The 72,089-nt window shown below is 42.3% G+C and overlaps 1 protein-coding gene across 2 annotated transcripts; it reads right to left on the bottom strand.

Annotated features, from left to right (window-relative positions):
- Nucleotides 1–31,194: 31,194 nt before the first annotated feature.
- Nucleotides 31,195–59,594, bottom strand: CCB4 (cofactor assembly of complex C). 2 transcript variants are annotated; one of them, XM_087669410.1, is made up of 9 exons: nucleotides 59,307–59,594; nucleotides 58,225–58,362; nucleotides 33,954–34,126; nucleotides 33,714–33,813; nucleotides 33,554–33,627; nucleotides 33,059–33,243; nucleotides 32,755–32,825; nucleotides 32,570–32,653; nucleotides 31,195–32,204 (listed from the first exon to the last, which is right to left on the bottom strand). In XM_087669410.1, the coding sequence occupies exons 2-9, from the start codon at nucleotides 58,360–58,362 to the stop codon at nucleotides 32,130–32,132; spliced, it is 900 nt and encodes a 299-aa protein (XP_087525536.1). In that variant the 5' UTR covers nucleotides 59,307–59,594; the 3' UTR covers nucleotides 31,195–32,129. The 2 variants fall into 2 exon arrangements, with proteins under 2 accessions (XP_087525536.1, XP_087525535.1); XM_087669409.1 differs by having other exon boundaries at nucleotides 31,198–32,204; nucleotides 58,225–58,418; nucleotides 59,307–59,590.
- Nucleotides 59,595–72,089: the final 12,495 nt, after the last annotated feature.

Here is a 72,089-nt window from a genome sequence, read left to right as displayed (position 1 = left end):
AAGTCTAGGGATGAGAGTCTTATGATCTCAAATCTATATGTGAATGACATATTGATTGTTGAAAAGTCTATTACGGATGTAGATGCTTTAAAGGTGTTAATAATATGAAGACACAAAGAAATGAAATAGCTTGGAAGAACCACAATTTTATGAAATTCTGAGTTTTATTATTATTTTGAAAAGATACAAAGAGATGCAGGCTTCCTCCCATGCAAATTGTATTATGATAGATGTATAACACTAGAGTTAAAAGCATGAAAATCAATAGCTCTAGGTGCACACAAGGAGGAGTGGCCAGTCACATGGCAAAAAAGAGGGTTGGAATGCCCAAGGGGATGGGGAAACCCTAACCCTAAAAACTTGTATAAAAAGATGAGAAAGAATGGAAAAAGACATTCTTGTGAGTGCTAACTTTCGACTCTTGATTTTTTGCTTTTGTCTTGTGGAAGAGAGGTTAAGATTGTGGAAAAGAGAGTGAGAGTGTGTGGTGAAGGACAAATGGTGAATCCTCCTTCTCTTTTGATTTACTCTCTCATGTTTTATCCATGCTCTCCTCTTTCATGATGAAGACTGTAGCGGGTGTGGAGCCTAGGGAGTGCACCTTGGATGGTGGAATGTGCGAGAGTGTTTCAAAAAACTTGCTCTTGTGTGGAGGCACAATTATCAAGAGAAGACGTTGATGAAGATGATGCAAATGTTGATAGCTAGGAAGATACTCGTTGTGATGAAAAAGTTGAAGTACACAATGAAGAAGATGCAGATAGGCTATAGAAGAAGGTGTGCCATAGGGAGGAGTATTGCTAAAAGTAACATGCTTCTTTTCTTTATTATTATTATTTAATTAATAAAATACCCACAACTAATTTTAAAAAAGTAACCACCAATAAAAAATCAACCTAAGGCTCTTAAGCATTAACACGTGTGGGGTAGCTTCTTACATATGTCATCCTAATCTAAGGTGACCATTTATAAACTATGGTGATCTCTTACAATCTCGAAATAGGAAAATTTTTAAAGTACCATCCTACCATTAATCCAAATCCTAACTAATGAATCCAAAATCTCAATCATGAAACCTAAATATGTGTTTGAGCACGAGAAGACAAATCTAACTAATTGGAAGTGTTTTGGAGTTAACACATGTATCCCCTCCTATTTTGCAACCATGAACCATGCAAGCGACTTCATAGTTGAAGTGTCCTTAGTTCCGACACAACTGAACCAAAATGTTAGGTATCATGTGCTAAACATTGGGACTTTGGAGACACTCCTATTTTTTTAAGAGCTTCAACCACTACGTCGATGACTACTTCTCATATAGTCTCTTACACTCGAATCCACATTTGATTGTAGTGAATGTGGGAGGAGAATCTCCATGCATAAACTCTATTGAAGGTGCCATCATCATTGTCAAAATCCCCTCAATGCATCACATCTTGCAAGTCAAAGAGCAGCCTTTCTTCATCATTTCCATCATCACGATGATCCGGGTAGTAGCAATGTGGGTAGCCTAATCATTAATGAGAGGAGCAGCAGAAGGCACCTTATTATCATCATTATCAGTTGTAACGTGTCCGCTCCTCCACTTGTGGGACACGTCTTAGCGGCCCATTGGGAAGAGAGTCTAGAAAGTGCCGCCTGGCACTCGCAAGGAATGCCACATGGTTTGCGATCTAGGTCTTCCCGAGTCTGCCCGAGCAGAAGTGTACGGTTGTTCCCACTTATGACCAACCTGAAGTCAGGGTTTCTTTCCTATCAGAAAAGTCTGTAGGAAGTAGCTAGCGTCGAGCTCTAGATGAACCACTTTGCGTAGGAACAACAGAGTCAAAGCGGATTTATGCTGCACTTGGTTCATGGAGAATGGGAAACGAGAGCGATGCGAAGCTCAACCTCTCTGCCCATAAGGCATAGTCCCATTTTGTTTCCCTAAAACATCATAAATTGGGATTCTAACTCCACTGATGCTAGGTCTTCATAGTCTCGTTATCACGACTTTTGAGAAAAGTTCCCAGCTAACCGGGACCACCCTTCTGTAGGACGGACCCAACTCACGTCCATCGCACTTTCCTCGGTTTTCTTAGTTATCTAACTACCTACCACATTATGTTTGACATGCAAAAGTAACTTCCTTAATTAATCAATTTAAACACAGGTTCCTTCACGTAACTTAGGCACTGACACAAAAACAATGTCAAGCAAGTTCATTTTTCAAATATCTGATATTTATTTATCATAATCTCGAAATACATCAAGTATCATGCCCAAAGGCTATTCTAGCAATCAACAGGACTGTTGCTCCAAGTTCTGCCCGTAGACTAGTACACGGGCCTCGAGATCCCATCTCGAGTCACGTCGGCCTCTTGTGTGGGATTCAGAGGTAAGGAATTTATAGCCAGAGCCTCCTCTAGCACCCAAGCATCTTCTTTAACTTATTCCTCCTTTTATGATTTTGCCTATCCATCTCTTCATCCTCTTTTACTTATTCCACTTCCATCTCCTACCACTTCTATTTCTCAACCCCCTCAGTTGGTTAGTGAATATGAAGGGTTTGATCAATAGATTCCCAGAAGAAGAGAATGGAGCTTGACTGATTCTCTTACAGGACCTCAGATTAACTGGCCACTAATTCCAGGAGATTGGACAACTGCCAGTCAAGCATACCAGAACTACCTTCATTTTGCTCACCAATATTTACAATCTCTAGATCCTTCAGTGAGATTGACAGCTCATTTTGCTTGATATCTAGCATACATGCATAGGCATTCCCATAATGATCAAAAGGCCATTCCAAAGCTTTGTATGAATGTCAATGTGAACATTGACTTCCATCAGTTGGATGTCCTGTACTTTCATGCCCTATGTCTACCTAGAAGATACCTTGTTTTGCTAGAAATGATGTGCTGCCTGCAATTCTTTCAAAATCCTCCAAAGACATTTGTAGATGAATCCTTCTCCATGGATCGTTTTCGAAACCACCAAGCCTTCAAAAGGGATCATCTTCATTGATGCCTTTGCAATGTATTTTGGATGATTCTTAATGATATATATATCTCTCTTTTTGGAGGTATCATTCAGATGGTTGTGTTAGTGTTTGTGTGTGTGTTGTAATAATTGTATGTGATGAGTTCGTGCTGATTGAGAATACTTTGTTCGAGAGCTCTTTTCAAGCTATTGATGGTGGATGGGCGTCTATGGTGGAAAGCTGAAGAAGAACCTCTTATATCCTTTACAAATATTTTATGACTTTTTAAATGATTAATCAGATGAGTTAATGAATAACGGAAGTTTTTTTTTAGTAGTATTTTTCTATCAGATACAGGTAATAAGTTGGGGTCGTGGTTTAGAAAGATTATTGAAGATCCGACGGAAGATAAAATTGAGCTCTTAATTAGCTTATATTCTTATTTTCCTTAGGTCACGAGGACGCTTCCTTTCTAAGATGATTCCTTTCTAAGTGTGGGGATATGTTGAGAGTGGAAAAAGACTGAATTTTTGACTGATTTTTATTGTTTTTGAGAACTGAATGGTTGATTTTTTATGGATTTAGAGTGATGTATGATTGTTAAAGGAAGTATTTGAGAGTGTTTTGGATGATATTGATTATTTTTTGGAAGTTCATGATGATTCTTAATGGAGATATGAATGGCTTTAGAGATGTCTTCCTTTTATAACTCGGGAAGGTAGTTTGGTCATCATGTCCGACCATATTATGAATCTTTCCTAGTCAACCAAGCAGTATTCCCGTTACTATCGGGCCAGGGGCACTATCCCTGGACCCCGTCAAGGAGACCGCTAGTCCCCTTTGTTGAGATATCGAGCTCCACTCGTGATATGCCAGGGTGACCGTTGTGCATTTATGTCACCGACTTGTTAGTTGCAGATGCGGTTGGTACACCGCCCATGAATAATAGCTAGATGATAGCTATCCTTATCTACTCTAGTTCCTGGCTCACTTAGTATGCCACCTTAGTTAGTTGAGTTTGGTTTGAGACCCATATATAGGGTTCTTCTATTTCTACGTACTAGAGTTCTTTTTGGCTTACACAACTAAGAAGAGAAAAACTGTTTTCAGCCTCCACCTGTGTGTGTATTCCCCCATTGTGCAAGCAAAAAAGCTACAAGTGAGACTCCTTCCTTCTCTCCCACAATCTTGACATGGTATCAGAGCCTTGTTCGTGGTAAGGAGCTCAAGAAAGCAAACCAAGTTCGCAGTGTTCTTGTTGAGAATCAGCAATCACACTCAAACAGCCTCTTTGTATGGAGTCTCAGGGTCAAGGACATGCAGGCTAACTTATCCCATATGCACAATGGTGCCTACTGCAGTTTCCTACTTTCCTATAAAGCATTGTACTTGCTTCCTTTCTTAATGCAATGATAGTACTCTTTTCATTTCAGTAAAGTGTCAATGTCATTGTCCACATACACAAGATTGTGTTTATGAGTCCAAGTCTCAATCTTGGAACCTAATTCACTTGTGTAACAAACAGTGTCCATTCCATCATGAGTCTACACTTCTCCTTCCATCCTCCATAGCTTCCGGTTATGTCATGCTCTGATACGCTCAGCATTGTGAAAATCCCCAATCTCTGTTCTGTGTCTGCCATAGCCAGACAGGACCTACCTTGCTTGGAGCTTCCATAACTCTTCAACCAGGCAGAATTTCAACACGATTTCTTCTGGAGAAATGTTCCTTGGCTCAGGGCGCAGCTTCCTATCACTTTAAACACCAACATTGATGATCTACAGCTCCAGCATTGCTCAAATTCGACCTCGCTGTCCAGATCTACGCCGATTCTGTTCGCGGCACCTGCGCGCTGCATACTGACCACGATGTTGACAATCTCCATAGGGCTTTGGTAGCCCATGACATAAGCTTCCTAGATATGTAAAAAGTTTTGAAAATGATGCACTGTAGCTCCTGCAATCAGCAAAAAAACCAGGCCCCTGTCTCAAAAACCCTAATTCCACCATAGCCAAAAGCTTCAAAATCTTGACATTTTTCACTGTTTCTCTCACTAAAGTTATCAACAGTGATTTTAATCACTGAGCAATACTCTTTGAAGTTCGTTAAAGTACTGTCACTCAGATCTGAAGGCATCAGCATCAAATCAAGAAGGGGAAGATCACTTGGAGTAAAAGACTTTTGCAGATTTGGTATTCATTGACACTCAGTTAGTGCTTTTTTAGCACTTGTGTCTCTCAATCAATTCTTCTGTTGCTCAAATCTAATAAAGTCTGAAGTTGATTTGCTACTGTTCCCGTAAATCTAACATGGGCAAAGACTCTCCAAATGCTCGATTCAAAGGAGTCGGATTCCACACTTGGCAAACCCGCATCAAGCTCATCCTGATGAAGAAGGGTCTCTGGGCCATCACAAATGGCAAAGAGAAGAAACCTCGGGATGCGGACCTTGCAACTACTTGGCAAAAGAATGATGACAGAGCCCAGGCCATTATCAAATTGGAGCTAGATGACAGTTATATCCATCACATGGATAACTGTGAGACCTCACAGGATACATGGAAAAGACTTGACACCCTGTTCGGTGCACAATCTAAATCATCAAAGTATGGTCTCCTAATTGAATTCTTCAGGCTTGAAATGAAGTCCAGCACATCACTTGCCACACATCTTAATTACATGGAAGGACTCCTAACCCAACTTACAGGAATAAACATTAAAATGGATGAAGATGTTTGCATCGGTGTTCTACTTAAGAGCTTGCCTCCTGAATATAATAACGTATCAACAACTTTAATCAACATGCCAAATCCTGAACTTGTTGATATCCAGGCATCACTGTTAGAAGAAGAAAAGAAGCTAAAAACTAAAGAAGAACCAAGTACCTCTAGAGATGAGCATGCATTATATGTTGGCAACAGGTACAAAGGCAAGAAAGATCAGCTCTTTTGTGACTTCTGCAAAAGGATCGGACACACCGAGAAGTTCTGCCACGCAAGAAAGAGATCCCAAAAGGCCTATCTAGTCGCAGTCAAAGAAGAAGAAGAAAATGAAGCAAAGGAAGAAGAAGATGAAGATCACCAGGATCGGAAGGACAAGACTCATCAGTCCTTGTACTCTCATAATTCTGATAGACTGTTTTAATAGCCTTGTATTTTCCTTGCCCAAATGCTTCCTGCCATAAGCTTTGTAAAACTCCTTATGTAACTTGGCATTACAGTCCCTGTACACTTTGTGAGGCCCCTGTTACAGCCTCTGGATGTTCACCATGTTTATGGTACCCACACTTAGCTTTTTCTGCGACAGCCTCTGGTGTTTTGCCATGTCTGTGGTATGCCCACACTTTGCAGGTGGTTCTCATTACAGCCTCTACACACTTTGTGCCTTTCCTAGTTGTGATTGAGGAGGGGTGTTGAGAATCAGCAATCACACTCAAACAGCCTCTTTGTATGGAGTCTCAGAGTCAAGGACATGCAGGCTAACTTATCCCATATGCACAATGGTGCCTACTGCAGTTTCCTACTTTCCTATAAAGCATTGTACTTGCTTCCTTTCTTAATACAATGATAGTACTCTTTTCATTTCAGTAAAGTGTCAATGTCATTGTCCACATACACAAGATTGTGTTTATGAGTCCAAGTCTCAATCTTGGAACCTAATTCACTTGTGTAACAAACAGTGTCCATTCCATCATGAGTCTACACTTCTCCTTCCATCCTCCATAGCTTCCGGTTATGTCATGCTCTAGATCCCGCATTTCTAACAGTTCTGGTAAGAGGACCAGTGTCGCTTTCATTTTTATGTTTTGGGAGCAAGTCTCTGCAGGTAGCACAGCTAGAAAGTGCAAGAGTGTATTGTCTCAGATTGAGACGCCTTTCGCAGTGTAGCAAGAGGGCAGTATATGCTGCGGGAGCGGGCTTTAGCCCTTCGTTGCTCTGTTTTTTTTATTTGAGGCCATTTCAGGGCCTGTTTTGGAGGCGGAAGTTTTCTGCATGCGCTCAGGAAAAGGCCCTGTTTTATGCTGTGCGACCACTGTTCTACAAGTCGGTGAAAAGTTACTGTAGAAATTGCATCGTATGCCTGTGCGCAGAGATATTGGGAGTTACAGAATCATCCTTGTTGCCTGTTGATGCAAAATCGTCACTAGAAAGTGACTGTGTGGTCAAATACCACTTTCGTCAGTTTTGCAGATTTGCCCTTGTGAGGCTGAAGCTGTGTTCTTTGCAGTGACAGAATTTTTTGCAGTGTTCTGTAATGGCGTCTGATTCTCTTTCACAGATTGTAACTGAAAAGCTTGACAAGAACAACTTCCAAGCATGGAAGTTTAGAATGACGAATTTCCTTATGGGAAAAGGATATTGGGAATTCATTGCAGGAAATGAAGAAGAACCAGTTCTTTCTGATGTTCCCAATCAACAGCAAATGCATGCATTTAAAGCATGGCATGAGAGAGCCAGGAAAGTTATGTACTGGCTGTCTATCAGCATTTCAGACTCTATGATTGTGCATATTCAAGATGCAAGTACGCCAAAGGAGGCATGGGATACTTTGTCAAAAATGTATAGCACAAATACGCAAGGCAAGAAAATGCATCTCAAGCAAGAGTTGCACAATGTGCAAAGAGAAAGTATGAGCATCAATGACTACCACATGAAGGTGAAGAAGATTGCAGATGTACTTGCTTCCATTGGGTCGCTAGTGGAAGATGATGTTTTAGTTTCTGTGACCTTGAATGGTCTAGGAAAGGATTATGCACAGTTCCGAACATCGATTTCTGTTCGTGAAAGATTTCCTGATTTTGAGGAGTTGATTGCTCTTCTAATTTTTGAGGAGCAGAGAAATGGTGGTGCATCTTCTTCAGGAGGAACTTCAAAAGAAGCTATCTTCTACTCAAATGCTGGAAGAGGTAGAGGCAGAGGTAGAGGAGGCCGATCTGGAGGCCGTGGTAGAAATCAAAATATGCAGCAAACTCAAGAAAACCAGTCCTATGGAGGAGGACGTGGTAACTCTAGAGGCAGGGGGAGCCAAAGAGGTCGTGGTGGATGGCAAAGAGGCCAAAATGCAAAGAGCAAAGTTGAATGCTACTGCTGTGGTAAAATGGGTCATATGACTAAAGACTGCTATAAAAAGCAGAATGACATCATGAAAGGAAAATTGCAACAAGGGAATTATGCATCTTCTAGTAGACAGGGTGATGACAGAAATGAGCATTTGTTTATGGTACAGTGTCGTACTCCTGTGCATCCGAGATGTGGAATCCACCAAAAAGGATATGCAGAACTTGGACCATTTGTCAAGGCACTTGCTTCTTATTATCACATGTAGTTAGAGGGTGTTTGTTCAGATTTTGTCAGCCATTGGACATGGGTTTCAATTATCTTATAGTCAGCAAATGAGACTTTTACATATGGAATAAGTGGATCTTTTTGGTATGTCACTAGCTCAGCTATACAAATACTTCTTTTCAGTATCATTGCAAGGGAAACTAAACGAAGAGCACCAAAGGCTCACATTGTTTTGTGGAACTTGTCGAGAAGGTCACATTTTTGTATGGAAATTCACCGTTAGACGTCTCAAGATCTGTATCAATACCACTGAAAGGGTGTAAAGTCACTCCAACTAAAGTAAAGTTTCAGAGAAAGGTGCAAGATTTAAAAGGGCTGCTTTTCTGAGGCTATTGTGGGAAAAAAGGAGAGCTTTATTGGCCGTTTTGCTTTTCTGAGGACAGGGAGGAGCTTTTGTTTTTGAATCGAATTTGGGGGGGAAAGATCGACTAAAAAAGGAAGACACGAAGTTTTTTTTTTTGGAGCGTTTTTTTTGGGAATCAGAAGGCGGAAGGAGATGATCATGGCCGCAGATTGCAGGTACTCGAGCAACGGCAGAGGCAGTCATAGTAATAAATGAGTTAATCTATGCCTTTGAGGATGGAGGTGGGAGCATGGCAGCCTTCTCATCTGCAGCTGACATTGAATGTCTTCCCATGGCCGAAAAAGGGCACAGCACTGTGGTAACTTCGATAACGTGAAGCAGGATTTTATCAGGATGATCCCAATTCCCTTCTTCAGAGCTTGGTTTTCTCAGAGAACAGGGCAGCTTCAAGTGACACAAGAGCTTGATTTTCTGAGTGTGCATAGCTTCCTTCAAGAACCGGACAACCTTTTGTTCTGATCCTGCATACTTTGCCTTACTCCGTTCGAGAAGCTGGGCTGCCATCTGCTTCATGTCTTCCTTCCCAGAGGAGGCCTTGGAACATGTTTTGTCATTTTTAATCACACACAGAGACAGGAACTTGGTCTCTTTGGTCTGCAGGGCAAGGCCTAAGTTCCACCATTGCCTGAGCTGCTGAAGGATGCCGATCAGGGCTGTTAAAGGCGACTGGACTGACATTCCTTGTGTGTGATTGCACTTAATTAGACATACAGTTTTGTTGATTTGTTGGTTTGTTCCAAAGCTTTGCGTGCGGACCAATCCTGAAATCTGTTCTTATTCTCCTCCACGGTTCAAGGAGAGAGCCTATAGAAGGAGCGTACAAACAAATCTCGTACAATATTTTTTTTTTAACAGCACGCTTGAAAGAGGAAGCCTAAAGACAGGGGATAGAAACAGGGTGCCCGTTAACCAATCAGAGAAGCAAGCACAGAATTCCAGCAGAAACCATGGAAAATTTGGGATGTTTGTGCTCATTGTGAGAGCTTATGTTATCAACAATGGCAGAACCACATTACCACAGGAATTTCCAGTATGTTTGATAAATGTACCTCCCTTCTAGAAGAAATTCTGAACTTAATTTCTAACTCTGCTTCAATTCCTGTTTGAAGATTATTCATTGATGACCTTAAAACTGTTTCCACAAATCCTTATTTCTATGGCAAAGGAGAGCATTGTTATCAGTACATGTGGCAGTAATTAGCATCGACATCATTGATCTGTGATTAGAGAAAGGAGAGAAGCACAAAAATCGACTGTTAGAGGATATCCTGCAACCATACAGCAGAAAAGCTTGATCAAGTTGATCCATGAAGTCGTTGTTCTGATCAGAATGCAAACTTATAAGATACTATATCTATAACATAAGTGACAGAAGACAATCTCAGTGTTTTAGAAAGATAAGGACTTTGGAAGAGCAATAGTAATGAATAATTATGAACCACAAGGTTTAAGCAGTTCAATTAACTTGTCATGACTTGACGAGTTATTCTCAGTTTTCATATTGCTCTTGTCAACTGTTGCAATCACAAATACTCGGATTCTAATAAGAGCTTGTATACATGACGTGGGTTAGTTGCATAGATCACATGTGGATTGAAATGATGTTTCTCTATGCTCAGAGATAACTTGGCATTAATATATTTATTACTTGGCATCATATTTGTCTTGATTACTTGCTTCGATTGATCTTTTATCCTGGAATTTATCAAGGACTTCTGAAGTTGCGACATTGCTTTCGAAACCCTTCGACAACAGCACATGACCAATTCTATGACAATTGCAGAAGAAAGCAATGATGTGTGGTATGTTGACTCAGGTGCATCAAACCACATGACAGGTCATGCAGAATGGATGCAGGACGCAAGGAAAATGTAAAAACCAGGATTTGTGGAGACTGGTGATGATACTGCACATCCTATTGTGCAGATTGAAAAATTTCCTTTGTCTATGCAGGATGGGAAAAAGAAATACCTGTCGGATGTATTTCATGTCCCGAATATCACCAAGAACCTGATTTCTGTTGGTCAAATGGTTGAGCAGGGCTTGCAGGTCAGATTTAATCCTCACGGATGCTTTGTTGAGGATATGAAAAATAAAGGTCACTTGATAGAAAAAGGAAAGAAGAATGGCAGAATGTTTACATTGGATGCAGATATGCATGAATTGAGTGCAGCAATGTTTGCACATGGGACCGGTGTAGTTGCAGATATTGATATCTGACATAAACACATTGGTCATGTTAATGTACAGTGACTTAAATCAATGCAAGCCCAAAATATTGTTGCAGGATTGCCTAAATTCAAGGTTGCAGAAATGCATAAGGTATGTGAAGCCTATCAGTTTGGAAGACAGGCAAGGAAACCATTTTCTAGACATGTTCAAGAGAGTAAGAAGCCATTGGAATTAATCCACTCTGATGTGTGGACTACTAAAGCTGCATCTCTTGGAGGCTGTCATTATTTTGTCACTTTTATTGATGACTATAGCAGAAAAGTTTGGGTGTATTTTATGAAAAAGAAAAGTGAAGTTTTTGGGCATTTTAAAACTCTTAAAGCTATGGTTGAAAAAGAGACAGGCCTGCAAATAAAATGCCTAAGGTCAGATGGAGGGGGAGAGTACCTCTCAAATGAGTTTGCAAGGTTCCTACAGGAGTATGGCATAAAGCAGCAATATTCATGCAGTCATACCCCACAACAAAATGGAATTGCAGAAAGGAAAAACAGGCATATTGGAGAGGTATCTCGTGCCATGCTCAATGAAAAAGACTTGCCAGCTGGGCTGAAGCAGTTGCTACAGCAGTCTACATAATGAACAGGACTCCCACTGCAGCAATACATGGCATGACTCCAGAGGAGAGGTATACTGGTAGGAAACCAGATATTTCTCATTTGAAGATTTTTTGTTGCATTGCCTATGTTCATGTGCCAGATGAGTTGAGATCCAAGTTGGATCCAAAAACTGAGAAATGCATCTTTATTGGTTACTCTCTGCATAGCAGAAAGGGTATAGATGCTATAACCCTTCTACTCGTAAGTTTACAGTGAGCAGAGATGTTGTTTTTGATGAGATGAGTAGCTAGTATAAACCAGTAAATGTGATTGATGATATAGATGCACAAAATGGTAATGCTGCACAGAATTCACAGCAGTAGTCACAAAATATTAGTGGACATGAAGTGTCCTCTAGCAGTGGTTCACATTCTTCGCCATGGACAGGCAGATTGAGATCAGGAGAATCTCCTCAAAATAATGCAGATAGTGGTATGCAGGTTTCATGAAAAGGAAAAGAGAAGGTAGATCAGTCCATGTTTGATGTGAATGCAGGTCACTCTTATGTGGATGGTGAATCCAGTGGCTCAGAACAGAGCATTGATGATGAGTTGGGTATTCCTTCTATTGTTACACCTGGAGTAGGAAGACCATGGATGTTTTGAGAGCACCTGGGAGTGAAGCTACTTTGTGCAGGTCTACCAGAGCTAGATATCCTGTGGATAGGCTGAAATATGATGGATTTATAGCCATTCACTATGCATATATGGTCAAAGTGATACAAGAACCAGAACCCACTTCTTTTGAACAAGCCATGGGAAAAGAAAAATGGGAGAAAGCCATGGATGAAGAAATGGATGCCTTGGAAGCAAATGCTACATGGGAATTGGTACCTTTGCCTAAAGATAAGAATGCAATTGGTTGTAAGTGGGTTTATAAGGTGAAGCACAATGCAGATGGTTCTGTGAACAGATACAAGGCAAGATTAGTAGTCAAGGGGTATGCACAAACATATGGCATTGATTATGAAGAAACATTCAGTCCGGTTGTAAGGATGGCAACCGTAAGAGCAGTCATTGCTATGGCTGCATCAAAGGAATGGTCTTTACATCAGATGGATGTAAAGAATGCCTTCTTGCATGGTGATTTGCAAGAAGAGGTATATATGGAGCAACCACCAAGTTATGTGCATGCTGTTCATCCTGAGTTTGTTTGTAGGTTGAAGAAAGCCTTGTATGGCTTGAAGCAAGCACCTAGAGCATGGTCTGACAAGATAGGACAGTATCTTGTCACTATTGGCTTTCAGATTTCCAAGGCAGATTTCTCACTTTATATGAGAAAAACAGAGAAATGTATTATGCTACTTGTCATTTATGTTGATGATTTGATTATGACAGGTGATAGTGATGAAGATATCCTTCATGTAAAAATGCTATTGAAGCAGAAGTTTGAGATGAAGGATTTGAGAGAGCTGCGTTATTTCTTGGGCATTGAGGTGATTAGATCACCAAGTGGGATACGTCTCTTGCAGAGGCAGTATGGATTGGACATGCTGTCCAAATATGGGATGACAGGCTATAAGCCTATTTCAGTTCCTTTGGAGCAGAATGTGAAGCTAAGCGCAGATGCAGGTGAGCTTCTCAAAGACCCTACTATGTACAGACGCATAGTAGGAAGTTTGATTTATATGACTATTACTAGGCTAGATTTGAGCTATGATGTTGGATTGGTAAGTCAGTTTATGCAGGCTCCAAGGAAACCGCATTTGAATGCGGCTAGACGCATACTCAGGTATGTGAAGTCCGCATTGCAGTATGGACTATTTTATGAGACCAGGGTTCAGATACAGTTGCATGGATATACTGATACTGATTGGGCTGGTAGTATTTCTGATAGACGATCTACCAGTGGATATGTGTTCTCTTTTGGGAGTGATGTAGTCACTTGGAGCAGCAAGAAACAACCTACAGTTGCCTTGTCGAGCACAGAGGCTGAGTACAGGGGTGCAACAATGGCTGCATGTGAGGTAGCTTAGTTGCATAAGCTACTTTATGATATGCATCAGCCTACAGATGGGCCAGTTGTCATTTATTGTTACAACATGAGCAGTATACACTTGGCAAATAACCCAGTCTATCATGCTAGAACAAAGCACATTGAGATGCATTATCACTATGTGCGGGAGAGGGTTTTACTAGGTCTTATTGATCTAGTTTATGTCAGCACAGAGGATCAGGTAGCTGACATATTTATGAAGGCATTGGGCGCAGAGAAGCTGCGCAAGTTTAGAGACCTGCTTGGTGTGCAGGAATTGGGATTGAGCTCGAGGGGGAGTGTTGAGATATCGAGCTCCACTCGTGATATGCCAGGGTGACCATTGTGCATTTATGTCACCGACTTGTTAGTTGCAGATGCGGTTGGTACACCGCCCATGAATAATACCTAGATGGCAGTTATCCTTATCTACTCTAGTCCGTGGCTCAGTTAGTATGCCACCTTAGTTAGTTGAGTTTGGTTTGAGACCCATATATAGGGTTCTTCTATTTCTATGTACTAGAGTTCTTTTTTGCTTACACAACTAAGAAGATGAAAACTGTTTTCAGCCTCCACCTGTGTGTGTATTCCCCCATTGTGCAAGCAAGAAAGCTACAAGTGAGACTCCTTCCTTCTCTCCCACAATCTTGACACCCTTGAGACCCCTCAGCGCCAAGGGCCACGTCCAAGGCCCCCCCGGACCTCAAAATAGGGGTCCTTGATAACTCCCACACCTCGCAACTCAATGCATTGTGTCTCACGTCGCTACCAGCATAGTTACTCTATCTAACCCAAAGGTTAGATCCACAAAGGTTACCTTTTTGCCATCCAATCATATAGATCTCGTCTGACATACAAGTTAGGACCCACCCAATGTCCCTGCTCACACATGGCTTCTCCTCATAATGGGGCCTTACAACTTAGAGCACTATGAATCATTGGTGGTACCTTATGAGGATGGGGCATTAAGCATATCTAACAATAATAACTCTCTAAATTTTTCTCCTTATACATGGATACCTTCTTTGTCTCTCATTCAATACTTTTTCTCCAAATTTGACTACATACATGCTTCCCTCATTATCATCGTATCCAATAGCCCAAACAATATCTATACGGTGTGTATCCATAGTGATGGCAATAGGTCTTCCATCTATATAATTAGCTTTTTCTCGAGTATCCTTCATAATATCTTCAACTTTCTCGTAGCTATTTTGTGCATCCTATTCTTAGTTAGCTGATAAAGAGGATCTACAATATGTACCTTGGAGATGCACCTGAAAGAACATGTAAGATACCACATGAGTTCAAAAGAAAATGTATTTTATTCAGTAAAATTTATAAGATTATATTTATAGAAGGGGACTTTAATTACAATTTTTTTATAAATATGTAATTTTAGGGGGTCATTTATGATGTTATAGCATGTAAACAAAGGGTATTTCTTGATACCATTTGAACGCACATTATATAGATGATTTTTTATAGGTGCACCCCCGAGAATATGTGCAAAATGAGGTATTCGGTGTCGTGACGTTGCGCATCTGCCACTGCAAACTTGAGGGCGGAGTTTTCTGCCAAGATTTTGAACTCTTTAGTCAACGTCATTATGAGTTTATTTTCGGTTGTGTGTTTCTTTTGTATTTGCATTTACGCACGAGCACGTGTAATTAGGCTAGGCACGAATTATTCAAGGCATTCATAATTTTTTGTGTGGAGCATCGCTCAATTGATTGCATAGCATGGACTCTAATTTACAAACTGCATGGCAATTGGACACGAAATTTTCTTTCAAAGCATATTCTTGATAGGGCACAATGCATGGAAAAAAGGCTCATATGAAGGTATCCATTTTAAAGACTCTAGGACATTGAAGAACATGAACTTTGTCCTCAAGGAGAAGACCGAACGAGTAGAGATGTCTCTATAACCCCGATAATGGATATGTTGTTAGTACAAACAACCGTGCAATGTTATGTACAGAATGACGCAAGGAGCTGGGGTGGAATGAAAGAAGAAGACAAAGAAGAGGCGCACAGAACGATGCAAGGAGCTGAAGTCGAAGACGAGGACGGCGGCATGAAATGATGAGGCCGCGATGAAGCATCGGCGAGCTCTGCTGACGGCGAAGGAAGCAGACGACGATCTCTGATCTGCAGAAGACGACGATATCGGCATGTCGGATGATCATGCTGACGAGCTCTACGAGACAACGCAGAGAGAAGCGTGACGACGGACGCAGGGTGATGAAGAGGAAGATCGGCAATCTCGGCAGGAAGACAAAGAAGGTGAGGACGAGGACGACGTTGCTGCGACGGAGGAAGACCAGAAGGTGCTTCGTTAATTTGCGGCTTCATCCTCCTCCCTCTTTCAACTTGCTGCAGCTGCTGCAGCTTCTTCTTGGTCGTGCTCCTGTACTGGGAAAACCCTTAACGGATTACGAGGAGAAGGCTTCTTCATCTCCTGCAGCAGTGCTGTTGTCTCTGCTCCTCGTAAAACAAGGCCGACTGATCCGCTCCGTCATCCCGGCAGGACCTCCTCCGTAATTGTCGCTACTTCCAGAGTAGCTGATAGTTCTGCCTGCCCAGTGCCTTCAAGAAGTTGGGAATAAGAGCACAAGATCGCATTAATGAGGGCGGCATATTTGGACTTGAAAAGAAGATAGCGAGTAAGGGATTGTAATCATTAAGCTGTGAGATCTTGGTGGATGACCTCGATTCCATAACATGTGGGGAGCGTTCCTAACCAGTCTTCTTACTCCATGAATTTATCTTGAGTACTCTCCATCATCCTTTGCTCCCATCTCACAAAGCATCCCTGTGGCGAATGGCTTCACGAAACCCCCGTGCGAATCCTGTGTGACACCGGATAAGATAAAACACACAAGCTTCCAAAAACCTCCTCACCTTTGATACTAGCTAGTGATGGTCTTTTGCCATATGAACCACACATGTATCCTACAATCATTACCTCATTCACCCCAAAGATTGACTTTTGACCTAAAATATTAAGATTCACCTCTTCTAGTCTACCCAAGATGTTTTCACATGCTTTTATTGCACATCATCCAAAAAAGGCATTGTCAAATGACGTATATAATCCTACAATACTTTATTCATTGCATTCATCATATGTGCAATAGAATTCATTAGCCCTTGTGATAGAGTATACATGCACACTAATCCCAATGGTGTCTTCATAATAGTAACATCATTACTTTCAATTGCTAATAAATTGATCATAGTCAAGGTATAAGTCTCCCAATGAGCATATTGCTCTCCCAACAAAAGCCCATGTGAACTCATCAATAACATGACTTGCTTCTACACTCCTCATGGTCACTAGGATTGATTAGCTACATATGCTCAATGAATCTCAAAGTCCTATTTTTCTTGGGCACTGTGAACCACCTATTTGAATAAAGAGCTAAGGAAGGCTCCAAAATCCCGATCTTGATCTTTTCATTCAAGAGATTAGCTTATGTAAATGGTCCTTTGATACTAAAATTGGCTACAAGTTTCATGGTACATGTGGAATAGTAAAAATAACTATAGGTGTAACAATACCTAGATCCACGTAGCCAATCTCATGTGGTTGAAATGTAAAAGCCCAACCATACCTAGATAACATCTCCTATAAACATTGCTTCTCTACAAATTTAAAAAACTCATCCCATCCAATTTTTAGCTCTTTAAGAGATTATGAGTAAACCTGTGAGACCAGTCTTCTTTCAATTCCTCAAATTTGGCTAACAAGAACTCGCTATTTGGAGGCAATGGCAATACAAGTGATTTTACTTTTTATCCATAGTCTTATACTTTGTATCAACCTTAGCTTCAACCTTGTCATCTGGACATAAAGCTTCCTACATCACAAAATCTAATATCACCTAGTTTATGTCCAAAAAGAAGATACTTGTATCATGGTATTTTTAGATTTTTGCTCTGATTTTAGTATAGTTGAAATTTCAACCAATGTATCTATGTAAGGCAATCCATCATAGGTGCCAAATATGCATTCGTTAACTTTTAATAACCCATGCCCTTTCATATCCTTTGTAGCCCTAAAAACATATGGCTTTGTAGCCTATTCATAGTCTCAACCCTATGAAAATATATAGAACTCCTTACTAAAAATCCAATGAATCCTGTAGAAAAAGTGCCAAAGCTTACTATATGAGGTGAGAGATTTTCCATCTAGCACTATTGTAATCCTTCTTTACAATGATACTCATCACACTAAAAACCCAATTCTTTGAATTCTTTTATATTTGGTAGCAATGGATAATCTTTGTGTGTCTTGATTCATGGCATGATTAACACAAACTATCAAAAACTATACATCCCTCTTACCATCTCAACTCATGTTCCATGCATAGGCTAATTCGTTACTTTCTTAAACTCTTCCCATGCATCATCTTTTGTATAAATATTTTTTATACATGGTTTAAGCTCATGGATCACTAGCTGCACAAAATATTTGCTCATCATGTGCAGATGAATCCCAAAGAAATCCATCCTCTACATAGACTTTCATATAGTTGGAAACCTTCCAACCACATCAAACAATTTAATTTGGTTTTCCACAACATGCAAGACTTTGGTTACAATAGATTCATGTTTGCAAAAGAGTACAACTATTATTGTTGCTATTCCTACATCAAATATCATATTTTTTCACACATAAAAATCCTCAATCATCAACTAGTATTCTTCTATTTTCAACCTACTTTCTCTCTTACTTTTCTTGTGTTTTTTGTAGAATAAAAGTAAGAGCACCCTTGTTCCCTGCATAGAAGGCATCTAGAATAAGATGCAAATCATGCCAAAAAATCTGGGAATTACCCTGTAGGCCTCACACACATCATACTAACCCATACATGTATCCCAAGTCACAAATATTGACCACTAAGCTACCCATTACAGGGACTTGATAGTTAGAGGTGTGAAGCCAACTGATCCTATCACTAAATTGATTACTTATTATGCATTCTCTATTTAATAAATTCATGTTAATAAATTAATGACTCGCTTTTCTTTAAGTATTGATGATGATCTAGCATGGCCATGAGACCATTTAGAGACCAATATTCCTAGTGCATCACTTAATGGGGTGATTAGAGCAATGTAACGAGGATATCTGGTACATGCAGTACAAGTTATGAAGGGGAAAAGAAGTGTCTACCAAGTGTAAGAGTGTACACAAGAACCAAGGAGTTACACATAAATGAAGATGGATTAAGTTCTAATAATATAAAGTGCATTGGCATTGTGTATATGTATTTATGTGTACATTCGGGGACACATGGGAATGTTTACTTGTATGTAATGAGCATTGCATTCATTTGGGGTCATCCTCTCCCTTACAAGTCAAGGTTTAAGGTCTTTTATTTCATTAATGAAGACAACATAGGTAATTCTCTCACTAAGAAAGACAACAGACGTGATCCTCTGGAAGTGAGGAGAGAAGTGATTTTCTCTTTCTAAGGTCTAAAAAGACACAAGCTTTTGTGTGGAAGTCAATCTTAAGGTTGAGGCCCAAGGCAATTTAATGAATTCTCCTTAAGGTGGTTGCATGGACCACAAGTTAAGAGTACAGTTTGAGAAGCTGTTCTTTTTAAAAAAAGACATAGTAAATCCATTTTTAAAATATCTCATGATAGAAAGACGATCTCTAAAAACGTTCTACATGGGTTATCAGACACTACAAGGATTTGAGCTAGTAGCGACGCGGATTAGTGACGACGGGTAGTGGCGTCGCTATTTGCGTCGCAAATAGCGACGCTCCACAGGGAAAAAAAGCGGGCCAAAATCGAGCGCAGTTTCATTTCGCGTTTGCGGCTTGTGTATTTTGAGAGCGAGAGCGAGGGAGAGAGCGACTGTCGTGAGAGAAGGAGAGGAAGAAGACTTGCTTCCCCACCGCCGCCACCGCCGCTGCTGTTGTTCGCGAAGGAGAGGAGGAGCCTTCATCGCAAAGAGGAGCTACCCCACACTCGCCATATCTCATCGATGAGTCTCTCTCTCTCTTTCTTTTGCTTGTTTAAGGTTTAAATCACTTTCTCTTTTGCTTGTTTAGGAGAGGATATGAGAGAGAAAGAGAGGGAGAGGGAGAGAGAGAGAGAGGGAGAGAAAGAGAAAGAGAGGGAGAGGGAGAGGGAGAGTGAGAGGGAGGGAGAGTGCATTCTCTCTCTCCCTCTCCCTTTTGCTTGTTTAAGGTTTAAATCGCTTTCTTTTTTGCTTGTTTAGAAGAGGAAATGTGAGAGAAAGAGAGAAAGAGAGGGAGAGGGAGATAAAGAGAAAGAGAGGGAGAGGGAGAGGGAGGGGGAGGAAATGAGAGAGGGAGAGAAAGAGAAAGAGAGGGAGAGGGAGAGGGAGAGGGACGGAGAGTGCATTCTCTCTCTCCCTCTCCCTTTTGCTTGTTTAATGTTTAAATCACTTTCTTTTTTGCTTGTTTAGGAGAGGAAATGAGAGAGAAAGAGAGAAAGAGAGGGAGAGGGAGAGAGAGGGAGAGGGAGAGGGAGAGGGAGGGGAAGGAAATGAGAGGGGGAGAGAAAGAGAAAGAGAGGGAGAGGGAGAGGGAGAGGGAGAGGGAGAGGGAGAGGGAGGGAGAGTGCATTCTCTCTCTCCCTCTCCCTTTTTCTTATTAAAGGGAGAGGGAGAGGGAGAGGGAGGAAATGAGAGAGGGAGAGAAAGAGAAAGAGAGGGAGAGGGAGAGTGCATTCTCTCTCTCCCTCTCCCTTTTGCTTTTGGAGAGTGCTAAGATATATTGTGAGAGAGAGAGGAAATGCAAGAGAAAGAGAAAGAGAGAGAGGGAGAGAAAGAGAAAGAGAAAGATAACATATATTGGAATGATAGCATATCCATGATTATGGTAATGGTATATCCACTTTGCTTTTTTTATGGGTACCATTACATCGACTCCTTAAGAGGGCTAAAAATTAGTCATACACTTTATAACGTCTAATTAGGAGATTTAAGATGCACGATAATAGACTTATCGATAATGGTATGCAATGTGCTTTGCCATGGGCCACGTACATTGGTGACGCTTTAAGATGGCTTAAAATTGGTCATGTCCTTCATAATGTCCAAGTAGGGGATCTAATTGTGATATGCATAATTCATTGTTTTTGTATTAACTTTATAGGCATAACAAATTAGAAATCATGCCAACTAGTCAACGAAAGGACTAAAAGAAAATGATACCCTAGCTAATGGTCATTACGGTACTTCATCAAAATGAACCCAAAAGTATTGTTATAGAAGAAAAATCCCTTAAATTGACTATAGGATATTTTCTCTCAGGTCTTATGACTATGAGTAGAATTGATTGAAACAAATTTTATTACTATAGTTGATAAATTTCATAGATGGCATTAATTTTAATACGCGATCCTAGGACAAAAAAACCACATTTCTAAGATGCTTTTTGTTGAGACTAATTTATTATTAGACTAAGAGATCCTCAATGATGCTCATAAATGGATTACTTATACTCAAAGCCCTCTAGTGCAGTTTTTTACAATAACGAATAATTATCTACCGGGACAAACAAATCCTTGAGCATGATATAGGGCCGAGATATAACATCAATAAATCTCTCAACTACTATGTACAATGCAAGATTTATGGTCAACTTGCAACTTGACATACATCTCCATAAAGCTATCCATTTAAGCCTCGTTTGTTGTAATGTAGATAAGATGGAAAACGAAGAATGTCTTATTGTTCAAGATCACGAGGCGCATCTTAATTAGCGTGTCCCATGTCCTTGCTCTTAATGCAAGTTGGCAATTAGACGAAAACGCCGATTGTCTATAGAACACGTACGACGATTTGGCGAGTTTCAATCTAAGATCATTGATCAGACGATTGCGGATTTTCAGCAAACGGTAATTTGAAGTTAATATTAATCATGCATTGTACTCGCAAGCTAATTGAAAACCATACACAATAAGATTGGGTCTTGTTGGCAAATTTTCTATCCAGGGGGGTGATGTCTTGACCCAAGGGGGAGTGCACCCTTTGCAGCCAATTAGAAGAGTTCGTGGACGTGCGATGGATGGATTGCAGGAGCCAATCCACCAGTCGCAAGGCCTATCTATACCGTCAATGCCAGAGGAGACAGACAACCTTCCCGACCTACCTACAATCTTGGAGCCTGAGATGGAGGCAATGATCGATGCATTGATTCCCATGGATGTCGAGACATCTAACCCGCTTAGAGAGGAAGCATCCATACCATTATATAATGGGTGCCGAGTATCTCGGTTGAAGACATTGCTTGCACTCTTAAGTGTGCAAGCAAAATACGGGTGGAGTGATACGAGTGTGACTGAGTTATTCAGGTACCTTGCACATAGCCTTCATTGAAATTTTTTTTGACACTATTATTACAAAAATTTGTGCTTTTTCAAGGTGTTTTATGATTTTTTTCAAGTTATTGAAATATCATATATTACCACCTGCAAATACAATGCTTGAGTCTCGTGATGATGCACGACATGTTTTACGGAAGCTTGGCATGGACTACAATAACATCCATGCATGTATCAACGACTGCATACTGTTTCGAGATGAATACGAGACTATGGAGACATGTCCAAAGTGTGGTGCTCACAGGTATCGATAGGACTTGCAAGGGCAAACCATCCCTCAAAAAGTTCTCAGACACTTTTCGCTCATCCCCTGCATAAACCACATGTTTCGCACGTCCGACATGGCAAGCTTGACAATGTGGCATGTGCAGAATAGGTCCACAGATGGAGTTCAATGAATATCAGCGGATTTACACGCTTGGAGCCACATTGACTCTACCTTTCCAGGCTTTGAGCAAGAGCCAAGGAATCTTCGGCTCGGTCTCGCAATGGATGGTGTGAACCCATTCGGTCTGCACTCAACTTCTTACAGTGTGTGGCCTATAGTGCTTGTCAACTACAACATCCCTCCATGGCTTTCTACGAAGAAAGGACATCTCATCCTTAGCTTGCTCGTCCCAGGCCGCTACAAAGTAAAAAATATGGACGTATATCTTCGTCCATTAGTCGATGAGCTTAAGATTTTGTGGAAGGAGGGGGTCACTGTGCAAGATATGAGCAGGCGCGATGGTCGGCAGTCAGCCAACATTCGAGCCATTCTCATGTGGACGATGCATGACTTTTCGGGATTGGGAGAGTGCTCAGGTGAGCAGACCTCCATTCTCGCTGGTAATATCTATATTTTATCTCATTCAATCAAGTATTCACTGGGTCGTGGCTCGCCTTACAGGTCTGGTTACCTCAGGTTATCATGCATGTCCATTGTGTGGACCACAGTTAGACTCCCAAAGGTCACGAACCATGAAGAAGATGGTATATCAAGGACACGCTGCTTTCTTGCCGGAGGATCATGAACTCGGGGAAGGTTTTCTTGGACAACCTCCAACACGTATGAACGCCGCAAGCTGGTATGAGCTGAAAATGGTAAACCCGGAATCACATCCAAATGGAATGCGACGGTTTTCTGTTTTCTAAGAGTTGCCATATTGGACCCACTTACAGGTCAACCACTTGTTGGATCCCATGCATATTTTCAAGAATGTGGGCAGCTTACTATGGGACCACATCACAGGAAAGAGAGACACTATAGGGTCACGAATGGATTTGAAGGAGGTAGGTAAGATGGAGGCGCTTTGGCCGTAGTCGAGTGCTGATGGTGGAGTGCAGCTTCCTCGCGCTCCTTGGGTTTTGTCCACCGAAGAAGAGCGCATTGTGAAGCAAGTAATCAAGTCTATCCGCACTCCGACGGGTATGATGCGTTCTCTCAGGTCCGCATTTTCTAAAGATGACCAATTATTAGGGCTAAAATCCCATGATTGGCATAAGATATGTCAAGTTTGTGAACGAAGTGGATCCACCTTCTTGTGCATCTTGTGGACGAAGTGGAGATTGCTAGACTTGTCCATACGCGATGGATGTTCTTCCTGGAGCGCTTCATGAAAACCCTAAAAGGCTTTGTGCGACAACGAGCTCGGCCAGAAGGTAGCATGGCCGAAGGTTGGTTGGTGTCAGAGGCGTTAGTGCATATCTCACAATGGCTACCAACGGTGGAACCAGACAATGAAATGCTATGGACGCTGAAGGACGATGATAGACTGACTGGAGATGTGGTGGTTGGAAATGGGGTAGAAAAAAGAATGGATACCTCAATGGAAGAGAAGGTGAATCGCTTTTGTATGTTGCACCATGCCTCCATGGAGACGTGGCTCGCCAAGTACCAGATTGCAAGGCAAGATCGAGAGGAAGCGCGAGCTGAATTCCGACGCAGTACACGTCATCGACCGATTCGATATCCCGAAGGCATGGAGGAGATACCGCGGTTTATGTCAACACGATGGTTGTATGGAGCCTTAACCGAAGCATCTAGCGAAGGGACAGAGGTCTCAATGGAGGAGTGGGAATTCTCGAGGGGATGTAGTCCAAAGGTGATGAGGGGTTTAGAATATGTCGTATCTAAATTTTGTATGCGACATCTAATTTGAGTGTTTCAATGTACAGTACAAAATATATAGTGCAGCGTGGTCGCGCGGACGACATTTTCACGTGGAGCATATTGACAAAATGCGCTCCACAATGGACTGTGGTGTCATGGCAAGGTTTGAGCAAGAGAGCCGGCGACGAGCAACGGATCCAAACACGGTTGTGGATGAGATGGAGTATTTTGGAAACTTGCAAAGTATTATTATGGTGGATTACCGTAGCTTCTCCATGATACTATTCGATGTGCAATGGTTCAAAGTGGTACTTGGAGGAGTTGGAGCAACAGTTCGACGAGGTCCATCTGGATTTCTCAAAATAGATTCCGAAAAAAAATGGACAAATTTGCGCGACACCTTTGTGTTGCCGGCCCATTGTGAACAGGTACATAAAGTCATTTGCTTACTAATTGTAATACGACATGGTTTATGTCACAATGGTTTGAACTCGCTTTGTACGTGTTTGTGAACAGGTAATCTTCTATCCAAACCCCCGACAACCTCGATGGTGGTATGTTATACCTTCAACTCCTCGAAGTGCGAGAGTATATGATCAAAGCGATGTTCCGGGCATAGATGAAGATAATATGCAAATAGAGGGGTCGATATTACAAGGGGTGGAGGCCGCCGCAAGCTTGGAGCCCGCATTGGCTATCAATGATGGAAATACAAGAGTCCAAGAATATTTTGAGAACGAGGCAGACTCATTCTTTTGTGGTGACATGTCTATCGACCTTCCAGTGTATGTAGAGTTGTGTCAGGAGATTAACATGGGACCATAGGATACTTCATTCTTGGAGAATTGTATTACTCAATTCGTTGTTTAGATCTCTTATAAAGGTACATAAGATATGCATTTTAAGAGGGATTTTTTAAAAATAATTTATATTACTGTGCTTTGTATAGTTTAAATTGATTATTCTAACACCATTTTTTATCTGTGCAGGTGACATTTTCAGGATGAATCGAGGGATGAGCGATGAGGAGTTTTAGGACATGATGGCACGCATGTCTCCAGACCAGCTCGCGAGATTCAGAGAGATAGCAGACCAGGAGCTATCTCGTTCTTCGTCAGGGCGCTCTGCTAGATTTGCTTCAGCGCGATTAGATGCTTCAGTTTCAAGCAGACGATCTCGACGCTCACGACTTGGGCCAGAGGGAGGGACTGCATCGGGATCAGGGGGATGCTGCTGTGGAGACACGGATGTGGTGTCTCCGTCTCGTCATTCAGCTGGAGCTGCATCACCTCCAGGATTTTTCACACCTTTGGGGACGTCTACTCCAGTTACTCCGGCTTTTGCGCAGCCGTCAGCAAGTGGCACCTCTTTTGGTGGCACCCCTTTGAGTGCCACTTCGAGAGAGGTTACCCCCGTCGGTACACCAGATGTAGAGGGGTCTCTTGGATATGCCCAGGAGCATGGACGAAGATGGGAGAGGACCCATCTTAGGCAAACTCCTAGGGGTTATGGATATTTGGTTGATAGTAGGTCAAGAGCCATCATCATGAATAATGAGGGGAGGAGGGTGATGGCTCGCATGAGAGAGTTATGCCAACAAGTTTTTCGGCACAACGTCCTGGATCATTGGAAGAACATACCGGAGGGGATCAAGGACTACATAGTAGCATCCTTGCACGAGGAGTTTCCGGTGCCAGCCGCAGTAGATAGATTCTCTACGGGCTGGATGATGGATTGCATGCATACATACATGTCACATAGACGATCCAACGCACGCAAGGCAATCAAGAGTGGGGCTGCAAAGCCCGAGTGGTTAGATGCAGACGACTGGCGGCGCCGACTGAGGGAGGAGGCTACAGATTCGCCAGGACGTTGGAGTCAGCCAGCGGGAGGCGGCGAGGGCATGACTCGAGGCCGGAGTGGTCCATCATCTTGGGAGTGGCGGCCACCGGACATATTTGGAGGACTTTGTAAGTTTCTCTTTTGTTTTGCTTGTTTATTTTTTTTAAATATTCTTTGTACTGACAATCATGTTTCTAACAGTTAGCATTTTGTTTTCTTTGTAGTACTCCATTACAAATCGCAATCCGCAAGGCCTTGAGACTCGATATGCAGAGAGGCACGGTCTCAATGCATTGATCGACCAATGGTATAGACGCGGCGGTCCTGTAAGTCACTCATCTTTCTTGTCCGTAGTTACTATGAGATATTTGAATGTATTATTGTATGGTGGATTGATGTATTGTTTCTTTTTCTGCAGAATCCGTTCGATGCTCCTTTGCGGCAGGACGAGCTTTCCGGGGACGAGGATTTGTAGCTCGCCCTTGGATCCTTGGAGCTCACACACCTTTATTTTTTAGTCGCCTGATCTATGTAGACATTTTCTATGTATTAGTGGTATCCTGTCATCATTGTACCAATCCCTTTTTATGCAATCATGTATTTATTTCATGTATCAGTTTTATGATTTCAGTATACATTCTTTTTGTTTGCAAGCGCTTTGTATACAGTAGTGCAGAAACTATTTTGTATGGCTCTCATACAGCACACAGCTGCCCTGCCACAAAAAAAAAATCCCCTGTTACAGTCGCTCTTTGCATCGCAAATTTACTGGTTGCGTCGCTATTGGCGTCGTTATGTGCGTCACAAATTTCCGGTTGCGTCGTTATATGCGTCGCAAAATGCGACCCATATAGCGACGTTTCTATGGCGTCGTAAATAACGACGCTTTTTGCGACGACGGGGGCAAATTTTGTTGTTTATATTTTCGTCGCTTTAAACGTCGATATAAGGTCTATATCTTGTAGTGAGAAACAACAAGATCTGCAACTTTCGTGTCGGACGTTTTTTCATCCGAACAACACACAGAGAGATATCTCGAAATTAGTGCTCTAGAGTAGGTCTTGGAACAACCACATCTTGCATGAGGATCAACTCAAGTCTCTCTCCAAGAAGAGAAGCTCTTAAAAGCCTATAAAAGAGGAGGCTCTCCTTGGGTGTGAGAGAGGTAAATGAAGCATCACTTTGCATGCATCCAAGAGGAGAAGAGAAGGTGCAAGTGTTGTGGGGGCTGTTGAAATCAAGGGCTGCGGAAGCTCTGTTGAAATCAAGTTCCAAGAGGGAAAGAGAAGGTGCAAGTGCTGTGAAAGCTCTGTTGAAATCAAGTTTCAAGAGGAGAAGAGAAGATGCAAGTGCTGCGGAAGCTTTGTTGAAATCAAGCGCCAAGAGGAAAGCCCTACACATATTGTGTAGGAGAAAAGGAGACTCAAGAAAGATCAAAATGTGCCAACTTCCAAGTTGTGCAAGTGTTAGTCGATTGTATACCGTGCAAGGAACCATGATCTTGTTTCCAAGATCTACAAGTAAGAACTAGCTTATGTGTAACGGAGGAGCTTGCTCCTTGTCAATAATATAACTCCACAAAGGGGGGGACTGGCCCATCTTCCAATCCCTAGTGTGTTGCCAATTTCTCTAACTCTATCTCTCTCTCTACATCTTGCTTTTCTCTCATCTATTCTCCCTTTGTGCCAACATAATATTCGCCATATATATTTTAAGTATATAAGAAAGTCAAGCGTGTGTCTCGGATCTTATAATAGATCCTTTCCACATATGTGATGTAGCTAGCATTTCCTACTTGGAAGGTTGTAACTTTTTAACCGCTGCTTAGAGAGGGGAAAGTGAAGTGCAAACTGTTAAGGATGATAAGTTGGGTGTCATATGGTTGAAGGAGACTTAATAGACTTGGATCTAATGCATGCCCTATGTGGGGAGTTTCCTTTGTAGGAGGTGTGGTTCCCTAAAGAAACTCCTAGCTATGTTACTGAGGGGATAATCCAAGATTAATCTAGCACTAAAAGGAAAACCTATATTCACCACACAGTGAAACTCTTATGATAACCCAAGATCAATACTGAAAGTCAAACCTAGATTCACCTTAAGCTTGATAGTTGTGTTGATAATGTTATGTTAGAAAATGGTAACTCTATTGTTAATTTGAAGGGTGTATATAATTGAGCTAAATGTATAATAGCCAAGACATTGAATGGACTTCTATTCATTCAAAAGCTACAACTTACTTCAGCAATAATCTCTCACATTATCTTCTCAACACTCCGCTCTAACTAACCATGCATCCTTCTCTTCAACCCAAGAAAGTAAGAATACAATATTACCTTCAAGGTGTAGTGAACTCACAAATTTACATTCCCATATTGTAGTCCAAAAGCTTGAAGGCTCAAAGACGGTTCTATGATCCAAATAACACAATCTAATGCCCTCCCTTCTTCATATCCCCTTTCTCTCTCACAACCTCACATGCAACTTCAAAATCAAACCACTTACCATGGATAGAGAGAAGAATAAGAAAAGCAAGAAGAAGATGTAGAGCTTCACTTCTCTCAATCCCTCACTTAACACACCTCTCACTCTCTTACTCTCAATAATAGAAACAAGATGATAGAATAGAAAAAGTAAATAAAAAGTTATAATAGTTGCAATGTGACAAAGCTTCAGCATCATGGATGCACCAAAAGGGTGAATATAACTGAGACCTCGCATCACTATATATACCAAAATTTGGGGTAGGGTTAGGTCTTTTCTATAAGGCATCACCCCATTTGTGTTTTTACACCCCTTTTGCATTTTAGGATTTTTTCCCTGTGAATTAAGATTTGTGCCCTCTTTTGGACATCCTATCCACTTTATGGGATCTAGGCCGATTAATCCCTAAAGGATGATTATACCTTTGACCTAGTTAGACCTAGTCTATGCTATTTAAATTACATTTCCATATGCACAACTCATAATAATTGCGAACCAAGCATAATATAATGAAGGTTTGAAACATAATATCTTTCCAAAAATAAAGCTAACACACTTTCCTTGACCTTCTTTGATTTTTCCTTCCACATTTTCTATTAACACCTCCAAGATGAGTACCAATCCCATGGCACTCACATTAAAAGTAGATTGCCTTATAAGACAATACAAGGTTGCTTCATAAGTTCTTCTATTGAGGATAGGTGATGAAGGAAGGAATCTTGAACTAATGAAAATGAAAAGAAATGTTACCAATGAGGGAAAAGAGAGTCATTGAAAAAGATCAATGCAAACATCTAAAAGGTATGGTGTACAAGAATTGGAGTCTAAGATAAGTAACTCATGAAGAATATGGTTGATCAACCACATGTAATAGTTGATGTAAATACTACCTTTATGCTAAAGAATCTTTTTTACCTTACCTTGGAGTTGATTGAATGGCTCGCACTGAGGAAATGAGATGATAAAGTAAAAAGGGAAAATTTGTAAGTGACTCAAGAAGATAGGTCTAACCAAGGTGAGTCAAACTCCCTAGGTACATCTCAACCTTGATATGCCCTAAGTAAATGTGTAGAAATATGGAAAAATGGGTAGGGGGTTAGAGATGAAGTCGACCGACTAGGATCACTGATCACATCTAACTTGAGGACCCCCTAGGTGCATTATAGTGCTTGTGAGTTTTTCTTTTCGCTTGATGTTCTTTTTTTTATTTTTGCTCCTTTCATTTTTTTGCTCACTTTTTTTTCTCATTTTGCATGTAGAAGATTAAATATTGGGCATAGACATTAAAAGTGCAATGCCTCATTGTTGTTAAAGTTATTGTTAAAGAAGAACAAAACTAGTGGTAAAGACTTGGATACTTATTGATTAGGCAATTTGTAACTCTTCATACAGAAGTGGATGACCATTGGATATTGTCAGTGAGATATATCATGGTTTCAAAGACTGCTATGGCATTGTCAATGGCTCTCTAATGTTTTTGTCTCTTGTTGAAATCTCTCAAATGATCTTGCTAGATTGACGTTCATTTAATCTACCATCTTCATATTTTTGGAACTTGAGATTTTTGTTAGAAAATTTTCTAGTGCTAGTGCCATCTTCAAGTCTTGTATGTTCATTTATTGGCTTTGCTATCAATGTGTATCATGCTCTACATTCACTTAGTGAAACTTTGAGAGTACCATGGAGTGGAAAAAATAGAAAGGATTATGTGCAAACTTTTTACTTTCATCATCACACCTTGAGCAAAAGTCTTGAGCTCGTATCTCTTATCTTGCCCTCACATAAGATATAGCATTTTTCGAAAAGTGGGATGTAGCATAAGATGTATCTCTGATCTTGCCCTCACATAAGATATAGCATTGTTCCAAAAGTCAGATGTACCTTTGATCTTGCCTTCACATAAGATGTAGCATTGTTCCAAAAGTCAGAGGGGCTTCAACTTTGCGAGTGCAACTTTGAGCAAAATAATAAACAAGATAGCTATGTATACAAGTGAATTAGATATATACAAGAGTTAATGTTTGATGGTTGTAAAAATTTACTAGTCATAGAAATTCGGATTGTATTCTAATTAAGCAAAAACATCCAAGTCAAATGATTTAGTAGCCAACCTATCAAGGTAAGTAACCAAATCACTAAGCAAGGAAAGTCCTGCAAAGCGATTGGCTATTGTAACTTCTCTTCATCAAAATCTCATCAATTAATGGGTGAGATTGTAGCTACGATGGCATATCAAGATTCCAAGTCAAGATGATAGACTACAATGAAGTAGTCCCATAGTAAATCCAATCATATTAAAATTGTAGCTTTCAATTCAAGATTTTATCGTAAGCTTTTTAAAAATTAAGCATCTTTAACTATAAATAGGCTCTAAAAGTGTGCAAAGTGAGCATACTCCTACTTGTGGAAAAGTTGTCCATGCATCCCTATTCTTAGCAAGTGACCTTTCTTCTATAAAATCATACTCATGCCGTGATACAAAAATGTGCACATATCCAATACAAAGAATATACAAAGCCCTAACAAGCATACATGAGGAAAACCCCACAACCATTCCCAACACCCATCACGATGTTCTCAATTTTGTGAGTATTGTTAAATTTATTTTATGAATTGTGGTTATTGCTCGTATGTTTCGGTCTTACATGCTCAATTCGATGTCTTGTATTCTCGTTTGTTTTGTCTTGAGATTTACAAGAATTTACAATGCGATTTTACGAGAAATTTCCGTATCAATAATAACCAAAGATGTTCAAAATAACATAAGTATATTAATGGAACCAATGTGATTAAAATCAATAAGCATGAGATGAAACATCATTAGAAGTTAATATGCCTTTGAGCAATGTGACAATCTTGCCTCTCTTTCGACTCGCTTCCTCTCTCTCTCTCTCTCTCTCCACACTATTCATTAGATCAATTGTTCCTTTCACAAGACCAAAAAGCAGCCAATCTTCCAAATCATAGAAAGCTTTAAGGGAGGACCCTGATGATAAGTACAAGGTTGGATGTAAAACCCTTCTTTTAAATATTAAGAGAGATCTAGAGGTATATCTTCATATATGGTGAATTTAATGTTGCCAACAAAGATAGTTTGAGCTTTCCGAGATTGTAATATTGGTCTCCACTTGCATCTAAGAAAGTAAGATAGTGCTTCATTACCATGATAGACACTTACTCATAATAAGAGGACGTTGATAATGGAGCCTCTTTCATCTCGATTCTCTAGCAAAAGACTTACTCCAACACCCTCACCAGTATGGCACTTGCATTCTAGAAAGCAAGCATGCACATAGCATAGCTGGAATAGATTTGTGCACCCTTGTCTTTCAAGCTAGCAATGCAATATCACGACCATGTGGTGCTCTCAGATCAAAGTTCACTATGTGTGATCCTCTAGTAGCACTGACCACCCTTCCAAGAATCATTGAAGTTTAAGATGTTTAGATAAGCTGTGTAAGGGACAATTTGAACCTTGAATCTCTTCACAGTATACATTAGTTAAGGATATTGAACCTTCAATCCCTTGATACATATTATAGTGAGAGCAAACACTACTTTCCGATCTCTTCTCGGGTGCCCATCAATGCCAGCAAACATCAGAACACTGGTAAACATGATTCACCTTCCATTCCTTATGATTCCAAAAGCTAAAATCTTGCACAGCCCGGTCATCTAGACAGCAAGCATTCTTCTTAGGCAACCAACAAGTTGCAATACACATGACAGTGCAAAGATGATCGTCTTTTCTTTTTTCCTTCTTCGCCTCCTGAAGATTGGTATTCCGCCTCTCTTCTTGGTCACAGAAAATAGCAGGTTGTGGAAATGTTCAAGCTTTCCTTCATCGGCTTTGAATATGAACGCATTATGCCTGCTGGGTGTAAGGCGACACATCTTCAAGTGAAGCATCCAACTTCTCTCCCATTGACGATATCCATGCCTAATCAAACAAGATGAAATCATCCACCAGGAAAATCAAGATAACAACAATGCTCCCAAGGAACCATGCTTGATCAAGGAAGACCTATGATCATATGGCCAGCCTGCAACAAATCCAAACTGGCCAAGAAGTGGAGAAACTAAAATGGAGGCCCTGGAAAAGGCAAGAGTAACATACATGGTGAAACAGTACCACCAGTACATAGGTCCCTATCCTGGGCAGCAGGAGGAACATAACCCAGAACCTCATGGTTACCATTTCAAGCTGTCTTAACCAGTAGGCTACCAGTTTGGGAACAAACACTCACTTATTTTTTCGTCTCTTTATGAAGATGAAAGGCAAAATGAAGCTGAGTCATTTCTAACCTGATCCACGGATGTGAAACCACGTACAGTATCACCACCAATAATCATAACACCCTCATCTCCAAGAGGTTGAAGAATTGCAGCCTATGAGCCACATGAAGCCCACTGGATAGTAAGCAACATCAACAACCTTAAGGATTGATTGCTCCATTTCCAAAACAATTACAAACTCATAAGGGGATAACCTGAGTGTTAGATGGAAGAAAATCAAGCTCAAAACGTCCAGGATACAAAGAAAGGTTTGCCAGGTAGCTCACTGCAATGGTGGAATCGATCGCCCCCGTCCCCAACACCCAAATAGACAAAAAGACAAAGAAAAGAGACAGAAGAAGAGACAAAACAAATCAGCAAAAACATGTATCAATAAGGTGGATAATGTTTTATAAATCAAAATAAAATGCAGAACAATGGAAATTTTGAAAAAACATCAGCCATGACAATAGTCAAAATTGAAGCCAAATGATTATGATGTGACATAAAGCACATTACTTTTCCCAGAAACCCAGACAGCTTGGCATAAAGACCCCTTAACCAATCTTGAAACATCCACCAATGCAGCTTCACGATCACTGCCTTCAGCTTCTGCAGCCAAACCAGCTTGAAGTACACAACGGCCTCGGTGCACAATGACAAGAGCTTGGCAGCAAGTTGCCTCTCTTAATGCCTCCCATACCCTGCATCACTCTCATAAGGGAGCAAGTTGACTGGCTGATTACAATAACTCAGAAAGCAATGCTTGGAAACAAACAGATTTCATCTCACCAAAATGCTTGTCAGTTAAGCAACTGAAAATATATGATTTGACCAGAAAATATATACAAAAGGTATTCCTACAAAACAAGAGGCAAGGGCATATGTAGGAATGCATGGAAGAGACTGTTTCCAATTGAAGTTCCCACAGCTTTCAGACTGCCAACTGAAAATACTTGAGTTGATAATATAAGCTAGCTCTTGTAGAATAGATATCTTAAAAATGTAGCATACCACATCACTTCTCTAGCAGCTTTGGAACGAAGATACTTGTCTAATCTCCAGCATTCTACTCCACTAAGTTGCACCTGATATACAGGAGTTCCACAATGAGCTATGATGTGACAGGTATCCAATCTTCCCCTCATTGATTGCTATTTAAGTGTATACTTACAGAAGTGAGCTTCTTAGGCTTGACAGTAAGCCATACGAGTCCTGTGAGCACAACCGTAGCTGCTAAAACAAGAGCTGCAACATCCGCTCTTGACTGTGCACTGAAAATCATCACAGGGAAGTAGCCCAACAGGCCTTGAGAGTGTTGTGCGTAATGACCGAAGGGTAAGCACACTTCAAATTGACAGAAGATACCCAACATTCCTTTACTAATGGAGCAAAGGGCAACAAGCTGAAATACCTGCTTGCATCAGCAACTGGAGCTATGCCTGATAATGTCCGATTCAGAAGAACAAGTGTGAATGAGCCACCTCCAAGAAACAGAGGAGAAGCCCTAACGATATCATCATTATTTTTGACCCAGTTCTCCAAATTTTGACCACCTTGGTCGTATGCTGATTTGTTTTCATCAACCTGAATAGGGCAAAAAAAACACATCCCAAACATTCAAAACCAAAGACTACACAGCAGAGGCAATTTTTTACCCATTAAAAATTGAGATACGTGTCAAGTGGGGAAAGCAAAGCTCACAGCTTTATTCAGCCTTTAAAGAAACAGACATTAAGTCTTCCTCAGAAGAAAATTCGTTTAGTATTGTGGTTGTGTAATTCTAAAAGGAGACCCTCAACCACAGGCTCACCAACTTGGATACAATCCATTAGCTGCATGTCACAATATTTTGGGTATGGTCTATAGAAATTGTCCACAGAAAATCTAGAATTTGCAGCAGAAATCAACAAATGGATAGAAGAGAGGAATCATTTTACATCGTGCAAACATGCCTCACTGACTTCAACAGACATTGAATACTATAACAAGGTGATAAAACATCACAAGAGCCTGCCTTACAAGTTCTGGAGAGGTGGAATAAAGTAACTAGGATAAGACCTGAATAAATATTACAAGTGAGATATGATCTCATTATAGAGTGCAAAAATTTCAAACCAGCTCACATCTAAAAGATATCATGGAGCCGTGGGAACTATGATATCTAAAAGGGCTATGGAAAGCTAGATAAAGCTGTAAGCTGTAAAGGTGAAAGCTCCTACATCCATGAAAAGGTAAAACATGATAATCTAATCCTAAGAATAGACTAGAGTAATAGTGTCTCGAGGTCCTTATAGCCCCTAGTATTCATCTCATGGTCTGCAGCAAGATCTGCTCTATCATGTCAAGGGGTGCTTCTTGTGGTGGGTGGTGATAGTCTACATCTGTAGGTGATGAGAGCAATGGGGCCATCTCCAAGGGGTGTGCAGCATCTCGCTCTATCTAGGACCATGGCTCACTCCAAGGTCACCCCTCATGATGATGGTTTGCCCTGGCCTACATGAGTAGTCTCCCATGGCGAAATTGGGCTTTCTTTTTTGTTTCTTTTTTCCCCTAGTGATTTTTGGGGGATGGGAGCATACTGGTAGGAGTGTTCACCCTTGAAAAGAGGTTGGTCAAGGTTCTCTCTCTAGGTGGGTCTAGGGTACTGCCCACATCTCTCTCACGAGGGTCTATAACCGGCCTGCTCACTGGGAAGGGCGGTAGTGTACAACCAAAATAAATAAATGCTTTCACCCAATTTAACAGTCGCCCACTTTACCTGAACTTAAAGACACAGAGTCAAGAAGAAAAACAGAAAGCTAGAATGCTCTTATTGCAACACATACACCCTGTTGGCCCCTAAGTTAGGCGCCCCTTGCGGTATTTCTTTATTTTTAAAAAGAGAAAGTACAATGGGCTGTCTTTCACCTATTCTGGGTGAAATTTGACAGCATAACAGTACAATTACTGACCCAAATCAAGTTGACCAGAAGGGGAAACTCTGCTCAAGTCTGAAACTTCTGGTTGGAGTGCAGAATTGACCATTTCAGCCTGCTGTATTTACTGGTTCAGACCTGTTCTGACACCTGTTTACAACTCATACCATTCCCTGTACTGTTCAGCCCACTGTAATTACTGGTTCAGACCTATTCTGAAACCTGTTTTCAGTTCATACTGCTCCATGCACTGTCCTACATCATCTGGGCCAAGTGCCCCTTGACTCTGACATCAATTGGGCTCTGAATTAACCTCTGAATAGTCCAAAAACAGTATTGATTCAGTGCTGTTTCAGACACTTACTTGGTGAGGTTACCACCCTCACCTGTCCCTGCTGGGACAGCATACAACTGCTCCTGTTCCTGGAGAAAGGAGCCTCTTGCCTCATGCAAAAACAGCATATTCCCACACAGTTGTACCTGAATCAGAAGAAAGGCCCTTGATTCTGCAGCATAACCATATTGTCAGGGAGAGAAAAAGAGAGAGTAAGAAGCAAGCTCAGCCCTCTGTGCATCATTGACAAGGAAGACCAGCTCTCAAGAGCTCTCCATCTGCAGCAATCCATCTCCCTTTCACAAAAAATGAGCCCCCCATGCATTAAAACTCGTTTTTGTGCTGCCCTCTCTCTCTCTTTTGGGAATTTATGCCCAAATTGTGACACATGGCATACATGTAACAACTTTCCTGTTTAAACCTTTCGGTCTAAAATTCTCCATCCTCGGTTCAAAATTTGACCTCGGCACAGACCAGAGGATTAATCCTCGTACAAAAACGAAGATAATGACGCGAACAGATTTTGGGGTCCAAAAATAGTAACTCCCTAAATTTTAGGAGTTGCTTCCATTGCATCCCCACTAGTCTTCTGACCATCTTTGCAAACTATGGCTACATTCAAATTTGCAATGTAGATCAACTGAAAGTGAATTTCCACTGATGACCCCACATGGACTAATCTCTTGAAGATTTGTCCATCTTCACTTTGAACTAGTCTCTTCCAGGCTAGTTCTTCAACACACTTGTCCATATACACTTTCACAAGTCTCTTCCAGGCTTGTCAATCTACAATGCCATCAGTCTCTTCCAGACTTATACTGGACCTTAACTATCCAGTCTTGACTCACTAGACATTCCTGTCCGTTTCACATACTGGCCATGCAACTCAGGCGTTTAGATTTCAAGAGAGATCTTTCCAAAAAGAAAAACCAAATAAAGTATGTAATAAAGAAATCAACAAAAAGGTAATAGTTGTCACAATCTTGTGACATACCTCCCTCTCGAGATCGCAAACGTCCTCGTTTGCATGAATGTCATACATGCTTCCAGCTAACCCTGTGAACTTATACTTGGCAGCACATGTACAACATATACATGCTATCAGTCAACATTGTGAACTGAACACACTATTAACACATGTATATTCTAACTGTGAAACATGGCAGACTATCATCATGTGACTCCACATCACTGTTTCCAGATATAGTGGCCGGTATACCACAATGATATCCCCATAGTGGCAGATTCTCATTTGACGGGTCCACATCACTCTGACTAGAGATCTAGTGGCCGGTACATCAAAATGATATCCCCACTGAGTCAATTCACAGAATACATGCCCGATCGAGTAACCATTGTTACAACATGTATTCAATTCAATAGAAGTAAAAATTGTATTCTTGCAAGCAATACTTACTTCTTTAGCACTGAGAAAACCATATGGACAGTCCGCAGCAATATTTCTCTATCTGCTCGGTCAATGGCACAACCCTGTAAGAAGTGACTAGAAGTAAAGCCTCCCAAAACTTCTTGTTATAGTCTTCCAGATCCTCGCATTTAGATGCATCCAAATTGTGCCAAGCTGACATAACATCAATCTCAAATTCATTGGTCAACCAAGCAGAAGCAAATACTTGCTTAAAGTAAGTCCAAGTGGCAGGAGCCTGTCCTTGCATCAACAGTGTACTCCACCACTGACTAGCATTGTCTTTAAGAAAAGTGGCAGCTTTCCGAACCTTAGAAGGCTTTGTAAAGTTCCCTCCTGCAAATGCGGCATCAAACTGCTGTAAGAAAGAGAGAGCCTTAGTCCTATCTTCAAATCCTCGAAAGATGTTAAACTGTACGGCTGCACCACCTTCCTTGTATGGCTTTGGCTTCTCATGAGCCATCAAGGGATCCGTAGGATATGCCTAAAAAATAGGAACACTAACAGGTGGCATAGGAGTTGTCGGACCACTGACTACAGGGCTTGTAGACACAAAACTTGCTGATTTTGATAACCAGCCATACCAAAAGTGCCCTGTGGCATGCCAAAACTGCCCTGAACACCCTGAAATCCAAGCTGCATGCCTATATTACCATACATGGGGTTTGGCATAAAACCTTGTGTACCCCCAAACACTGTTCCTGATACATACATCTAGTTTCCAAGCGCATAACCAGCCATACTCTGAAATACAGATCCACCTCCAAAGTACCCAGGATGTACAGAGGTCGGTGGGAAAACCTGTGGTAAAGCCTAAAAACTGTTTCCCTGTCCATTTAAACCAACATTTGGCTGCTGTAAAGTGGCGAGGTGAACTGGCAATGCCTGTGTAACTAGCGTTTCAGCCACCTGTTCCTGGACAGTCGGAACCAATCTTGGAGTCTTCATTGACTCCACAAGCCGTCTTGGTGTTTCCACTGAATCTGCAGCATGCTTACCCTTATCCTAGACCTCTACTGGATCCAAAATCTTTGCAAATTGCCCAACTTGCTGTAAAGGAAGGGAAGGCTGCAAAAATGCCAAAAACCTTGGATTCTACATCACTTGAGTAAACATACTGACAGCAGCAACTAATTGAGTCTTGAAAATGTCTTCATCCATAGAAGAAGCCGTAAGAACTTGTGGCTCAACCATAACAGGAGGAGTAACAAACTGTGGAGGTCTAGAAGACTCTCCCGCCTCATGAACAACAGGGATCTCCTATGATGTAGACGCTTCCTCTCTGGTGTCTTCCTTTCTATCAGCCATAATGCACAATTCTCTGTCTTACACCCAAACAAACCCTGGCTCACTCTTTAGGGAAAAAGTGATCCGATCCCAGCAATGGAACCATGTAACCGGCCTGTTCACTGGGAAGGCGGTAGTGTACAACCAAAATAAATAAATGCTTTCACCCAATTTAACAGTCGCCCACTTTACCTGAACTTAAGGACACAGAATCAAGAAGAAAAACAGGAAGCTAGAATGCTCCTGTTGCAACACATACACCTTGTTGGCCCCTAAGTTAGGCGCCCCTTGTGGTATTTCTTTATTTTTAAAAAGAGAAAGTACAATAGGCTGTCTTTCACCTATTCTGGGTGAAATTTGACAGCATAACAATACAATTATTGACCCAAATCAAGTTGACCAGGAGGGGAAACTCTGCCCAAGTCTGAAACTTCTGGTTGGAGTGCAGAATTGACCATTTCAGCCTGCTGTATTTACTGGTTCAGACCTGTTCTGACACCTGTTTACAACTCATACTGTTCCCTGTACTGTTCAGCCCACTGTAATTACTGGTTCAGACCTGTTCTGAAACCTGTTTTCAGCTCATACTGCTCCCTGCACTGTCCTGCATCATCTGGGCCAAGTGCCCCTTGACACTAACATCAATTAGGCTCTGAATTAACCTCTGAATAGTCCAAAAACAGTACTGATTCAGTGCTGTTTCAGACACTTACTTGGTGAGGTTACCACCCTCACCTGTCCCTGGTGGGACAGCATACAACTGCTCCTGTTCCTGGAGAAAGGAGCCTCTTGCCTCATGCAAAAACAGCATATTCCCACACAACTGTACCTGAATCAGAAGAAAGGCCCTTGATTCTGCAGCATAACCATATTGTCAGGGAGAGAAAAAGAGAGAGTAGGAAGCAAGCTCAGCTCTCTGTGCATCATTGACAAGGAAGACCAGCTCTCAAGAGCTCTCCATCTGCAGCAATCCATCTCCCTTTCACAAAAAATGAGCCCCCCATGCATTGAAACTCGTTTTTGTGCTGCCCTCTCTCTCTCTTTTGGGAATTTATGCCCAAATTGTGACACATGGCATACATGTAACAATTTTCCTGTTTAAACCTTTCGGTCTAAAATTCTCCATCCTCGGTTCAAAATTTGACCTCGGCACAGACCAGAGGATTAATCCTCGTACAAAAACGAAGATAATGACGCGAACAGATTCTGGGGTCCAAAAATAGTAACTCCCTAAATTTTAGGAGTTGCTTCCATTGCATCCCCACTGGTCTTCTAACCATCTTTGCAAACTATGGCTACATTCAAATTTGCAATGTAGCTCAACTGAAAGTGAATTTCCACTGATGACCCCACATGGACTAATCTCTTGAAGATTTGTCCATCTTCACTTTGAACTAGTCTCTTCCAGGCTAGTTTTTCAACACACTTGTCCATATACACTTTCACAAGTCTCTTCCAGGCTTGTCAATCTACAGTGCCATCAGTCTCTTCCAGACTTATACTGGACCTTAACTGTCCAATCTTGACTCACTAGACATTCCTGTCCGTTTCACATACTGGCCATGCAACTCGGGCGTTTAGATTTCAAGAGGGATCTTTCCAAAAAGAAAAACCAAATAAAGTATGTAATAAAGAAATCAACAAAAAGGTAATAGTTGTCACAGTCTTGTGACAGGGTCTCTTGTGTCACCAAAGCTCCAATAGCAATAGCCCCAAACATCTTTGATCCTCAAACTCCATAATCCAACTTAGAGTTTCAAAACCCTCTTGGAAAGAGGCAATGGTACCACCCTTTGATCTCATAGTACAATATACATTGATAGATGTAGTGCTCCTCAGACTCAAACCTCTAGTCCACATAGTTGGCACATGTTCTTTGGGGGCATATTCTCAAATCTCCTTGTCTCAATATGAAGACATTTCGTGCTTTCTTTTTTCTTTTTTCTTTTTTCTTGTTATTTTTGGGTTTTATTTTTGTTGATGGGGAGGGGGGGATGTTTGTTTGGATTGTTAGAGTTAGGGAAATGAAATGATAAATTAACGCCTGCTAAAGGCCAAAATGACCTATGAGACCGTGAGTTACAATCATTTGTATGACGATACTATTGTCTTAAGGAAACAACAAATGTAAATGTATATAAACAATACAAGAAAGCTAAAAACTATATGAGAATGCTAAAAAAAAGAGAACTCTAGCTAGCAAAGAATGCTCTAGTTGATACAATCTCATAGGGATATACAAGGCCTAGCTATAGCCTAAGCAATAGTCTCCTCTATCCTTATACGAATGTGCCGCCAACATTTGTATGGGGATCTAGGACATCTTGGAAACCCTCATGTATGTAGATTGTGGTGGTGTTAAAGTTTCTTCGATGATCCTCCCCTATGTGGACTGAGGCATTGACTACTCTCAAGCTTCTTGTGTGTATGTGTGTGTGTGTGTGTGTGTGTGTGTGTGTGTGTGTGTGTGTGAGAGAGAGAGAGAGAGAGAAAGAAAGACCTATTAAAGTCTGCAAAAGGCAAAAGAGGCCTTTGAGACCTAAGAAAAAGAGGGGGGGGGGTGCGCGGGCGCAAGGGGGCGGGGATTGTCAGGGGGGTTGTGGTGGGTGGGTGATGTGTGGGTGGTGTTAAGCTAAATTACCATTAGCATTCATCAAACAGCCCCAAAACTACACTCAATTAATGAATTTTAACCATTCTTTTAAACTGAAAGCGGTTCAAGAGAGTTTCAATGTCCCACATATAAAGCCTAATTTGGGAGACCCAAAACTTTCTATAAATAGATAGCCTGCCCTCCCATTCAGCCAATCTTGTTTTTGCAAGTTTTAGGTGATTTAGCTTTGCTCCCCACATCCCTTCATGGAGGACATCTCAGCCAAGGCTGCCCAACATTGTCTCCATCCATCTAGCACGTGTTCCTAGTCTCCACCTCACAGTCCACATCTTCCACTGCTGTGTTTACTACATTTGCTGCATTGTCTACAATTGGTGACCTGTTCTAATGCTGCGTTTGTGACCTTCTACTACTGTATAAACTACCACATCATCATACCTACATTTTTTCTGCCATCAGCCTGCCACCTCATCAAACCTACATTTTTTGCTGCCATAAACCTGTAACGTCATCACCAACCTACTGTAATTGCAATTTTCTCTCTCCTCTCCCTGTCCAACAACATCATCCTTGCTGCATTTGTATAAATGAATGAGAGAATGCACAGAATGCTCAAGGCCAAAGCTATCCAACAACGAGTGGCTCTTGTGGGAGTGGGCTAAGGAAAGTGTTGATGGGTCATCCAACAGAGGCGGATCCTAAGTGCGAGTCAGAGCAAAGGCTGATGAAGAAAAGTGTTGAAAACATAAAAACAACATGTTGTAGATGCAAATAAAAATCGGGCCAATGCTGGAAATGGAAGAGCAACAAGCTAGAAACCAGAACACAGCAATCTCTCCCGGACAGCTAGTGGAGGAGGGCTGCTAGCCGAAACTTGCAAGACAAGGGATGGATTGAATATTGGGCAGCTTATCTATTTATAGATGTAGAAGGATCCTACCAAATTAGAGTTTTGCTTATGGGACACAAAAAATCTCTAGGACCGTGCACTATTTAATTAAACTTATGGAAAGGGATGGTTAGATCCACCACATCACAAAACAAACTGGCTATCTCAACCATGCGTGGATATTGGTGACGAAGGAAAATGCAAAAGTAGTATGTAGGTGTGGTGGTAAGGTGGTGAAAGAACCACCAATGGAAACAACTCACAGGATCTGCTCAAGGGTGCTTTGCACAATGAGATGCATAGAGTAATGCTACATGATAAGAATGCGCATGCAACAAGTGTCACTTGGACCATGAAGCTTATGGGAAAATTGTTTGCTTGCCAAAGCGCCCTTTTACAAAGATGATGATGATCATGAATGCAAAGGGGAGATGCAACAAGGAAGGGAAGCCAATGGCAAGGGATAAGCAGTGATCAACTTGAGATCTATGCAATCCCTGAGATTGCATAAATATATCAAATTTATGATACCATTCTCGTGGTGCCTATTTTAGCCATACGAACTCTTGTTGAGTTTACATACCATGTGCTCTTTCCCCTATGCAACAAAACACTCAAGCTGCTACATATAGATCTCCTCATGCGGATCACTATGTAAGAAAGTTGTTTTTACATCCATCCGTAAGAGTTCCATATCTTCAGATGCAACCAAGCCCAAAATGGTTCGCAAAGTAGTCATTTTGACTACAAGAGAAAAAATTTCATCAAAATCAATTCCATGTTCCTGTTAGATATGCTCAATGCCCCACCCTCATAAGGTGCCACCAATGATCCATGGTGCTTAGAGTTGTAAGGCCCCCATTATGAGGAGAAGCCATATGTGAGTCCGGATATTGGTTGAGTCCTAACTTGTATGTCAGATGAGGTCTATATCACCGGATGGCAAAAAGGTGACCGTAGTGGGTCTAATCTTTGGGTTAGACGGAGTAGTTAAGCTGGTAGCAACTCGAGGCACATTGCATCGAGTTGCAGGGTAAGGGAGTTAGCAAGGGCCCTAGACAGCGGTAGCCAACTAGTGGAGGTGCACATGGAAAGCCAACAAACACATGGGCACATGGAAGGTCAACAGACATGTACACATGGAAAGTCAACAGACACAGGTACATATGGAAGGTCATCCATCATGACTCCATTCACAAGCTATAAAAACTAAGCTCCTTCACAGCCATCAATCATCTATCTTTCACCCAGTCAGAGTTGTTTCAACTAGCCTTAAGCTCTTCACCTATCTTCTATCTAGATCCTCATCTAAACTTCACAATGGAAGTGCACAAATGGACAAAGCCATCTTTGTATCAGTTGTTTGGAGCTAAAGAATTTTTTTAAATTCTCCTCTTATCTGTTGTGTACTCTCTCTCTTTCTCAGATTCTATTTGCTGCACTGTGTAATTTTTTACATGGTATCAGAGCCTAGGGGGCTCTAGGGATCGAAGAGTGCGCAAGAGGCAAAGACTTCAACAGCAAAGAGGAACTATGTCGACTTCCGGAAGTGATTCTGGCGCATTAGGAAGAGGTGCAAGAGGTGGTACTGTTGTACCGGCTATTTAAATACTGAGGATTCATCCGCGAACCTTCAGCAAAGGCAAGTTAGATGATACAAACTACACTTTATGGAAGTTCAAAATTACAACTATCCTTGATTCTTATGAGCTTTTGGAGACTGTGCTGGGGAGTGACCCAGAACCACAGCCTACCCTTGACCCATCAAATTCTAGTGTGATGATTCCTCCGAATGCAAATCTTCTACGAGCTTGGAAACGAAGGAATGCAGATGCATTGTGATGTGCCTTAGTTATTACAAGCTCATCTAACATTGTTCTGACTTTGATTCAACATACAACCAAAGCATCAGAGGCTTGGAATGTACTGAGGAGTCAATATGAAATGCGAAACCAAACAAGGATTCAAAACTTAGAGAATCAACTAGCAGCGGAGAAGTTTACTAAAGGAGAGATAGCTGAAGCATTCATCACTCGGATTAAGAATCTACGCAACCAGATGGCTAGCGTTGGGATACAAAAGACTAGAGAGGAGCTAGCGAGGAGGTGTCTTCAGATTTGTCCACAAAAGTTTGATGGACTAGTAACTACCCTTAATACTCAAGTGAGACCTCAAGCTTTTGACTTTTGAGGAGTTTTGTGCATTATTAATGGAGGAGTTGAGGCTGAAAGCCCGAGAAGAAAGCAACAATGGAGATGTTACACTCTCTGCCAATGCAAACGGCAAAGGTGGTTCCTCCACCAAAAATGATGGTGACAAAAATAAAAAGAACAGTAAGAAGAAGTTTCAAGGAGAGTGCTTCTATTGCAAGAAAAGGCATGTAATCGCAAATTGTCGTGTCAAGAAGACTGATGAAAAGAATGGTACCCTTAAAAGTAAATGGAAAGAGACAGCCAATACGGCTGAAGTAGAGTTGGAGTTATTCATGGCAGCCATTGAGAAAGTGTGTTCCTCGGCACAAGAAGAATCTACCACTAACTCATGGGTGTTGGATAGTGGAGCCTCCCGTCACATGACCAACAAGAAAGATCTATACAGTTCTATGCAGTCTCTACAAGAATCCATCACTGTGACGGTTGGAAATGATGCAAAATGCCCTGCTGTGGGCACAGGTACTATTTCTTTTGTTGCTGCAAATGGTGAAGTCAAAAGGCTTTCAAATGTGTTGTATATTCCCAAAATTAGGAGAAATTTGTTATCAGTTGCTACCATAACTAATCTTAGTCATGAAGTGAGGTTCAAGAAGACAGGTGCAGAAATTCTCGACAGTGCTGGCAAAGTTATTGGCAAAGGAGAAAGAAGAAACAACCTATATGAGCTAAGTACTCTTACAACTACCGCTAGAGTGGACACAAGTAAGCTTTGGCATGAAAGGTTTGGACACATCGGATTTGCTGTGTTGAAGGAGATGCACAAGCAAGGCATGGTTGCTCACCTATTTGCAGTGACTGAATTAAAGGAACCATGTGAAGCTTGTATGATGGGTAAGCAATAGAGAAAGGCATTTCCACAGGAAAGCAAGAATAGAGCACAAGCTCCTTTAGAGTTGGTACATGCTGGCTTGCGCAGTAAGATGCCTACATAGGCCTTGGGGGGATCTTATTTTATGTTGATTGTCGATGACTACAGAGGAAGATGTGGATGTACTTCCTTCGCGATAAGGCTCAAGGCTCAAGCTTTTGGTAAGTTTAAAGAATGGCTAAAACTTGTTGAGAATGAAACATAAAAAAGTATGAAGAAATTTAGAACAGATGGTGGTGGTGAGTTCAACTCAAAGGAGTTTGAAGACTTTTGCAAGAGCAAAGGGATCAAGTGTCAATTGACGACGCCTCACACACCTCAGCAAAACGGTGTTGTGAAACGCAGGAATCACACCATTGTGGAGATGACAAGATACATGCTAAAGGGCAAGGGATTGCCTAACCATTTTTAGGTTGAAGCTAATAATATTGCAGTCTACATTCTAAATCGGAGCTACATAAAGGCTCTCAAGGGAAAAACTCCTCATGAGGCTTACACTGGTAAGAAACCATCTATCTTACATTTCAGAATTTTTGGATGTGAATGTTATACACCTATTCCAAATGAGAAAAGAAACAAGTTAAAACCAAAAAGCAGAAAATGTATCTTCTTGGGTTATAGTGATGAGCAGAAGGCTTACAAATTATATAACCAAGAGGCAAAGAAGATCATCGTGAGCCGTGGTATGGTGTTTAAGGAGTAGCCACATACAGTGGAGTAGGAGAAGGCAAGTTCTTTCACTTTATCATCAAACGAAGTAGTCCACTATGAATTTGTCCCAAGAGTTGTCCCTATCCTTAAGGAGGAGAAAGCATCATCTTCAAATGATGAGGAAAAAGTTCACCAACCTGACATCATCCCACCGGAAAAGCCATTGCCGTGTTGGGTGAAGCAGCTCTATGACCACAATAATCCTATGCCTACAGCTGTTGAGAAGAAGGCAAACAAACCAAGGAGATCTCAAAGAATAGAGGAGCAAAGGAGGGCTTCTACTCACATAGTCAATATGGCCTTGATGGTTGAGATTATGAGAGAAGTAAAGGAGCCAACCGACTTAGAATAAGCACTTGCAGATCCAGCATGGAAGGCACCTATGCAAGCCGAGTATGACAGCATAATGAAGAATGACACTTGGGAGCTAGTGGATTGGCCAACAAAGCGGAAGGGTGTTGGCACCAAGTGGATCTGGAAAGTAAAGTACAAGGCTAATGGTACCTTAGAAAAGTACAAAGCTAGACTGGTTGCACAGGGATTTTCACAAGTTGAAGGGTTTGATTTTCAAGAGTCATTTGCCCCAACTGCTAGAATGACCACTATTCACATAGTACTTGCAATGGCCGCCCATAAGCAGTGGCTAGTTTACCAAGTGGATGTTAAGTCGGTGTTCTTAAATGGTGACCTCAAGAAGGAGGTGTATGTGGCTCAACCACCAAGGTTTGAGGCCCCCCATTCTAAGAACAAAGTGTGTAAGCTGAAGAAAGCATTGTATGGGCTGAAACAAGCCCCCAGAGCATGGTACCAGCGGATAGATAAGTTCTTTTTAAACTTAAACTTCAAAAGATGTGCCTCAGATGCTAACTTGTATGTTTACAGGGATGGTGAAAAGTCTGTAGTGATTGTCCTATATATGGACGACCTTCTTATTACAGGTGACTATGAAGATATGATCAACCAAACTCGAAAGGCTTTGAGTTTTGAGTTTGAAATGATAGACTTAGGCTTGCTGCACTATTGTTTGGGGATTGAAGTCTGGCAAGAGTCAAAAAACATCTTTATCTGTCAGAAGAAGTATGCATGGGAGATCTTGAAGGCATTTGGCATAACCGAGTGCAAGGAAATAGCTATACCTAAGGAGATGAATGCAAAGTTATCCGTTGAGGATACATCAGCACTAGCAGACATTAGGAGGTACAGGAGGTTGGTCGACAGTTTGATCTACTTGTGTAACACCAGACGAGATATCCATTTTATTGTTGGTGTTTTGAGAAGGTTCTCAAACAAACCTCATGAGAGTCATTGGAAAGCTGGGATACAGGTGCTCAAATACTTGAAGGAAACTCTTGACTATGGTATCATATACAATTCCGAAACTTCTCTTGTGGAAAACTATAACTCACATTGGGCAAGAGATAGTGATTCCAGGAAGTCAACTTCTGGTTATTGTTTCTCTTTGGGTTCAAGAAAATTCTCCTAGATTAGTAAGAAGCAACTAATAGTGGCATTGTCTTCTACCGAAGTAGAGTACAAGGCAACCTATTTTGTTGTATGTGAAGCAGTATGGTTGAGAAGGATCTTATGGCATATGGGAATGCAGGATGAAGAACCAACTATGCTGAGATGTGACAATCAGAGTTGCATCGCCATTGCCAAAAATCCAATGTTTCATGTACGCACCAAACATATAGAGATACAGTATCACTATCTGTGTGATTTGATCGAGGATGAGATAGTGGAACTAGTCTACTGTCCAACAGAGGAGAATGGAGCAGATATCTTCACCAAAGCACTTAACGAATGATCTGCTTCAAGTTTATCTTCAGAGACTCGACATTGGGCTGAGGAGACATTGAGGGGGAGTGTTAGATATGCTCAATGCCCCATCCTCATAAGGTGCCACCAATGATCCATGGTGCTCAAAGTTGTAAGGCTCCCATTTATGGGGAGAAGCCATATGTGAGCCCAGATATTGGTTGAGTCCTGGCTTGTATATCAGATGAGGTCTATGTGACCAGATGGCAAAAAGGTGACCGTTGTGGATATAATCTTTGGGTTAAACGGAGTAGTTAAGCTAATAGCAACTCAAGGCACATTGCATCGAGTTGCGGGGTAAGGGAGTTAGCAAGGGCCCTAGCCAACGGTAAAGGGAATATTCCCTAGCCAACTAGTGGAGGTGCACATGAAAAGTCAACAAACACATGGATACATGGAAGGTCAACAGACACGTGCACATGGAAAGTCAACAGACACAGATGCATATGAAAGGTCATCCATCATGACCCCCTTCATAGGCTATAAAAGCTAAACCCCTTCACAGCCATCAATCATCTATCTTTCACCCGGTCTAAGTTGTTCCAACTAGCCTTAAGCTATTCACCTATCTTGTCTAGATCATCATCTAAGCTTCACAGTGGAAACACACGGGTGGACAGAGCCATCTTTGTATCAATTGTTCAGAGCTAAAGAATTTTTTTTAATTCTCCTCTTATCTGTTGTGTACTCTCTATCTCTTTCTCAGATTTTATTTGCTGCGCCATGTAATTTTTTATAGTTCTTGCTTGTACCCTTTAGCATTCAGCCGTGCTTTGTATCTTAGCAAAGAACCAGAAGTGACTTTCATTTTGTAAACCCATTTGCATGGTAGCAATTTCTGCCCTTTAGGCAAATGCACCAAATCCCAAGTGCCATTTTTCATGAGAGATTCCATCTCTAACAGCATAGCCTTATGCCATTTCTTGCTGTCTTTTTTGTACTTCCTTGAAGCATGACGGCTCACCACAATTTGTCAACATGACATACTCAGCCACATAATTTACACTAGGAACAAACCTATCTGGGTGTCTTTGCATTCTGGTCGACCTATAGACCCAATGATCAAGATTTGCTAGCTGTTAAACCTGCAAGTCTGCAATAACAACTTACTATTCTGTAGGTTCAGCATGCTATATAGCCGATTCTAGATGTTCCAAAGGCCATTTGTTCTTGCTGAAATTGTGGTACATCATGGGCAATATCTTGTTCATCATTTTCAGCATCATTCCCTGCATTTTCAAAGCCATTTACAGCAGATATTTGTTGCTATCCTATCAGTACATCTTCCTAGAATACAACCCTTCTCACTTCCTCAGTCTTTTCAGGTTGTTTGTACATGCGATCTTCTTGGAAGATAATATCATTGCTACACACATTTCTTTTTTCTTTTCGAGATCCCATAACCTATACCCCATTTCACCCTCATCACCATATCCTAGGAAAATACATTTGCAAGACTTTGGCTCAAGTTTGTTGCATTCTTCCTTCCAAGTGTGCACAAATGCCTCGCAGCCAAACACTCTCAAGTAAGCATACAAAGGTGGCTTGCCCGACCATGATTCTTGAGGGACTCTCCCCCCCGAGACTTGTTTATGACCGATTAATCAAGTATACGGCTGTCGTAATAGCCTCTGCCCAAAATCCACGAGGTAAAGTAGCATGTGACAGCATTGTACAAACCATGTCTTGAATGGTCCTTTGCAATACTATTTTGTGGATTATGAGGGGCGGTGAGCTTCCTTTTAATCCCTTTGCTGTCACAAAAGTCCTGAAAGGCTTTGGACATAAATTCCACATCATTGTCAAAGCAAAGATACTTTAATGTCCAGCTGGTCTGATTTTCAGCAAGTGCAATGAATTTTTTAAATTTATCCAAGGCCTCGTCTTTATGACGGATTGGATAAAACCATACTTTGCGTGTGCCATCATCAATAAAAGTAATGAAATACTTCTTCCCCCCTAGAGATAACCCTGGCATTTGATATATATCTAAATGTACCAACTCTAAGGGTGAAGAGTTTAGAGAGAGATTTTTTATGCGACGTTTCAGCATGCTTACCATAAATACAATGATCACATTGTTCAAAATTAACATACCTCAAATACGGCAAATAACCCAAACGAGAAAGCACTTTCATTCTAGTTTGACTCATGTGTTCCAACCGGCTATGCCAAAAAGAAACACTTGGCTGCTTGGTTATGGCGACTACATGGTCATGCACGCTAGATACATACAAAGGATACAAAGTATCACTTTTAGAGCCCTTCGCAACAATACGAGAGCCCTTAATAATTTTCCATTTGCTATCTCCAAAGGTGGTATGAGAGCCTTCATCATCTAGCTGCCCTCTGCTTATCAAGCTGAGGTACATGCCTCACATTATGCAAAACAAACACGGAGCCATGCGGACATTCCAATTTCACACTGCCAATACCTACAATTTGACATGCATAGTTATCTCCCAAGTGGACAGCACCACGTGCACCACCATTGTAGTCAAAAAACCACTCATGATGTGGTGTGACATGAAAAGACACACCTAAATCAAGTATCCAAGTGTACATGTCATCATCAAAATGTGCAATCGATGCATGGGCACTCAAAGAAGAAGCAAGGAGTACATCACCATCACTATCATTCTCATGAGTGACTACATTTACCTCCTCTATCTTCACACTGCTTTTCTTTACAAGTTGACTGTCCTTTTTCTCAAATTTTTTGCCTTCAATGTTTTTGCTTTTGCATTTCTCTTTCAATTGAAAACAGTCCCATTTGTAGTGCCCTTTCTTGCAACAATGATGACACCACATTTTTGCCATGAGACTTGTTGTGTGCTCTATTTTCAGAATTTCCCTTTTGCTAAAATCTGCCCCTAGTGTGCAATGCATTAGAAAACTTATTTGCTGAATTATTTTGCATGTTGAGCTCTTCCATCAGCAAAGAACTCTCCACATCAAAATATAACAACTAAGTATTTGAGTTACTCAAAGCTGTCGTGAAAGGATCCCAACTTTTAGGCAAAGTGCATAGCAAGAAAGTAGCCTTGAACTCATCATCAATGTGAAAATCCAAAGCAATCAGCTGACTGAAAATTAAGTTGAACTCATTCAAATGTATAGAAATGGCTATACCTTCCTTCATCCGAAGGTCCATCAACTTTTTCAGCCAATAAACCTTGCTAGTTGCACTTTTCCGAGCATACAATTCCGCAAGTCTTTGCCACATTTCATATGTAGAATTCTACCTCTGCGGGCACAACTCGTGAATTAGTGGAGAGCTCACCCTATGCCTCCATGAAGGGGGTCATTTACATGGTCCCCTGGTATAGCGGCTTCACAGTGGAGACATTTGCGCTCCATAACAGATTCCTCAGACATCCAATCACCTTACTTTTCCCAAACTGGTGGTAGAGTACCGCCAGTTAGTGGAAGACTTTGGATGGCTCTTTGGAACAGTCATTCCTGCCTCCTTTGCAGATGCAGTGACAGCTGCAAGAGTCCCAAAGATAGGAGTGGCCGTGAAAGACACAAAGGTTATACTAAAGTTCCTAGAGATTGAGGTAGGAGGTCACTCCTTTAGGCAACAGGTCATTGTGACTCAGCAACCAGGGTAGTGCCTGCGCTACCGTGACTTCGGGCATCAGGCAGCAAATTACATACGCTTAGGAGCCAAGGCAGCTCCATCGATAGGCCCGCAGGTAGATGCGGACGGCTTCACACAGGTCCAGAGACATTAGAGAGGGAGACGGCAGGGGAGGCCACAGCCAGCTCCAGAGACGTCACAGAGGGAGACAGCAGGGGAGGCCGTAGCCAACTCTTCAAACACAGCCTCGGCAGCAGGGACCAGAAGGGCGAGCGACGCCCCCTCGGGAGAGCACTCCGCAGCCCCCCCTTCCTGTCCCACCTACCAGCAGGACCGCAGTCCCCCACATCCACCATCCACGCCATAGACTACCTCACTTGAGATCCCACAATCCCCACACCCCACCCCCCCCCCTCCACCTCCCATGGATCCCCCATTGACCCTGGCCCACAGCCCCCCCCTTCCAGGGCCACTAGTCCCCCTCCCCCACACCTACCACGTACCTCCGACCACCCCACCATCCCTCAATCTTCTTCCCCCCCACCACCTCCCCTGCCGAGCACCCCCCCAATCCGCACTTGGTACAGGTGATCTTCCCCAAACCCACCCGCCCCCCCCTCCCACAGGAGGAGATGAGCCACACATGCCTACATCCTCCTCACACCAGTAATTTTGCCCTCCCCACACAGCCACCAGCTCATCTGCCTCTACCGCCCGTCACACTTTCCCGAGACAGGTGCAGCTGTTACCACAGGAATTCTTCCATAGTGGCCCATGGTCCTACCTGAGAGTTGCGGAGCGCGGAGAGTTCCCACTACCTCTAGAGGTGGGGATCTTCGTGGTTCGTAAGTCCAGGAGGGGCAAGGTCCATCTATTGGCACCACCGGATGGACCAAACTACGCCTTCTTCCTTCAGTCCTCTCACTCAGGGGATTGGATGACGACACAAATAGAGGAGAAGGTAAAGAGTCAAGTGGCAGACCACATCTCCCAGTGGATGGGAGAAGAAGGACTAGCACTGTTTGCACAACAGTGGCCAGGCTACATGATGGACATTAATTGGTGGGCTGGTGTCGAGATCCCATACTTGAGCATTATCTTTCGAGCCCCTCCACATTGGAGAGCTCCAATGGATGTGATTGAGTAGCCCCTGCCCCAAGCAGCCCGTTTCTACCAGTGTACAGAGTCACGATTCTCAGCATGGCTGATAGATACATTGGTAGTACCACCTGGAGCATCCATTACCCCTATGGTCGGCTCAAGGGCCACCATGGGGGACTAGAGCTTGCCGTTCAGGCCTTCGACAAAGCGTACTTGCAAGCCCCATAGTTCCTCCTCCTCATTATCAGCTTCCACACCAAAGAGATGCCTGTTCGGTCAATCACAGGTTTCCCCACGAGTTTACACCTCGCATCCTGGAATGTGAATAGTCCCCACTACAGTGGGGCACGTGGTTCCAGGAAGTTGATTGTTCGACAGGAGTTGCAACCGGCCCTTACGAGACAGATAGACACCCTACTTCTGCAGGAGCACAAGCTCACCCCTGCCCAGGCCCATCGGGTAGGGAAAGTTCTCCTAGGCAGGTCATACATCTACTAGGAATACGCCATCAGTACCCACGACAGAAGTGAAGGTGTATGCACCTCTATTGGCCCAAGCCTTACCGCCTGCGTACGAGATCATGGGGCGATTATGGCAAGGAGGGTTCTATGGATCAAGTTGGATATTAGGGACTCGTGCCTCGAAGTCCTCAATGTCTATGCCACCGCTGAGGTCAGGGCGGCACGCAGCAGGTTCTGGGTGGAGATTGTAGCAAGACTCCCAGAGGTGAACTCCTGGATTGTTGGAGGAGACTTCAACAACCTGGAAGCCTTAGAGAACCAGCAGGGTAGAGGCAAAAACTACCACGGCATGGCTAGGGAGGAGTAGGAGGCATGGGAGGTCTTCCTACTGGTAGCAAGAGCTCCCAATGCTTGGAGAGACCTAACTTTCCACAGGAGGAAAAGGTCATTGGACTTCTCATGGGGATACAGGCAGCTAGGCGGAGTCTTGCTGGAGCGGTTGGACAAGTTCTTTATGGGAGAATGGGGATGCTCTCGTAGAGACCAGATCGGGCAATTGGCCAGCACCACTCTGTCCCGGTCCTGACACTTGATCCCCCAGAATCTTCACTAGGTACATGATCCTGTCGGATCCCGGAACCAATCTACAGGAGAGAGGAGGTGAAGAGACAGATTAAGCAGATTTAGACTAGGGAGTGGAGTAGCAGGGACCGGATCGTAGAGGAGGTTGCAAAGGTCCTAGCCGAGTCGAGCAGTATCTACCAAGAGGTAGCCCTACAGGCCAAGCAACAATGTTGGGAGGAGGAGAGAGCACTCCGGCGGGACCTAGCAACTACACAGAGATTATCACAAGAGACACCAGGGGATCCCATCCTCCACACACAGGAGGTGCGCGCAGGAGCAGCCGTCGCCGGTCTAGAGGACACATGCTCGAAGTTCTCATTCCGCACCTCAGCAACCTTCTGGGCGCGAAAGGGGGACACGATGTGCAAGTTGGAGCTATCCACCGATCACCCTATTGCCAGTTGCCTATAAGGCACTAGCAAAGATGATTGGTAGGCAACTCTGCCCTGTGCTTCCAGACATCATTCATGACACACAGACAGGCTTTGTCTAGGATAGGAGCATCCTAGACACAATGTCTTTGCCTTCTTTGAGGCGACAGAGTGGGCCCAGCACAGTGGTCACGGATTGGTTGTACTACTCCTAGATTTTGAGAAAGCCTATGATAGGGTGGACTGGGACTTCTTGGAGGGCACCATGGAGAGGTTGGGCTTTCCCCAGGCATGGATCCATGGGGTCTCTACACTCTACAGATCGGCTACCAGTAGGGTTCTCATAGGTAGCACGAGAGGGGAGGAGTTTCAACTGGAGAGATCGGTACGGCAAGGCTGCCCACTGGCCCCGTATTTGTTCCTACTCTTTGCAGAGGCGATGTCTCACTTCCTCAGATCATGTGTGAGTGGATTACACGGCCTCCGATTTCCAGTGAGAGAGGAGACAAAGCTGTTAGAAGTATGTAGATGATACAACACTTTACATAGAGGACGATGAGTTGATGATGGAGAGAGTGAGACTAGCTCTCGAGTGTTCTGTACTGCAACATGAGTGAAAATCAACTGGCGGAAGTCAGTTGGTTTCCTTACAGACCCGGACTCTAGTATGGAGTGGAACATCCACTTGGGATTTAGATGGGTGTGTAGAGGGCAGACCATTCTCTACCTAGGGTTCTAGGTGGGACTCAATATCACCCCCGCCCAGCAGTTTCTCCCAGTCCTCGACTCTATTTGGAGGAAGCTGACCTATTGGAGTACTGCTCATCTCTCCCTAGCGGGCTGAACCCTGATAGTCAACCAAGTCCTCCTAGCGACGGCTTGGTACATCGCCTCATGTTGTTGCTTCTCCTCGTCTTGTGTTGCTCAGCTTCGCCGCCTTGTGCGGAATTTCCTTTGGGCTGGATCGGACGGTTCCAAGGACTCTCGTGCCAAGGTGGCGCGGGCGACCATCATCCGGCATCGGTCAGAGGGAGGGCTTGGGATCATTGACCCAGAGTACCAAAGTATGGCCCTTTTGGGCAAGCTTGTAGTCTGCAGTCTCACACTAGGAGGGCAGACTTGGAAGGTCCTATTGTAGGAGGGTCTCCAAGAGTGCAAACCAAGGCTTGGTGGGGATTGGAGATCGTCCTTCAGATGGATCTTCACGACGGCCAAGCTCACACCCCCCAGATTCCCCTTCCTACGTAGCTTACTTCGTGTGTGGCAGGGCCTCCGTAAGGCCCTAATTCAAAGAACCCCAAGTTGCCAAGAGGAGATAGACCGTCAGCCGGTGATCCGGAACCCCCAGGTCAGAGATCAAGAGGGGGTACAAATCGGCGAGCGCCCCCACATCTAATGGGCTGGTTGGGAGGCCGGCCTAGCTCACATCATCAAGACTTGGCAGGAGGTGTACAGATTGATGGATGAGGAGGTGTTGTAGCGGGCATCAGGTTGCCAGAGAGGAGTCGAGTTGAGGAGAAGAAAGATTAACACAGCAATACCTCAGGAGTGGCTTGGGACCCGCCGCTACGAGAGCCGGTAGAGCTCAGGGAGGAATGGGCTGCTAAGTTTTCACCGACAGGTATCCCCCTACATATGGCAGGTAGAGTGGGCGGCGCCCCGCATGGGACCTTCATCGTTCACGAGGGGGGGCGTCTAGCCCTTGATAGAGGGCAGTAAGATGAAGGGATAGTTGTCCTTCCGTGGAGGAGGATTCGGGTGGTGGGCCTTCAGGGGAAGACATGGCAATTGGACCCCTATATTTTCTGGGTGGAGCTCCGGGAGTGGCGCCTCTCAATTTGGGAGGGAAGACCACTTGATGAGCTGGAGTGGATCCAAGAGAGTGGCTATGGCTGGCCATGGCGGTCGCCAAGAAGCCACCGAGGTTCCTGGAGTACATAGCCAGGATTGGCAGACACGTGATGATGCAGGAGGACATGGGCTAGGCGCCATCGCATAGTAGGTTGTACTGGGCGGAGCACAAGCATCACGGATGCTTTCCGACGGACTTTCTGGCATCGCATATGGGACAGCTGGAGACTGAGGAGGGTATCGTACTTCGTATGGCTGGTGGCACATGGAGACTTGGCGGTAGGGAGTTGGTTAGCCCAGACGAAAGGATGGAAGATGTAAACACTACACACAACAGCTTCTAAAAACTCCAAAGCACTGCCTCTGGTCGTGTGAGGCAATGCAGCTAGTGTGGAGAGGAGCATGCCGCATCCTCCGCCGCATTAGCACCCAGCCTTGGATGTATCTCATGGGGAGCTTTCTGTTGGCAAGCAGTCAGCCAGGGTCATCACCTTCTATATGAGGCTGGGATGTAGGATACGATCTTCCTTGGTCATGCGCAATAGCCGGCTTGGAGGCTCTACCCATCCGCAGGTATTGGAGCCCACGGTAGACCGCTCTGAGGTATAGGAGATCATAGGAAGTTTCACTAGATGGCATATCTGGAAGGCGAGGTGTCAGGAGGTTTTTGGGGGAGAGAGACTTTCTGTACATGCGACTTTGGCTAAGCTCTGGACCTCCATCATCCACTCCCTTCACGGCTGATGGGACCAAGTGCAGGGCGAGTCTCGAGCTTATCAAGAGCTCTGTCTTCACTTCATGCACACTTGGGGCTATTAGGACTTGTTTTTCGTGATGCACGCAAGCAACCCCAAATGGCGATACACCCCTCCCCCCCCCCCCACCCCCTCCATGGCTTCTTGCCCCCAGCAGGAGCACTTCTTTGTATTCAAGGTTTTTTCTCAAGTAATATAATTAGCCACATTTTATTTGCAAAAAAAAAAAAAAGACTCGGTGGCAGCTACTAAAGGAGATGGTATAGAAAGCGCATGTATAGAAGCAGAAAAACTCAACCAAATTAAGTTGGTAGTAGATGGGCAGCTCCAATGGCGGCAAATTGATGCTATTAGTAGGATGGGAACAAATGCAATCTACCTGATGATGAATGGCAGCTCTAGGATGTCCACACCAACAATTGGCCATGGAGGGCAGCAACTAGTTAAAGATGGTAGCCATTAAAGGGGGAAGATTGAGGATGCAAGGGATACCATTGACCTAGCATGCTCTCTATTTATAGAGATTACAAAAGTGGGTGTCTGTGTGTGTGTGTGTGTGTGTGTGTGTGTGTGTGTGTGTGGGAGACGGAGAGAGCACTTACTCATGGGCAATGGTAAGGTTGCAGGCAGATGAGGTCAGGCAGGCTGCAGCGGTCTGGCACATGCAAAATTTGGCTCGCTTTTTGTGCATGCCACATGGACACAGCAGCCCAAAAGTATGGGGCAAATAGGACACTTTTCATGAGGAATTTTTGAAAACATTACCTTAAAAAGGACACCCACATCTGAAATCCCAAGAATTGCTACATTTTGGCTTTTCTCATGCTTGCATAGCTGCCTGGTCCTTTTCCTTATCTTTTGGCATCAACCTTGGTGGTTTGGTTGCATGAGGACACTCTCCCTCAGCCTGCTCCTGGAAGAGAGTGACTATTGGACAGCCCTCTGCTCCTTCAGCATGCATTAATCACATCCAGCATTCGTTCATTCACCGATTTTCTACATTGATTCATTCTCTTCTTCTTCATTTGCAGTCTTGTTTGAGTTCATTATGTTCCTTGTGTTTGTACAATCTCTGTTCTCTCTGCAAATCCTAGTGTATCCTATGTCCTCACATCTTCTAGTTTGTTTCAAGGGTGGCTTCCCCTTCTGCATTTTCAGGACTACAAAGCTGCCAGTATACAAAAAACTGATGCATTTTAGCCTCCAGCTGCCACATTTTACTTTTGGCTCCATTTGCCTGCTGCCTTAAGATTATGCTGGAGCAGACCTGTCTTCAACACAGAATTGCTTTTGAGGTGAAATGCATGTTGTTTGCAGCTCCAGCAATCGGTGGCCCAACTCTGTACCTAGTAAATGTTCAAAACTTAAGTGGTCCTACCTTTGTACCAAGCAAATTCAAGTTTGAGACTGAGTTGCTTCTAACTGCACAACAGATATGCCACTTTCAGCTATTTGATTATTTTGGTGGCATTTGAGATTAGGTGGGGCTGAACTCATTTCCATACTGCTATTAGTTAGCCACCAGTAAGAGGTATGAAATCAAATCGCCAACGCGTAGAGCCTTAGCCACAAAATCCATAAGAGCTTGCATACACAGAGCAATGGCACCTGAAAGTCGCTACCTTGCTTTCATCTTCAAGGTACAAGTTTTTCCCAAGAACTTTGGTTCTTTAATGTCGCATATTATTATCACAATAAGCAATATCATTTGCATCATTTATTTCCTACTGAGCGACAGGAGATGTTCTCCTTAGACTATTTATCAACATAGTCCACATTTGGAATATGAAAGCGTGTCCTTGAATTGAATGAACTTTCAAAGACAAAAAACTTGAGACCTCAATGGCACAGGTTTACTTACATGGTTGGAATTAATTCTACAGACTGATATAACATTGCGCTTCTTCCTTTTCTGGGTAGAAGAAAGTTCAAAAGAAGGTCGTGATTTATTGTCTGTTATGCCCACAATACATGGAAGAAGATATAAACAGCTGGCCATCTGTCCATTAAAAAAGTGAATTTTTGGTTTACTCTTCCACCAAAATGATGTTTAGCCTGCAATTAAAAAAAGCCTCACTTTAAGGGGGCCCTGTTTCAAAATTTGAAAGACAGCCTGAAACATGCAAATAGCAACATCGAAAATGCTAATCACACGTGACTTTGGAATCAAATCATTATTTTACTTTGGATAAACACAATTTTCCTGGGAGAAAAGTCATATAAATTATAAATGTGCAGAGTGGCTGAATACTAATGAGTGCAGCCACACAAGCTCAAAAGCAGTCATGAAAAAGATCATACTGAGATCTATCCAATCCTCAAGTGACAAGGCTGTCAAAGAGGGACTGGTGGTGCAGAGATGATTAGAAGTGTAGCCATCGTTTTCCCATTGGTAGCAAGATAGGAAAGTTTGATAGGGCTTACATCTGACAGGGAAAGATCCATTCAAAGTACCACATCTATGACAAGTAGCACGGGCAATACTTCTGTAAGCTAACATGGAATCCAAGAGAACAACACCAAGCATGGATCTCCGTTAAAAAGCCACTCCTTAAGTGGGGCTTTACTGGCCCAAATTTCCGAAAATCGTTCTACGCACTTAACAAGAGAGTCCAAAAGCTGCCAAACGAAATGTACATGTTCAGCTATCCAAGGCTTTGGATGCAAGATAGATGGCTATCATGTTAGAAAGAGAGTAATGTATAGCACTAGATGAATTGCTCTGATAGTGGGATATCTTCATTGTCAAACTGGAAACCAGCTGAAGAGGCTTAATCCTACTCCGAAGCAAGTTCCGAAGAGGCCTACAGATATGACTGAGGCCATGCATCCTTTGAGCTAAAGGGGAAGTCCTAACTTTACCCTGAGGATTGCGAAGCAATCGACTGAGTGGACAAGGAATTCAGACGAAATCTCTGAAGAAATTGAGGCAAATCGACTTACACAAAACAGAAGCACAGCAGGGAGCACACTGGAGTCGATGAAGTGCGACAGGCCGGCTATAAAATGTGCAGATGGAGGAGGATTCCACGTCTTTAGCCTGTCGGATTCGACGCCCTAGCCGCTTCGCCCTCCTCGTTCGCCGCCGCCGCCGCCGCCGCACAGCTCCGCTGCTGCGACGATGCCCGAAATCGCTTTTGAGGGAGAGAGGCACGCGAACGCGTGCTCGCGTGCGTTCGAATCCTGCGTCTCGCTTCTCCCACGACGCAATCAGTTTGAGTCTAATTAGATAGCGTTAGATTAGATAGATACTCTTCAGATGACGATGGTCTTAAACGCGAAATGATCTTGTATATTAATCGAATATCAGAGCTCCCATCTATTCTTGTAATCAAGGTCCATGACGCGCGAAATGATCTTGTATTAATCGAATATCAGGGCTTCCATCTATGTTTGTAATCAAGGGCCACCCAAACCCTCCCTCTCGAATTTTACAAGTGGTCCAATTACAATATCCATGATTGTGATCCACCAAGTAAGTAGAGCCATGATCAACTTCTTATATCATAAATCATATAACGTGTCGTCCAGTTGCTTGCGACAAATGGAACCCCCCACCTTGGATTGATTACACCATTCCATTACTGATGCCAGGAGGCAAATTCCACGATGGATTCCGTGGTTATATTTATTGACCAGAGCTCATACACTAGGTGGATTCCTTGTGCAAGAAGTTGACGAGGACGTCTGTCATTTTCGGGCATCGAATTAATTTAGTGTGCACGTGGGTCATTCCACAACAGGTGATTCTATAAAAATACATGTTCAATTAATAGACGTTTATGAGTTTAGAGTGCGCACTCGAATTAAATTAAGGTTAGGACAGAGTTCCATCCTATTTAATTATTTTGTAGCTGAAAACTGCTAGGTATTCACTTTTGTTGGGTTTTATCTAATTATTTTCTAACAATTGTAAATGCTTCAGTTGTTGACGTATAGAGCATGCGGCGATGGCATTGGGTAGCATCGACAGGCAATGACATGAATCCAAATGCCTAGAAGAATTGACATTTTTTATGGGCATGTGCCTTATCACTAAAGGCGTAGCGCCAATATTAATTTATTAAGTGTGCTTATTTATTAAAGTGCTTAACAAAACATTTATTATCTACCACTTGGGCTAATGGTTCTTCGCTTTAAATAATGGTTTTGATTTTGATTGGTTCATAAATCATTCGTGTGAAGTTAATGAATCCATACATCTATGGTAGCACACCATGAACATCACTCCTCCCATGGAAATCGTGGATGGCATGGTTTCACTAAGTGTTGACTACACACATCAAAAATACATCCACCACAATAACTATTTTGCCCCAACAGTACACAATGAGATTGAGAGAGCATGATACAACATTGGGTATAATCTCCCTCCATGCATAAGTGAGCACCTTCCTCATGTATGCATTTAGTGTATTCCTATTGGAGATCAATGCTCCACCCCTTGTGCAAATATGCAAGTGATTTCTAGCTCTATCTTTGTGAGCCCCCTATATGAGGAGAAGGCGTTAATGAGCAGAACAATCACCTAGTAAGTCTCGAGTTTAATATTGGATGATGGCCAAGTGTGGTGAGCTAGCTAGATACAAACCATTGTGGGGGTTGGCACATAGCCAACCCCCCAGCCTAGCTACATGCATGTGTAGAGTCATCACTACACTAGATCCTTATTTGGACTTGTTGCAATGCAACTTTTCCCACTAGCCTTCTAGAGGGAGGTGTGGAGACCTTCTTTGTGAGGCTCCAAGGGGCTCCTCCCCCCAAAACCCCCGACCCAAAGGGCTATTAATCTAATACCATGCATAATATATGGACCTATTGAAAATACATTCGGTGGTCAGTTTCGGACGCATGCTAAAATAAAAGCATGCATGCAATGCTCTATTTAGCATACTAGTATGTGGCCAGGTTTTATTTGCTATAGCCATGCTTTTCTGTGTATACAACCTTTACTCTCATCTCTTTCTTGAATGCTATCAAAGCTTCCTAAGAGAAGTATACGGCATGAAAGCATTAGCTGACAACTATAATCTTCAAAGTTTTTGATTCTCCATATTCTTTGATAATCACTTGCTTACAAATTTCCTATACTCTATTGTGTTCTATTTTCTTTCATAGTATTGGTGCATAGGCTTTGAGCAAGCAAATTTATGAGAGATTTATGAGATTTGGACAAATGGCATGGCTTGTTGCAAACCTTCCTTCTTGTGTTTGACTTCTTACATGGGGGATTGAAGGGAAGATTAATGGCACAAACTATATGTTGTGGAGATTTAAGGTGAATGTCATCTTAAGTGCTTACAAACTATGGGATACTAACTATAGAAGTTCGGGATGTGAAGCCTATTCCATACCTACATCCCAATGATCCACAGGTAACAATTCAACCCAATCCAAATGATGTGATTGTGTGGATTAGAAGGAATACAAATGCCTTTACAGCAACAGTAGCATGGACAATTCTCAAAGCCCAATATGAAACAACAAATAAGACAAGGAAGCAAAACCTTGAAAATCAACTGGCTCTTTAGAAGATGCTAAGATTGAATTTGCTAAAAAGTTCATCATTCGGGTAAACGACTTGAGAGATCAGATGGTAAATATTGGAATACCTATTCTAACTGAAGATCTTACACAAAGATGTCTTCGCATGCTACCTCCAAAATTTGATAGTCCGGTTATCTCTCTACATGTGCAGTTGGAGTCCCTCACTCAACTTTGAGGACTTTTGAGGATCCAACTTAACGAAGGAAATTCGGTATGGCAGCCTCTATACTATGCCAAACTCCCTTCTGGCACAAAGTGAATGAGGTAAGGGCACCACCTAGTCATGGAAGAGCGGACTAGGATGCTATGCAAGAGGGAGAGGAGCTTGTGAGGGAGAAGAGAGGAAAACTGAGAGAGAGAGAGAGAGAGAGAGAGAACTACAAAAAATAGATGAATCAATAAAACTTAAGAGGGCACAAGAGATGGAGAACCCTCAAGACATAACCAATATACACAATATGGACACCAATAGCATGGGCTTATTATACTGTAGAGCATGCATAAGCTATATATAGTAAGGGAATGAACTGCACAAGCTCATGAGAGAGAATGGGGAAGGCTCAATAGGGCTGAAGAAGGCCTCTTGGCTCTCTCTTGCAAATTACAAAGGAGAAGGCCTCTTTATATAGGCCTTGAGGGTGTTTAGGGAGGAGCTTAAGATAGAATAGGAATTAACACCACCAAAGCTGCATTAAGGCGGTTCCACCAATGTGGAAGCTCCATTTAGATATTTTGTTGATTGATTTTGTACTTAATCAAGTTCCATCATAGGTGAGTTGTCTCCATTCTCCCCCCCATAGCTTGAGTCCAAGAGCTCTCCTATAAAAAATATAGAGAATCTTCATAAAATAAGATCATATCTAGCAATAATGGAGAGAGAGTAGTGAGAATTCATACATTACTACTACAATTAAGGATGACTTGAGGGTGATTTAGGAGGGGTAGTTTATTAGCTTGAGAGAGAGGGGAAGAGAGGGAAAAGGGTTGGGAGTCTAATGAATGATATTTTATGGAAGTGTTAAGTGTGAGGAAGAAAGTGTGGGTGTGTATAAAATTAGAAGGTGGTCTTCACCGCAGTTGGAAAAAGTTAGTGTCCACCATTTTGGCCATATCTCCCGACTCGTAGCTCCAAAAAATTATAAAAATTTACCACCCAAAACTTCAGCTCACGGGCTACAACTTTCATGTTGAAAAGTTTTTTTTGGATCGGAGTGAAAGTATTTTTAAAAAACTAACAAAATCATGTGCCTAATTTTTCTTTCACTAATGCTTCCAAGAAGGGTCCCATTTGTTTGAATTATCATAAGGCTCCAAAGCCATGACATTATGAGTCTCACATGCACTTTGGATGGCTCCAAATCCATTTCATGTCTTTTCTTTTCACATTACACATTTTCCCTTCACCTTCCTCCATTGATCTTTACTCTTCACCCCCCTTGGTAAACCGGTCCGTGAAATATTTCCATCTAGTGATTTCTTGGATTTCCCAAGAGGTTGTTCCCACCCTCTTCTTTATTTCAAACCTCCAAATGTGCAAAAAATCAACGAAGTGTTAGACAAATATTTTTTTGTGATTTTCTCATATTATATAGCCCCCCCCAACCTGGCTAGAGGTATTTATGCCTCTAGACACTCTTTGGTATCTTGAGCTGACCCCACCCTGATGTGATAGGGTTTTAAGTGCCATCCATTTACCCTGGTCTTATGCACTTTTCCCTCAATGTCTTAAAGTTTGTAGGAGCCATTGTTGAATTTTTTTGACCCAAAACGGTCCCTCCCACCGGTAGAGAAACTTGCCATCCTTTCTTTTATCAAAGCGATTGTCATATCGAAGCACTAAAGATCCCTCCTTGATGTTGAATTTTTTTGACCCAAAACGGTCCCTCCCACTGGTAGAGAAACTTGCCATCCTTTCTTTTATCAAAGCGATTGTCATATCGAAGCACTAAAGATCCCTCCTTGATGTTTTTATCTGTTAGCTTCTTGTTGAACTTTTCTCTATGCTTCTCAGCTTCCTGGGAGTAGTGTTTGATGGCTTCTTCACGATCCAATTATAGCCTCTCTAAGTCCAGTAATCTTTGATGTAACTTCTCCTTTTGAGAGCCTATTGTGCCACCTAATACTCGAAGGCTAGCTAATTTCACCTCAATAGACAAAAGAGCCTCTTGTCCATAAACAAAATGAAAATGTGTGAACCCTAACATGGTTTTGAAGGAGGTTCTGTAAGCCCATAGAGCTCCACTAAGGTACTTATCCCAATCCACCCAGGGCCTTGAATGTACCTGTTTGTTGCTGATGATTTTACAAATCATTCCATTTACATTTTCCACCAATCCATTGCATTGAGGGTAGTAAGGGGTAGAGTGTCGTCGTTGAATATTTAGCTTTTGCATGAGTTCACCCACCACATTAGCTCTAAACCCTGGTCCTCTATTTGATAGTATTTCAAGAGGGGTACCAAACCTACAACAAATGTGGTCAAAGATGAATTTACTCACTTCCTTAGTAGTGATTCTTCTAGTTGGCATAGCCTCGACCCATCTAGTCATGTAATCTACCCCCATGATAATATACTCTTTTCCTGATGGAGTGCGTGGTAGAGGCCCTATGGCATCAATTTCCCACTTCTCAAAGGGTCCATAGACCTTGATTGGGGTTTGGGGTTCTACTATGAGCCATCGTGGTCCTGATTTCTGATATTTTTTACATGTTTGACACCAATATTTGACATCTCGATGTAGACTTGGGCCAAGTAAAGCCGGCTTGTAGAACCTTTCTACTTGTGATGTCATGTGCAAAGTGGCCTCCACACACATCATCATGGCAAGCTTTTAAGATTTCTTTAATTTTCCATTTTGAAGGCACTTTCCTAAGCACACCATCCTTACCAAGACAATACAAACTATCATTTACCATGTAATATCTTGTAGCCTTCCGAGCTAGCCACTGTCTTCCTCCCTTAGTCAGGTGTTTGGGAGCTTCTCCTTGCTCTAAGCGGTGTAGAATATCTTCTAAGTCTTCCTTGCCTTGCTAAAGTGGGGGTTTGATAACCACTGCTCCCACCATTGACTCATTCAGCTTTGATGATGCTAGATGGTCGGCATCCTTGTTCTGGTCTCTTGGCACATGATGTACTTGTGCTTCCCTAAATCTTCTCATAAGAGATTTGGCCTCTCTCATTTTACTAGAGAGGTTTGTATTTTTGCATGCCCATGTACCTTGCATCTGCCTTACCAATAGCATGGAGTCTCCAAAAGCATTCAACCTCTCGATTGAATTACTAAGACACCAACAAAGACCATGAATTAAAGCTTGATATTCTGCCTCATTGTTAGAGTGGACACCTTCCAAGATGATTCCTTCACCATAGATTTTCTCTCCTAAAGGAGAGAAAACAACAATGCCTGCGTTATCCTTAGTTCTCTTGTATGCACCATCAAAGTAGAGGCTATAAGCATCTACAAGAATCTTTATGGATGGGGGTGGTGGAAGCTCCTTTCTTTTCACCCTGAGATTTTTCTCATAGCACATGTTTGTCAAAATATCAGCCAGGCATGCTCGAGTTGTTTTTTCAACCTACACTGTATAATCAAACTCTTGAAGTTGGACCACCCACTTTGCTATTTTGTCAGAGATTTCCATATGTTGTAGTGCGTAGGGAAACATATCCTCCACAGTGATGATCACAAACCTCTTTGGAAGCAAATATGGCTGAAATTTGGTTACTGCAAACATGAGGGCCAACACTAGTTGTTCCATGGAGGTGTAAGCCTTCTCTGAGGCTTTCATGAGGTGGCTAGCAAAATACACAGGCCTCATGAAGGATGTTTTTGGATCTTTTTGTAGGAGAGCAGCACCAATGGCCTCTTCTCCCACACTAGGGTTTACAAAGAATGTTTCTTCCCAACAAGGTTGGAGGATTATAGGACGTGACCCCAACATTTTCTTTATCTCCTTAAAATGTCCTTCACTTTGTTCACTACATACAAGTGTTTTTTGGCGTGTCAGTTGTTGCAGGGGATATATGGCCTGAGAGAGTAATTGTATAAATCTACCCAAATATCTTAGCTTTTGTAAGAAGGAGACTAATTGTTTGATGGAGGTTGGGGAAGGTAAAGCTAGCAATGTTTCTACCTTTTTTGGATCTACCTCAATTCCTTCAATTGACACTACATGCCCTAGTAGTGTAACCTTGCTTTCCCCAATGTGACATTTATCCTTATTTAGTTATTCACCCAACCTAGCTAAGCGAGCAAATCCTTCATCAACCTTGCATAGATGTATGTTCCTTGAGCTGTAAATACAAAAGTCATCTATGAAAACCCTTATGGCCTTACCAAAGTAAGGTTGGAAAACCATATTCATGAATCGTTGAAAGGTTGTTGGGGCATTTGTGAGACCAAAGGGCATGACCCGAAAGGCAAAACAGCCCCATGGTGTGATGAAAGTGGCCTTCTTTTGATCCTCCTCTGCAATGCAAATCTGGAAGTAGATAGAGTAGCCATCACACACTGTATACCGCTCATGTCCCACTACTTCATTCAAGATTTCATCCTGAAATGGGAGAGGGAAGTGGTCCCTCTTTGTTGCAGCATTTAATGGCTTGTAATCTATGCATACTCGCCACTTACCATTTTTCTTTGGCCTCACTACTACTGGGGAGACCCATTCTGAATCTCCCACTGGGTATATAAATCCTGCATTCAAGAGTCTCTTCACCTCTGTCAACAGTGCATCCTGTTGCACAACTCCCAGTCTTCTCAATCTTTGTACTACAGGTTTGCTTCCTTCTTTGAGTTGAATGTGATGCTTCACTACAGTGACACCTGTAATGTGAGTATAATCAGAAATAAACAATGACGCATGCTTCTTGAGAACATTCACATAACCCTCCCTTTCTTCATCCTTTATATCCTTGGATATCATCTTCTCTAGGCTAGCATCCCACACATCTTCTCCTTGGATTCTTGGGTTGTCTTCTGATGATGTAGGTTCCTTTAAGGTGACGCCCATAACTTCGAGAGTGCTATCACTCTCTCCACTTGAACTCTCTTCCTCTTCTACCGATGAGGAACGTCCACTTGAGCTCCACTCATCAGCAGACATTTCTAGTTCAAGGTTCTCTTGATGCCCACTCTTCAAGTTGTAAACCACCTTTTGATCGTGGCCACCCACCTTACGTGGCCTCAATTCTAGATCCCCTGTTGCCCAATCTTGCCTAGCTCCGATGCCCATAAGCCAAGGTCTCCCTAGGATGAGGGGATATCATTCTCCCTTTATTATTGGCATCACATAAACATCCACTGCTGCAGTGATTCCAAAAACAGAAACTCTCAAAGCTTTCACTACACCCGCACATGTGACCGCATCATTGTTGGCCATCTTTGCCCTAAAGGTTGAGGATTCCATTACTTCTAAGCCTAATTGATGCATAAGCTTTTCTATCATGACACAAACCTCCACTATCGATGTATGTTTTTCGAATTTGTTGACCTTTGACTTGAGCCTCCACTAAAGGCACTATATCTTTGAGGCCATATGCCATGATTGCACTAACCATTTTACCTTGCCTTGCCCTTGTGCTTACCATTTTTTACCATTGTCATCGTAGCTTTGGAGAGGCATGAAGTAGTTGTGGCCAAGTAATTTTTGGCCCTTGAGAGCTCACATCTGCTATCAGATCATAAGGTTGTGTCCGAAAACCCAAAGGGAAGTCGGAGATATCAATTTTAGACCTAGTTCAAGTCTTTCTCTTCTTCCCTTCATCTCTAGGTGCCCGTGATGTACTTGCCTCATTGATTGCTTCCTTGCTTGCCTCAGTTTGGAGGACACGTACTCGCTTGATAGGCATGGTCTCTACTACATCTTCCTTCATCTTACCTCTCGTTATTTCTTCTTGGAGTCTTCTATCCCTGACCACCTCCTTTATTTTTATGACATTAACATTTGGTTGAACAACAGGGGTTTCAGCTTGAACATAAGGTGGTTTTGTAAACTTGCAGGTTGTGACTGCTCTTGCTCTTGAGTCCTAGCACGAGGAGGGCTTACTTATTGTCGAGGACCTCTGGCAAGGTGATCATATCTTCTAGGGTGAGGAAAATTGTGCATGCCATGTCCATTTTCTCCACAGTTGTAATACAATATCTCCCTTGCTTGTCGCCGCGTTTGTGGTCAATTCCCACCATTCCCCTCGATAGGTCTTCTTGGACCTTACACAAGATTCACTCTCAAACCCTCTAGTTGATTAGTAAGATTGTTTATTTGTTGGATCATGTCTTCTTGACCTCTAACAAGGCCTGGTGCATTAGATACATTTGGGGGAACTTGAGAGGCCTCCATAGTTGTGATGTTGTTTCCCAAAACTGCTTGGCTAGCTTGGGCTTGGTAGAGAATCTTTCGATTCTTTTCCCTAGTGATTCTCAAAGCATCTTCAAAAGTGTTTGGAAATTTCACCTTTACCTTCTCCTTGAGCAAGGGGTACAAACATGAAATAAATCAATCCTTTTGAAGGTAGTTTGGAGCTCTCTCACCAGGATTCAGTGAGTGACCACTCTCCCCAAAGCTTCAAAAACCCTTCCTCATAAGTTGCATAACCATAAGGATCACTTTGATGGAGGGCCAAAAGTCGTTGCCATAACTCTTCAGCTGAGTTAGTTTGTTGAAATCTCTGTAAGAAAGCTGCCTTCAATCCCTCCCATTCAGCTCTTTGGGCTGGATTTAGAGTTTGGAACCACATTCTAGCTTCTTCCTTGAGCACCAAAGGAAAAGCCCTCAACTTTAATACTTCATCATCCCTCCTAGAGATAAGGAAGGCCATCTCAAGGTTGTCCAAAAAATCCACTACATTTTTTTCATTGCGCCCAAAGAAGCTTGGAAATACCATGTTGCCTTAGTAGAGTACAAAGATGAACACGTCTAGACTTAAGTTGTATTTTATGAGGGGAAGGATGAATGGGTTCACACATGCATTGATTTCAGCAAGACGTCTAGGTCCCAGTATGCTTCTAATAATGCCTTGGAATCTAAGCTTTGTGCTGGCTACAATATATACAGTTTGCATAGCAAGAGGTTGGATTGGTCCATACAATTCGCGGTGATTCGTGAGAAACTATTATAAGTCGTGATGGCCACCTTTTCATAAGGCGTGATGGCCACCTTTTCAACCATACCCAACCTTCGAGCTAGCAATAGTTGAAGGTAGTCTCCATACTTTGCACCTCTACAAAACTCCACACCGTTTATGCATAGTTGTCCTCCTTTGATGTGGATTAGGCCAGAGAGAGAGGGGGATTTGATGATTTGGAGCTGAGGACTTCCCGAAAGGGCCTTCACTTTGTTTGCAAAACACTCATCACAATTATGAGAACCTAGCAATTGATGGCAACATGATTTTTTCTGTTGTGAGAGAATGAAATTTCTAATGTGAACACCTTTTACCCGCATATGTGCCGTCATCCGATAGGCATACTTCCTTTCTCTTGGGCTTCCTTGGGAGACCATTGTGGGAGTCGTGGACTTCGACCAGCTTCAAAAAGAGTTGGTGAAGGCGTTGGAGAAGAGCCACTTGGAGCACTTGTTGTAGAGGATGCACCACTATGTGTTGTATCATCCCACATAAGGAGGTAGAGAATTGTGGATGAGAATGTCCTCAGTGGGCACCAATTTATGACGAAGGAAATTCGGTATGGCAGCCTCTATACTATGCCAAACTCCCTTTCGCCACAAAGTGAATGAGGTAAGGGCACCACCTAGTCATGGAAGAGCGGACTAGGATGCTATGCAAGAGGGAGAGGAGCTTGTGAGGGAGAAGAGAGGAAAACTGAGAGAGAGAGAGAGAGAGAGAGAGAGAGAGAGAGAGAGAGAGAGAGAGAGAGAACTACAAAAAATAGATGAATCAATAAAACTTAAGAGGGCACAAGATATGGAGAACCCTCAAGACATAACCAATGTACACAATATGGACACCAATAGCATGGGCTTATTACACTGTAGAGCATGCATAAGCTATATATAGTAAGGGAATGAACTGCACAAGCTCATGAGAGAGAATGGGGAAGGCTCAATAGGGCTGAAGAAGGCCTCTTGGCTCTCTCTTGCAAATTACAAAGGAGAATGCCTCTTTATATAGGCCTTGAGGGTGTTTAGGGAGGAGCTTAAGATAGAATAGGAATTAACACCACCAAAGCTGCATTAAGGCGGTTTCACCAATGTGGAAGCTCCATCTAGATGTTTTGTTGATTGATTTTGTACTTAATCAAGTTCCATCATAGGTGAGTTGTCTCCATTCTTCCCCCATAGCTTGAGTCCAAGAGCTCTCCTATAAAAAAATATAGAGAATCTTCATAAAATAAGATCATATCTAGCAATAATGGAGAGAGAGTAGTGAGAATTCATACATTATTACTACAATTAAGGATGATTTGAGGGTGATTTAGGAGGGAAATTTCTAACGGTTTATTAGCTTGAGAGAGAGGGGAAGAGAGGGGAAAGGATTGGGAGTCTAATGAATGATATTTTATGGAAGTACTGTTAAGTGTGGGGAAGAAAATGTGGGTGTGTATAAAATTGGGAGGTGGTCTCCACCGCAGTTGGAAAAAGTTGGCATCCACCAATTTGGCCATATCTCCCCGACTGGTAGCTCCAAAAAATTATAAAAAAATACCAGCCAAAACTTCAGCTCACTGCTACAATTTTCATGTTGAAAAGTTTTTTTGTATCGGAGTGAAAGTATTTTTAAAAAATCTTACAAAATCATGTGCCTGATTTTTCTTCCACTAATGCTTCCAAGAAGGGTCCCATTTGTTTGAATTATCATAAGGCTCCAAAGCCATGACATTATGAGCCTCACATGCCCTTTGGATGGCTTCAAATCCATTTCATGTCTTTTCTTTTCACATTACACATTTTCCCTTCACCTCTCCATTGATCTTTACTCTTCACCCCCCTTGGTAAACCGGTCCATGAAATATTTCCATCTAGTGATTTCTTGGATTTTCCAAGAGGTTGTTCCCACCCTCTTCTTTATTTCAAACCTCCAAATGTACAAAAAATCAACAAAGTGTTAGACAAATATTTTTTTGTGATTTTCTCGGATCACAACTCAAGTAAACGACCTAAGAGATCACATGGAAACTATTGGAATACCTATTCTGACTAAAGATCTTACACAAAGGTGTCTTCGCATGCTACCTCCAAATTTTGACCGTTTGGTTATCTCTCTAAATACCCAATTGGAGTTCCTACACTCAACTTTGAGAACTTTTGTTCAATCTTGCAATAGAAATAACTATGACAAAAAGCAAGGCAACAATTGCAAGGAGAGGATGTAGCTTTCTCTGTAATTACAAAGGAAGACAAAGGAAAGGACCCTCCTAATCCCTCTTCATCCACTTCAAAAGTTGAGAGGAAGAAAAACATGAAGTGCTTCTACTGCAAGAAGATTGGACACATTGAGAGTGAGTATAGAAAGAAAGCTGCAAATGAGAAAAATGGCATGGTCAAATCCACTAGACCAACCAAGAAATAGTTTAGCAACAATGCTCAAGTAGAGCTTGAATTACGAGTTGCTATTGAAGAGATTTTGTGCAAAAGAGGTTCACTCTTCAAATGTGGATGATCATTGGATCATTGATAGTGGTTCCACTCGGCAAATGAGTAATCATAAAGATTGGTATTTTTTGCTACAACCAATAGGAGATGACATCATGGTTGTTGCGGGCAATGATGTGAAACTTCCAACAAAAGGCTCAACTACTATTTCCTTTCTATTAGTGTCAGATGTAATGTATGTACTAGATATAAAGAGGAACTTACTTTCTATTGTGGTAATAACTAATTGTGACATGAAGGTCCACTTTGATAAGAATGGTGTAGAAATAACAAATACTAATGGTGTAGTTATCAAAAGGGCAACTTGAAGCAACAAGTTGTATTAGTAAGCTTACATTGCAAAAGTTGGGATTTATGCAAGAAAGCTTTGATATGAGAGGTTTAGAAGCTGAGCATTCCTTTTCTAGAATAAATGTTTTAGATTGATTGTAGAATTACCTCTAATAATAGATTTGCTAGATGCATGTGATATTTGCATGATGGGAAAGTAGTATTGGCAGCCCTTTCCACACGTAGTAAGTAGCAAGCTCCTCTAGAGCTCATACACATAGATCTATGTGGAAAGATAAA

This window comes from Lygodium microphyllum, chromosome 27 (assembly GCF_053477565.2).
Source record: "Lygodium microphyllum isolate KBCC chromosome 27, Lygodium_microphyllum_v1.1.10, whole genome shotgun sequence".
Lineage (NCBI taxonomy): Eukaryota > Viridiplantae > Streptophyta > Polypodiopsida > Schizaeales > Lygodiaceae > Lygodium > Lygodium microphyllum.
Note: the sequence above shows the minus strand (reverse complement) of the source record. Positions and strands in the feature narration are given on the sequence as shown.

Bases quoted from the DNA above. Each gene is read 5' to 3' on its own strand.
- CCB4 (XM_087669410.1), bottom strand. From the start codon at position 58,362: ATGGCCAGCTGTTTATATCTTCTTCCATGTATTGTGGGCATAACAGAC. The intron at 34,127-58,224 runs GTAAGTAAACCT...TGCCCTATTCAG, and splicing joins GTAGAATTAATTCCAACCAT to GTTGATGAAAACAAATCAGC. The intron at 33,628-33,713 runs GTAAGTATACAC...CCTGTATATCAG, and splicing joins AGCCTAAGAAGCTCACTTCT to GTGCAACTTAGTGGAGTAGA.